The sequence below is a fragment of the Rhopalosiphum padi genome, chromosome 1 (genome assembly GCF_020882245.1).
Source record: "Rhopalosiphum padi isolate XX-2018 chromosome 1, ASM2088224v1, whole genome shotgun sequence".
Taxonomy (NCBI): Eukaryota; Metazoa; Arthropoda; class Insecta; order Hemiptera; family Aphididae; genus Rhopalosiphum; species Rhopalosiphum padi.
In genome coordinates this window covers 56,229,004-56,301,092 of record NC_083597.1, presented here as the reverse complement: position 1 = coordinate 56,301,092, position 72,089 = coordinate 56,229,004, and the positions used below count along the sequence as shown (strand labels likewise).

Below are 72,089 nucleotides of genomic sequence, written 5' to 3'. Positions count from 1 at the left end.
TCAATTAAATAGTTTTCGGAAATAATTAGTTTTCCGTATAGCGATATGTGTTGATTGCCATGTGCACACACACACACCTTTACAATCCCCACTTTCCTATATACGTCTACTGCATAATTATTACTTGGCGTATACATTATGCATTTGTGCACGCACACGTCCTACCTCTACTGCTGCGTTATCGTATCATTACTAGACGTCAATTTCCGATAAAAATAGCTTTTGATATGGCAGTAAACAAAGAACAGGATCACACATTGGATAAAGTATAGGGTAAGGTTTGTATTTACCCAACCTGTATTTAGTCATGGTCAACTTTATGTTGCCATGTCCAGAGTTAGAAAAATATTATGAAAAATTAAAAATATGAATAATTCTAAACAACAAAAAAGATACAATGAGCATCATAGTTCATAAAGAAATTCTATAATAATAATACAGAAATTCATTATAATTTTCATTTGTTTATTTTGGATAAAATATTTGCAATTCTCCCGTATGAAAATTTCTTGCGTATATCTATAAATGTTATTACCTTCCATTTTATGTTTTTCCTAAACATTAATGACACATTATATTATAACGATAAATACATTTTTGATATTTATTTATATTTACTTACCTATATAGTTATTCAACAATCTTATTTTTTACTGTAAACCGGCAGTGACAGGTAATTTAGCTAATTTATTTTAAATCTTGTGTTTAATTATTATAATTATTTATAATCATTTATAATTAAAAATAAATACAACATAGAAAAAATTTAAATTAATCATAATTAGAAAATTTAAACACTGGAAGAGTTAGATTGTCCTTCCTATTACCATAATATCATATGTGTGTGTAAAATTTAATTATATTAACAGATAATTTGATATTATGTATTATTATTATTAATAATTGAGTTATATGCACAAAGCCCTGAGAATGATTTTTTTTTAAATTTGTTGTTATGCTATGTTATAGATAGTTAGGTATAGTAACAATTATACACATACAACACAGTGTATTAAAGTGGCAAACGTTTCAAAGAATAAATGGTGAATTAGGTGCAATATGTTATATTATGTAGATGACTTTTTTTAATTTCGATTAGCATACCTATGCGTGGATAGTGGACCACAGGGTATATTATTGAAAAAATTAAATTAACCTACTCTAATAATAATAGTAAAATAAATTACTTAAAGAACAATATCAATAAACATATCTATAAATCAATAATAGATCGTCGCCACTCAGAATCGTTTTTCTTACATAATGATAAATTATTAAATTCAAATTTGACGAGTGTCGAGTAAAAAATTTAATTTAACTTTTAAATAATGTTATAACTTATAAGTATCTTATATAACCTATGTACCTAAACATCATTACAATGTCCAGTAAACTATAAGACACTTTCATCAAAAAGTAATTTAGTATACGATATATTTAAATACAATGCTGTAAATATTTAATATGTATGGTAATATCTTATGAATAAAATTAAATTATTTTATTTTTAAAATAAAAATATTGATACCCATGCTTTTGATATTAGTACTAGCCCGTCTAACAGCTATCAGAGGTCAAACAGATTTCCGATAATTTTGAATGGAAAATAATTTTAGAAGAATTGTAGTCTATGTTACATAATATGTAAAATCCAAGTGTATACAATCGCATTCAAACATTTTTATTTGAGTATGTTGACACAAATATGTAACCAATGATTCAGTGCTGACTACTGATTTTATTAATGTTTTAATTACTAGTACATACAAATTACAATATTTTTGTCAATATTAAATTGAACCAGCATTAGTTTATGTCTTTTGTAGTAAAATAAGGACTAATTATAAGTCACTAATAAAATAACTACTTGGAGTCTTTTTATAATTAGTTAAAGAATATTTTTTTTTCAAAACTATTGCAGTATTGTATAATACTTTAAAAACATCAATAGTTCTCGTTTTTTTGTATAAATAATTATTTAATTATTGGTATTTAATAAATACTTTGTGTAAGATACTAACTTAATAGTGTTGTGTAATTTTCTTCATCACCTTTATTGTTAAAAGACATACAATAACACCATCCATGTTGTTTATGAGGTATTACACGAGGCGCATTTCTTATTGTGGTGTCCCTGGTAGGCCAGTTAGTAAGCCTAATCCACATCGTAAGTGAGAACGCGCAAACGTCGATCGACTATAATAATAAATAATAATATAAATAGCTAGATTAGTAACTGCACTTTCTCGCGTATAAAATGCATCTTATAAACCAATATAATTAATATATTGATAATACATAATATTATATAGGTAATACAAACAAATAAATATCGAATTAATACATTTAATAAAAAGGTGTTAATTGGTTTAAATTTATAATTTAAGATTTGTCGTAGCACAACATTTACTCATTTCCAGCTTACTAGTGTTGAATTTTGAATTTAAATGCGTGTCTTAGTATGAGATACAAAATATTATTATATACTTATAATATTACTATTATTGTATACTTACCTTTGTAAGTATACAATAATTAATATACAAATCAATAATAACTATAACTGTCTGTGCTATAATAATATTAAATTGTAAATATTTAGATTAGACAGACAGTTATATTAGAGCTGAACTATTAAAATTACCTACAATACTTTAGGGTTTTTAGTCTATAATAATATAACAACTAAAATAAATAAATATAACTCACAAATTGATGTATAAATATTTTACAGATTGCAGACTGGTCAAATGATCCGCCCGATCCTATATATGGCTATAATATATAATATTTAACCTAACCTACGCTACTAAAATGGGACATACTTAAAGTATTCTAGCAATTTTTTTTCTCATAATAATCGAATAACTAAAATTACATTTATATAGTTTTAATTTTTAATATTTTACTTTGGTTGCTGGTATTTTTTCAAATGTTTAATTAGGTACCTAAAACTAGGTTGTCAATTTTCATGTTTAATAAAATAAATATTGCGTAGTATTATACTCCTATTATATTTTGTTAAGAGGACGCTATACCCGCATGTGTTGTCTCTGTCTTATAAACGCGTAACATAGGTAGTTAAAAACTGTTTTGCGTGAGACTATTTTACTCCCTCGATATTTGTAACAAAATTACCAACATTTTAAATCGCATTGAGAAGAACTTTACCTGTGTCGTAGCGTTTTAATTTTTTTGATAACATGAATGCAATTAAAGTTATCGGTTTGAGAACTTTAGGTTTTTTTAATTTAATTATTTTAAATTATTGGTTACCACTATCAAAAAAACTAAAACGCTACAACACAGGTACAGTTCTTCTCAATGCGCTTTAAAATTTTGGTAATTTTGATATAAATATCAAGGGAGTAAAATTGTCCCGCGCAAAACAGTTTTTAACTATGTTACGCGTGTGTAAGACAGAGACAACACATGCGAGTATTGCGTCCTCTTAAGGTTATAACACCATTAATGTGAGATATATAATTGAGTTTTTTGAAAAAATTGATACGTTCTCTTTATTTGTTCAAAAAAATAAAAAAAAACATTATATATTAATTAAATCAATATGGATCGCATGTTTTATTCAATATCTAAAAGGCAAATATGAAATAAAACAAGTTAAAAAAAAATTACCTAATTCAGTTGAGACTTGTAAAATTTAATCTAATCTATGTACGATTTGAACGTGGTACATTATATATTTATGTATAATATTGTACAAAAATCTATACATAGATATGAGTATATACATGATTTATATTGAATTAGTTATAAGCCTATTTAAGGGCCAGTTGTACCGTCGAAAAAACACACACTCGTATCATTATTATATTTTAAAGTACATATTTACGTTGAGTATTTTATCTAATTATTGTAATTAGTGATACCGATACACTAAAAATACTGTTTCATATTCAGGTCCAAGCTGTAATGCTTAATTATTGCTTTTGATTATAATAATATATTTATTACTAATCATTTTAAAATAATGTATGAAGTTTGATAATAATGTTGATTATAATATCAGTTGCATGTATCAGTATGGTAGTATTCTAAAGCGAGATAAGTTGATTAAGTCCTAATTGGAGTTAGACATTTATATTAAGTCAAATTAGATTTTAGTAAAAATACATTTGCATTTAATATTTTTTGAAAAATACTCGACTTGGTCTGCTAGTCCAGATACAGTTGGAAGGAATGGAATTGATTGTGATCAGTTGTACCCTGTGCCTATCGACATTATAAATATTTATAATACCTATAATAGTAATAATATTTGTTTAATTCCATCTAACAATATTAGATACTATGTATGTGTGATTTTTTTTTGGCATCACCTTTTCGAACTACAAAAAATGGTTTGTTTTTATCTTCGATATATTTTCTAGTATGAAAATTTATTTAGTTAATACCCCAAAGGGTCAAAAATAAAAAATGTTCACTTTATATCTTAAAAATTAAGAACAAAAAAAAAAAATAATTAAGGATAAACTGGAATTTTAAACCGGTTTTTGATAAAATTAATTTTTTTATTCTGCTGTAATCCGAAAACAAATTTATATACAAGGTTGTTCATAATTTCTTACTAAAGCTATTTATAAGTATTTAATATACATATGCACAATTTTAAAACATTTTAAGTTCAAAATTGAATCTAAAAAAATAAAAATATTCAATTTTTATACTTAAGATTTGAAAATATAATACAAGGTTACTCATAAGTTGTTTATTCTGAATCCCGAAAATAAAAAAATAAAAAAAATATATGAGTACCTACTATTATTTTTATAGTTATTAAATGTTCAAATTTCGATAAATTTAGATATTTAAAAGAAGAATATAGTTACTATAATAAAGTTTAGGTAATATTGATAGCTCTATCTGAAAAACTAAGTAAGGGTATTATGGGCAAAATGGATTATTGGCAATTGGCAAGGTTAGAAAGTTTTTACGCGTGTTTAAAATATTTTACACAATTTACGTTGTACGAGTAGTTAGATTATGAATAATTGAATAATAGTCATAAAATAATAGTCAAAAGCTAATAATAAAGTTAAGTCAAAAACAAAAAACATATCATGTTTTATCAGTTAACATTTATAATTTTATCAACTATATGCATCAACATCAGTATTATTTATTAGAATTTTAGTTAAAATTAGTTCTATTAATGCAAAATAAATAAATTGTCTTTTTATTTTCAAAAAACAGATTTTTTTTCTATTTATAACGCTTAAGACAAAGGTTTGTTAATAATTAAATATACCAATTATTTGAAAAAGTTTACGAAACAATTAAAACAAAATAAAACATCTTTTTTACAGTCCTAATTGGTATGTCAATGACATATGGAAATTATACTAGATAAAAGTCATTGATGACTGATGGGCGATGGCTAATAAGAAAAATCTAAAAAGTACATAATTTAATTTTGTATTATTGATGTTAATGACTACAATTAAGGCTCATCTATAAATTATACAATATAATATGTATATGTATAAATAACAGTATTATAATGTATAATATTATGTTTAAATGTCACATATTATATTTGTATTTTGTTATAGGTAATATTATTGATTTATAATCAATGGTAATATATAGTATAGAACCAGGTCTATTACTATTTTTTTTATGTATTTTCACAAAGAACAATGCTTTAGCTTCATCTATTAAAAGACTGATGTCATTAGCAAAGGACACATAAATTGAACTTTACTTCCTTGAAATATTTTAATAATTATGTGAAGAGAATTTTTTATATTAAATGTATGTATATTATTGTATAATTTGTATTATTAATATCATTTACATTACTGTCAATATTATGCTATTGTATATATTGTACTTAGATCTTATGATCCATTAAAATTTTAAATAAATATTTTATTTGACTAAAATCATTTAATTTTTCAAGTAACGGTTATCTATTTTAATTTTGGAAATGTATTTTGTGTTGATAAGTCACTAAATTATTACAGTTCTAAGACAAATTATAGGGGAATGCTTGTTCACTGGATATGGAGCACCATATCCTTTCGAATGAGTGATCTCTGTATAAATACTTATCCATCATAATATGTCTCCTCGAGCCAATTAATTCTAAATACGTCACACATCAGCCAGACCAACTAGAAACAGAAAACAATATAGATTACAAATACTATTTTTATATTAGAAGTGTTTGGCATATATGGACATATGGTGTTAACGTTTAGGTAATATGATAAAAATTAATTTAATCGAAATTATTATTTAAATTGTTTACATAAATAAATTACATGACGAGTACGATGTCAATTGGTTATTAAATCAATAATTATTCAGATTACAATACAGATTTAAATTATCATTTTAATAGCTTAATTATTTAATAATTGTCTTCGTGAATTAAAAAATACATAAATAATCTGTAAACAAAATAATAGTAATGTACCTAGAGAAATAACGTTTAGTATGTTGGCGGTTATCTGTTGAACAATATAATGATGATCTCGTATAAAATGTCAGTATTCAATATCAATGAACAACTTTTTATAGCGAAATTACTTACAGTTTGCTGTTATCATTGCTGGTAGGTATTTCAACATATCAATATGCTGTGGTATTAATAATATAGGTAGAAACAAGTGTTACTGACGATTATACAACTTTATATATTGTTCACGATTTAAATTTATATGCACGTAGTTTTTGTTCATCAATAAAATTGTATTCGTTGTGTTACATATATTTTTTATTTTATTATCGATGTCTGACGTAAAAGCAATCCAAACGCGAAAATCTGCACAAAAATATGGCCCAAAGGCGACGTTAGCACAAGTAAGTGTTTTATTTATAATAAAAACATTTTTAATCAAAATGTTTAACCAATGTAATTAAAATTGTGATAGTGTTTGGCGACAATAGCACAAAGTTTTCTATTTATCGGATTTGGCATGAATTTATCAATATCTGCAATAGTCATTCGCGACTTGTATCGAAACCCAAACAGTGAATTCTCAATAACGATCACCGAGGCCTCATGGTACGGTAAGCAAATTGAAATTAATTTTTATTATATTTTTCGATAAGTTGATCTCATTGAACTTTTTGAATTTTCATTTTTTGACATACGTTTTAAAATATTGATTACAATGTTGAAGAAGATTTAAAGAACATAAGTTCAGGGTAGAAAGTAGAAACTAGAAAAAGTTGACCATTTTCTAACACAATTATGTTTTATTTAATATTTCTCACTTTTTCAACGATTATTTATCTGATACTACATGCATAACGTCGTACCATCGAACGTCCTAACAATATTATATTTACATATGCCTAATAATATTGTTTTAAATTTAATCTGTGTGATAATATTATAATCTATTATTATAACATCTAAAGTTTAAACCTTGCAAAATAGATAAGAAGAATTTACTTAGATCGGTGCATAATGGGCTGTTATTTTAAACGTTGAAATGTAATATGGTGTACAATGTACATATTGCACAGTTGATAACAATTTATTGTGATGAAATTTTTAATTTTTATTACATACATGAAAAACACAGCTGTACGAGTATCAGCGTATTAATATTTTATGTTTAAGTTTAAAAAAACAATAAGTAACTCGTAAATACTTTGAGACACACTACGAAATAAAAAATATGACCAAAAACTGCTGTATTGTGTTTTATTATTATTTAATAGTTAGTGTACTTATATGATCATAAATCATAATATTATGTACTCAATAGAACTAAGACAACGGTTTATCATAATTTTGAAAAATACAATATAATAGCGATCACCTGCACATCTATATTAGGTATACCTACTATGATATACAATATTATTTTTTTTCATATTCGCAACTTTACAGGGAGCTTGTTGTTTATAATCTACCCGGTCGGATGTTTATTATCTGGAATCCTGCAAGATAAATTTGGAAAGAAACGCTGTATGATACTTGCAAACGTTCCCAGTATTATCGGATGGGTCTTTCTGTACTTCGCACAATCGTCGATGTTACTGTGCGCATCGACACTTCTGATGGGATTGAGCACGGGATTCGGGGCCGGATCTACCTCATCGTACGTCGGTGAGATATCGGAACCTAGGCTCAGAGGATCTCTGGGTTCGCTGGGAAGCATGGCGACGAGAATAGGCACGTTACTTATGTACATTCTGGGATTGTTTTTTGACTGGAAGACCACGGCGCTGATCAGTATGTTTTGCCCCATTATATGCATTTGCTTTGTCATTTTCGTACGTATTAATATTTGGCTTTCTATATTATTGTTTATAATATTTTTCGTAAATATTTTCATCAATTTATATTGTAAAAGTATCCTATGTATGTGTCGTGTTATTGATATATGATGTTTATCTTATTTCCGAGTCTAGATCCCGGAGTCTCCCATTTGGTTGATCGCTAAAGGGCGAAACGAAAAAGCTGAAGAAGCCATGTGTTGGTTAAGAGGGTGGGTAGAACCTGAAAAAATTAAACCAGAATTTCTCGAACTGGTTCATTACAATGAAGTATCTGGAACACAGGGTGGTTGTAAAATTAATACAGACGATAAGAAGTTATTTTCAAATTTAGCCCAGTTCAAAAATCCAGCGGTTTATAGACCACTTAGATTGATATTGATTTTTTTCTTTGTATCTTTCGCAGTCAGCATTTTCCCTACCAGACCATTTATCACCAAAATAATGAAAGAAATCGGTTTATACGATAACCAAAACGAATCGTTGGTATGGTTATAAACCATAATTATTTTAGTAATGCTGATTTTTATTAAAATAATCGATAACATTTTATTATAATTTTAGGTTCTACTGTCAGGCTTGACGAGCATCGGGTCCATTATAGCAACTGCGACTGTTCATAGGGCTGGAAAAAGATTGTTGACCCTATTGACATTAACGATAAACACTGTTTTATTATTTTCGCTTGGTGTATATATTATTGCAGTCAAAGCCGAATATCTAATGTCGTCTCCTTTGATTTCATTAACATTTCTGTGCAGCATTTATTTTTTCGGCTCATGCGGTGTTTCATGCATGCCTTGGATGATACTTATTGAAGTGTTTCCGAACAAGTAAAATATTTATATTTTTATATAATATATATATTTTTATTGAGTATTTTTTTTCCAAACTTTTAATCAAAATATTGTTTATTTTAAATTATATTTTCTTACTAATTTCTTTATATTTTTTGATAGACAAAAATTACTTTCGAGTAGGTGGCTTCTACTTTAATTTATATTATTAAAACTATTATTATAATTCTAATGTTTTATAAAAACGCCATTGCTAGTAGATATTTAGTAACTTTATTAAAATTCGTAAGTTGAATAATAAAAATAATTTTACTTTAATAACTAATTTAAAAAAAAAATGTTATTATATATTCTCGGAGATTTACTTAAAAATTACTATAAATAATAATATTCTATTAAAAATTAAGTATAAGTAATACAGCGTCCGATATAATTCAGTGTTATAGTGGAACTGTAAAGGATATTATTCCATGCGAAACCATTAAAAATAATTATTAAATTGTAACTCTACAATATGATTATTTTTATAAAAATAAAAGTATATTTTGCTGCTATAACAGTAATGATATGTATAATACATTTTTTAAATTACAACTATAGCTTATAATAATACCTACCTGTATCTCGTTTAAAAATATGTTTACTTAAAAATTGTACTTGCTTATTATATCATACTTTTAAATACTTTAACTTGATATATGAATTTTTTTTTGATTGAATTGTTTTCCCTGTAGAAGCCGAGGAGTTGCTACATCTGTTTCCTCAGGATTGGCCTATATAATATTATTCACATTAACAAAGTCATACTTAATAATTGAAATGTATTTAAGTCTGGAGTACACTATGATTCTCTTTGGTTGTGTTGGCGTTTTTGGGTTAATCTATTTCTATTTTTATTTGCCGGAAACTGAAAATAAAACATTATTAGAAATTGAAGAATTTTTTGTATCGAATAAAAATGGCTAAATTAAATTAATTACTTTTATTGTAATTTCGAAGTATGTGACAACATTATTATTATTCAAGAGGACGCCACACCCACATGTATGATTTTCTTCTTACCAAACGTTATAAAATATAACAAATTTGCGTTTAGTATAACCAATTTTTTGCTGTAAGCTTTAATGAGTGAATAGAGCTCTTGTTAAATAGTAAATACAAAGATAAGAAAATAGTTTTTTCGATATTTAAATTTTTATGTAAGTCGTGAGTATGTAAAATATTACAATATAAATATCCTTACAACATATTTAAAAATTAAAATATTGTAAACAAACTAATGTATAAACACAGATAATGTCCATACTCTATAATTTAAAAATAGGTTGATTATTAACTCAAATATAATATTAAAGCTAACAACACCAAATTAGTTCATATAATATATAATTATTATACGTTTAAAATAAGTTGATAATTTTCGCAGCCATGTGGGTATGGTATCCTATTCACTTATATGTGCTGATAAGTGATAATATAAAACTCTAGTCTCTAATAATTATTAAGTTAAATTATCAATGCTGTTAAAAGATATTTTTAGTTATGATATTATACATAAATATATTAAATTTAAATTAATTAAGTGCTTTAATAATATTTTATTGTAAAAAACTAAATATTAATTATTGTATTTTGGTCAAATGTAGAATTGTTAATTTTTTTTTTATTGTTTTACAATTTATTTGTTTATAAAAATTAACTAAAATTTAATTTCGTCATTGAGAACATTCAAATAAAATAAATAAATTTTAGAATGTATTTTTAAAAATAATTCTAAGCGTGGTGAATATTTATTTATTTTACAATGTGTTAATTTTTTTTTTTTTAATTAAAATGTTTAGGCTCGATTAAAATGCTTGAAAATTTAACACAAAATTCCTTATTTTCTTTTTCTTTCAGTAATCTTAAAATATGTAAAATTTATATGTATACAATTTTTATAAAAGCGTTTGAAGTTTAAAATTTAACAAAATCATGAAAATGTGCACGTTGTTTTATAGTTAAAAATGTAGGAGAGAGTTGCCTAGGTTAGACCACTTTAGACATTTAGAAGAATAACAGCTAATTATTTAAAATTATAAAATATATTGAACTGCACTTAAATGGTAAACAATAATATTGCACGTGGACAACAATTTGGCAGTTTTTTTTTTTTTTTGTTAATTTTATGGTAATATTTTTTGTTTTTAAAAAATGTACATAGTGTTCCAACTTAGCCACTTAGACCACTGCAGGTTGCTTAACTTGGACCACCTATTCCCTTTATTGAACCATCTATATTACCTATGTTTTGTCGCACCACATTTATATAGTTAAATTCCTTAGTATTTAATAATATATTTTACTCAAAATCAAATTATATTACTTTCAATTAAATTAATAATGATTAATGATTAAACCAAATTACCACTTTGAAATATGTACAAAATAATATTACATTACAAAAATAAAAAAATAATTTTATTGAAACTTAACAACTGTTAACATACATTTTTGACTAGTTTTTAACATTATGTAAATTATTTAAAATAATAAGTTTCTACGCAAGATTGCCTATAAAACCGTATACAAATGTATATATATATATATCATGGTATACTTACTTATTAAGCAATAACATTTTACGAAAACTTTGAAAAAAAATAACTTAAATTTAAAAAATGTTTGATCTAAGTAAGTGATATAATGCTGATAATGATAATTGATAATAATATGTGATAAGTACAAATCCGGTATTAAATACATTTATAAATATTTTGATCAATATCTATATATGTTTAAGAGGTTGGTAATTTGAGGTGGCCTAATTTAAGCGACGGTCTAATATTGGTTACTCTCTCCTATAAAATGTTTAATCTTTATAATAACTAAGACTTGAAAATTAAATAAAATGTTTATAAAGTTTAGAACAAAAACAAAAATATTAAGTTGTTATTCAATAACATTATTCGTATGAACTTGAAACTTTTACGTATATTATTATTATGTTTTATAAGCACAACAAAAATTATATTTTAAAAACATTTAAATCAACTATAATACATTATTTCCTATTTATACCACGATTCTATTCACACTATTATACAATAAGTTAGCATTGACTCAGAAGTAACAATTAACCATATAAATATATAATATTATAAGAATTAAAAAAATAAAAATATGTATGAAAAAATAAAAATTAATATGCGGATAAATTATTCAAATTTTAAAATAAATTACTTAGGTTGACTATATTATGTTGTCAATAGCATGCACACAAACAAATATAAAATATGGAAAAATATATGTATTATAATACTTAAAATATGATGAAAATGGCTAATATTTTAATGTAACATTACTTAAAGTAAAATAAATTATTACACTCGTAATAGCAATATAAAATATATATCATGAAATATACTTTGTTAGATAAGCTTCGTCAACCGTCTTCACCCAAAATTGTTTTTCGCATGCAATAATATTATTTAATAAATTTAAATTTAACACATACCTTACATGATACAGCGACTTACTCAATGTCAAGGTAAAATTGACACCTACTGCACAGCAGAGTGTACCTATACCTAATTCTATTAATTTTTTTTATTGATTTATTTTAATAGTTTTTTTTTAAATTTATAACAATTTTTTATATATAAATTGTATGCGCAGGTTAGGTTATCAAATTGATTTAACATTCATTATATTTTTAATAACTACGTAGTTCATTTATACACCAGTTATCTACTATACTTTTAGTACTACTAATATTAGTGGTAAATAGTGACCCTCTATTTTTGATTATTAGTTATAAAATACCGCGCCTTATGTATTAATAATCCTTGTATAAAAATTTAAGTACATAAATATACGTAAAATATACGTAATATTCATAATGGTGAAAATGGTCAAAACACTCAAAACTAAATAATTAATATTATTTTTTCGTTACAGTAAAAAAAATTAAAATATCATTGTTTAACTTGTTAAATTGTTATTAAATTATGCAAATGTATTTTCTATATTTTTAAATTTATTTTAAAAACTATCTTTTGAGGAATGAGAAACTAATAACTTTTTCAACCTGTATGAGTAGGAAAAATATTGTTATCGACATAACAATATTTATATGAAAAAAAAACTATAATAATTCAAAAATTTCTCATAAGCCTTTAAATAGCTTAAAATTAGTTCTAAACATTATATTATTATACTCATTGTACATGGAAAATGATAATTTTAGAATGTTTTATGTTTCAATAATAATTATTTTTTGAATTACAATAACAAAATAACAAAAATCATTTGAGGATAAATGGTTATCTTATGTTTGAATTTACAATTTAGAAATAATTTTAACTTTAAGCTGTTATAAAGAAAAACCTATATATTTTTAGATTTTTAATATCTGTAAGAAAAACTTTTAAAGAACGTTGTATTACATTTTCAAACATTTTTAATCGCAAACAAAAATATTATAAGTTTATCACCCATAATAATATTAATAATCAATAAAACTAAAAAAAATAAGTCAAACATTTCAAACAACTTATAACTTGCTTAAAAAAAGCTAAAATATTTTGAAAATTATTTTATGTTTTTAAAAAATGCTAATATTGGCATACATCTCGAGTATCTATTATCTATTCATTTTTTAATTACAATATCAATTTTTTTAAATTTTTATTTTATTACAATTTTATAACATTTCTGCCTCCACATTGACAAACATTAATTGCTTATGGAATTTTTAGTAATATAAAATATATATTATTAATAGTTACTAAGACAAAAACATTTTACAACGATAACTTCTGAAATTTCTCAATTTTTTTAAATGTTAAAAAAACAAAATAATATAAGTTCAATTATATTATCTTATTAAAATAAACATAGAATTAAATGCGTTACAGTTAAAACCCGAATTCCGTCAAAACTAGTTTTAACTAAAAAATACTAGTTTCCACAATCTCTTTAGTCAATACTGATTTTGACTATTTAAAACTAGAATTATAACCACAGGTTTAAATAAGTCAGTCAAATCTAATTTTAATTAAAATGCATATATTCGAACTCAATGTACTACCTAATAAAAATAATAATTCGTCCGCCACAGCCTTTTTTGGTAATCACGCCATCGTTGACGTCATCTTGTTTGGCATGCGATTGCCTTCATTGTATTCATTGATGACGTTCGCCAGTTGAATACTATTACTGGTCATCAATTATTACTTTGTCGTTGTAAATTTTGATTTCATATCGGACACTGAGAGACAAATAAATAACGAAGAATGTTTTTTTAAGAAGCTTATAGAATCGGCGGAAAGAAAAAAAGACAATCATTATAATATCATACTAAATCCTGTGGGAAAAAAAACGCTTCTTATGTAGGAAAAATAGAATTCAATTGAATTATAAATTCTACGACAGTTTATCCTTTCAAAATAAATAATATAATAAATGCCTATAACAATTTTATCTCAACATATACTTTTTATATTTTCCCTAGTCAAAACTATCAATATAAAAATTAAGAATTTTCACTTAATAATTCTAGTTTCCACCAATATATTTTAGAGACAACTAGTTCTAACTAAACAAAATTTAGTTAAAACTAGTTTTAACGGTTAGGATCTTAGTTATTTTTGGTTTAACTAGTCAAAACCAGAGTTGACAAAAGGGATTTGTAGAAACTAGTTTTTACGGATTTTGGGTTTTAACTGTAACACATATAACGAACCAGTCGTTAAAAAAAGTTGTAAAGGAACCTATAGTTTTTTAGTTTAATATATAATCTATATTAAGTACAAAGTTAATTTTTGCTGTTTTATGAAGGCGATTGATACGTTTCCTTTAAAAAAAATCTCATCTTTAATGATTTAAAAATGTCTTACTAAAAATTAGTATTAGATTTAAAAAAACACCGACTCCTAATTCTTAAAATTATATTTGGCTTAAACGATAGAGAACACTTAAAATTCACAAAGAATGAAAGAACTCATCACTTTTCCAAAAAACAAATACCATTGAGAACGAATTTACATCGCAACATTGCTATAATAATATAATTTAATAGGATATCGAACGATTTTCACGTTGATTTTTTTTTAAACTGTAAACTTAAATATAATGAATTTTAACTGTTAAGCTACAATAGTTTATGCTTAGAGCAGTTAGAGCTAATAAATAAATTTTAAAAAAAAATGTAATGAAAAATAATAATAATTTATGCTTTTTAATGAATAATATTATACCTAAGACATAAATAAAATGTGTGATAAAAATACTCTAGTTTTAATCCTATATTATAAAATTATTATCTTATGAAAAATATAACTATGTAACTATAATTAATAGGTTAATAGATAATAAATATTGTAATAGATTCCCTATATATTATGTAAATTTCTGGATAACATTATCAAAATAAATATACTTATATTAATTAAGTATTTTTAATAAATTAGCTGAATTTCGCATTACATATTATATTTATTTTAATGTTTACTATTTTGTATCTTTATTTTTCGGTAATTATTTTTTATTTGCTTTGTTAATAAGTAACGGTAGAGCTTATTCATTAAAAATGAGTCTTCTACTTCTTCGTGACTTAAAAATTGTAGACGAAAAAATGATTTCATAAAACTGTAGATCATCAATATTTATATTTACATTAAGAAGTTGATTTTAACTATTTATCTAGACCAGTACAAAGTATTGTGCATAGTCGTTTAAAAAATATCATTAACTATGGAAACATTGGAGAGAAATTGAGTTTTCTTAATTATATTTTACCGAATTTAATGATTACTGCAATTAACAAACAGACACAGACGCAGATATACACACACATATATATATATATATTATGAATTATAATGATAATTAATACTCAACATTTTATTAGATTAAAATTTGAAAGCTGGTTTTAGATTAGAATAAAATCTATTTTTTTCTTTTTTGTAATATACTAAGAAGGTAAAATTTAATAATGCTGATTTTAATTATATCTTACCGGCTAGTTTTGAAGTATACATTGAAATCTTCTCTTAAATTTTTACCTATTATTAATCTAATTAAATGTCAGTATTCACAAAAATAAAGTTCAAAAGATGAAATATTATATTTTTTATCTATATTTCGGAAACATTTATTGACAATGTTATAAATTCATGATTTTTCTCTCAATTATAGTGAAAATAAGAAAATAATTAAAATGATGAAAATGCTATAATAAAAAAAAAGTGGTGTATTAAAATTAATCATTTAGATTAACATGTTATTGAAACACATCTTGACTCTTGAGCTAAGAAAATACAGTCAAATGTCATTAAAATCCGGATATCTGCGGTTCTGTCCCCTATAGTTATTAAATATATTATAATGACCTTTTTAGGCCGTTCATTTCTTATAAAGCAATATTGCAGAGCGTTTATATATTATATGTTATAGTTACATTTTTTTGGTTATTCAATTAATATAACATACAGTCAAATCAAAGATTTAATAAATTAGTGTTACGAACAAGTAATATAATTGTACTAATATGATTACGAATCATAATGATAATGATCATTACTTATGGACCTTCATCTCGAATATTTAAAATGTTATCTGAATGAAATGGAGTAGGTAATTTCGTAGAAACTATAATTTTATCGACAAGCTTTCTGACTTACTATAATATAATTTTTGTGTGTTGAATCAATTAGTTTATATTAACATTTTGTTGTGTTACTGTGTTTCATAATATTATTTATGTAGTTGGTTTTACTTAAATATATTATTTAGTGTTCACAATATACAAATTCAATTCGAATAATTCAGTCATATTTGTGATACATTTTTAATTCATATAAATACATTTGAATACATTATTATATTATTATCTACTACCATCAATGTCCAGTAAAATTGACATCGGCGGGGACAATCCTGTCAAAAGCTATGGCCCGATGGCGACATTTGCACAAGTTAGTACAAATCATATTTACCTACAACAACAAGCCTATAATATATTATTATAATATAATAAAATATTTTATCTAAATTCAAAATACGTTATAGTTGTGCGCTACCATAGCACAGAGTTTTTTATTAGTGGGACTAGGCATGGAATTAACGATGTCAACGATCGTAATTCAAGATCTGTATAACAATCCAAAAAGTGAATTTTCGTTGACAACGTCTCAAGTATCGTGGTATGGTAAGAATGTACACACTTATTGCTTTAATTTTCATTTTAATATTTTAATTTCGGTAGTTATTGCTCAAAGACTTGATTTATTATGAATTACAAAATAAGACAGCATTTTTTGTTTCGGTGGTTAACATATCGGAAAACATACAATCGGAAGAATAAACCTATTAATGTAGTCAAATATAATAAAATGTAATCAACATTTGATAGCATTCATAATTTATTTTGTAATCAACTTAATTAGTAAATGTACTTGCTTTTAATCTAGCCGGCCAGTTATCCTTTATTAAATACAATTACACAACTGAATCGTAAAATCAACCATGTGCTTTAATTGTTGATAAAAATGTTTACATAATTTATCACTGATAAATAAACTATATATTATATATTTTATATAATATTTATAATGTATCTATTAGTTAGATCATGTTTGTTATCTGCATTTGTGACAAACAATAAACTTTACTAAGATAGCCATATATTACCTATGTAAGGTATATTATATGATATACAATATTTTTAAAATATTTTTTTATATTTTTAAACTATAAAAGCCAAACGCGTGGTTATACAATAAAACGGTTTTTACTACTATCGTATATAATTTTCCTCACGTAGACACCAGTTTTTAAAATATTCTAAAAATTTAAATTACTATTTTTAACTGAAATATCAATACAGTTTATAATATATTAGCAAATATAATAAAAAAATGTATAATCCATTTGAATAAAATAATGAATTTGACTCCTTCATTAGAAAGCTTGATTTGTCTTTATTTTTTTAATTATACCAATATTTTAACTTATTAATGAATAAAAATAAAATAAAAAATAACACAAACTGCAGTAGGTACACTACACACAGCTATTAAATACGCGCGTAAACGTGTTTACTAATATGATATTATTTTATTTAACTATGCAAAGGAAGTATATTGTTTGTATTTCATCCAACCGGGAGTTTTCTATCGGGATTCCTGCAGGAAAGGTATGGAAGGAAACGATGTATGGTTTTAGCCAACATCCCCAGTATTTTAGGATGGATAATGTTATACTACACACACTCCGTGGCTTCACTTTACGCTTCGACCGTGCTGATGGGCTTGAGCATAGGATTTAGCGAAGCCCCAATATTGTCGTACGTTGGAGAAATAACCGAACCTAGAATCAGGGGAATGATGGCTTCACTGGCGTCTACAGCCGGCATGCTAGGAATGTTTTTAATTTACCTTTTGGGATATTTTTTTGAATGGAGAATCGTCGCCTTGCTGAGTACACTTTGTCCGATCACGTGCATATGCCTCGTCATGTTGGTATGTTAATTAAATAATATTAAATAAATTACTAAATAGGTATATATTTTTCCAAATAAATTGTTTGGTTTTTTTTTATATTTTTTTTTTTGTTGTTTAGATTCCAGAATCTCCTATATGGTTAATCACCAAAGGAAAAAACGAAAAGGCTAAAAATTCTCTGTGTTGGTTAAGAGGATGGGTGAATCCCGAAATAGTCAAAACCGAATACCTCGAACTAATTCGGTATAACGAATTGTCTGGAACTCGAAATGGCAAGGTCAACATCGAATACGATAGTCTATCTTCAAAATTATCCCAACTTAAAGATCCATCCGTATACAGACCGTTAGGATTAGTGATGATTGTTTTTTTTATTTCCTACATAGTCTGCCTTTTACCTTGCAAACCGTATTTTAGTCAAATAATGAATCAAGTTGATTTATCAAATGATCAAAGTTTATTGTTGGTATGAAAAAATTTTACGCTACACAAATAATTATTGTGATGCCCATTTCAATAATTGGATTAATATTATACATTTTTGTTTTAAGGTTTTTTTCGCCATTCTACAACTGGTCGGATGCATAATACTATTTTTTACTATCAATTACCTGGGAAAAAGATTCTTAACTGTTATGTCGGTTTCGATAAATACTATTTTGCTAATTGCATTTGGTCTATACATCATAGCAATTAATCACAATTACATTCAATCAACTCCTTGGTTTCCCACAATGGTGTTAAGCGGCATTTCTTTGTTCGGAACTTCTATCAGTACTTTACCTTGGATGTTAATTAGTGAAATTTTTCCTAACAAGTAAATCTCATTAATATATTCCAATATTGTGTGTGTAAAATAAAAATAAAATAATACCTTAATTTGTTTTAGTATTGATAAACATATACCTACTTGAACTAATTATTTTATTAAAATTATATACTAAATTATTATTTTGAGTTTATCAACTTTAAAACGATTGATAGTAATATTATTACAGACAATAGTTATTAAATGTATTTAAAACGACTTTTTTTTTACAGAAGCCGAGGAGTTGCTGCTGGATCATGTGCAGCTTTATCGTATTTACTTATGTTCATACTAACAAAATCATACTTAACAATTGAAATTTTTCTAACCTTGGAGTATACTATGCTTTTATTTGGTGGTATTGGGATTTTTGGATTAGTCTACTTATACTTATACTTACCCGAGACTGAAAATAAAACGCTATTAGAAATTGAAGAATATTTTAAATAAAATTTATATTATCCTTTATAATTAATTTGTTGTATGTGTTATAATATATTATGTACTATTGTGATTAAAAAAAAAATACATATACGTATGTATAAATGTGTAAAATAAAATTTTCTATTTATAAATTGTTGAATTTAGAGGTTTTTATGAAATTGTAATTACATTAATGTAAATAATTTGTAAAAGTAACATTAAGAGTTTTATCATTTTATCAACAATAAATATTATTCTAATAAATATTCTGCAGTGATTAATTTACGTAATAATAATTTTAAATTATCATAATTAAGGTTGATTAACTTTGTTTTTTATTTTAATGTGCCTATAATATACGAGTAGGTATTATACTTGTATTTAAATCTAACATATAATATTTACTATTCTACAAAATAACTAATAGGCACTATAATAAATTACTAATTATAGTTATCACAGTCTACAGACCATTCTGCTACTTTAATTAGTTATATAATAATAATTTGTTATAAATCGACTATTGCGTTTTGCGTGTTTCTGGCTTGTGGAGAAAATAATAAGCGTCATAGATAATAATCTATATATACTATTATACAATAAAAAGTGTTAATTGATATAATACCCTCTAGGAAAAAATCTTGAAATATTTTGCCCCCACAGCAAAAAAATCGTTCCGGCGCCCCTGCGGCAGACTTACACGCATTACAGTGCCTATTAGGTACTTACTACCTACTTACATGGACGAATAGATACGTAATAGATTGCCGGTGGGTAGTGAATGGGATTGTGGGAATGGTAAAATGTTATCAGCTTACATAACAGTTTTAAAAATGTTATTCGTTACGACCGTTACGTTATTGTTTTTGTACATTAAAATAAATATAGATATTGTTTAATAATATGATATACTTATCTATGGTAAGGTATCAAATATAAATAATATAATTTAATTAAATGATTAAAAATTCAATATTTATAAAATAGAACTACATAAGTACATACACAGATAAAATTGTTTGTATTAGTATTAGTATCGCTATTACAGTTATAATAACTTATAAAGTTATAACATAATATCAAACATAAATAATTTAGAGACAGTGATTCCTAAACCGCTGAACAAGAAACCGTACTCGAAAAGGATGCAATTATTACTATAGACGAAAAGAAAAAACAACTTTATCTATCATATTTTAGGTGAAAGAAATATCTTTGATTTTTAAAGTTAAATCGATTATACTTTTTGGATGTACTTGAATTGTCTCCAATACCATGTGTTATATACTGATATTGATAATTAGATTTATTTGTGTAGTATGATAAAAAAATATTAATTTTTTTTCAATTACGTCATGTTAACATTTTATTAAAAGTTTTGTACTGATTTTTATATTTTAGGTTATTAATTATTATCTATGTGTTTATTATATTAGAAATTATTTACATATTTAACTTTTTAATATGCATATCAAATAAGAATATCAAATGTCATAAAAATTTGAATTTCGAACTCTCATTAGGGAATTTTTAAATTTAACATCATAAAAGAATATAATGACTATATTTTTGGTATTTTTTAATAAATTGATAAAATTGTTAAAAATGTTTAGTCATATAACCTAATAAACAGATTTATTGATAATTGTATCTAAATCCATCATAAAATTTAAATCGGGACACTTCAAGTCACGTTAAATGAAGTTGACGCGTATTACAGTTTTTATAATATACAGAATGATTCAACAATAAAGATCACTCTCATTTTTAAATTAATAATGATTTCATAAAATTCTAATTTTTTAAACACTACTTGCATTTTTTACGTAATTTAAATACATACTTTTGTTTACCAGAAACGAAAAATAAAATAGCATTAGAAATCGAAGAATTTTTCACAGAAATAATAATAATTTAAATTTACGATTATTATAATATTGACTCAGTGGCAGCTTTACAAAATAATGGTGTGTCAATTTTGAATTCATTCATAAACCACCAACTTGCCACATCATACAATTTAAATCACTTTAAATACTATTTATTTATTTTATTATTTTACTACCATGTAATTAACAAATATATAATTTATTTTATTAAAAGCTCTAAAAATTAAGAAGATCCTCCTATAGGTAGATATATGTTTTTATTTTATTGTACGATCGTCGATCATATAGGTATATAACACGGTAAATGAACCAACTGCATATAATATGAATATGTTTGAATGTTAGAGTGAGTGAAATATAGCATTTAAAAAATTCACAATAATTTCAAAATTAATACTTCTTGAAATTTTTCTTTAAACTTACTAATTAACTAGTGAAAATACAGAAAATTGCTGAAAATGAAAGAAAAATTTTATTTTGGATTTCATTTTTGTTGAAATACTTGCATTTATTAACCTTTTACTAGGCTGTGTAGGAAATATATTAAACGTTTTACAACTTAATATGTAGCATATAATAAAATTGAAAACAATATTAATAAGATAATTTTTATTTTAACTTTTTGATTGTTAAATTTAAAAAAAGATGTCTTTTATAAGTATATAACCTAGAAAAGAGAATAACAAATTAAAACATAAACCTATTCAAAATAGTATTCTAACATCGGGAAGTACATATAAACGTAATAAATTAATCCCTCACTTATTGATCTAAATTACTCTAAAACTGCAAAAAAATACAGTGACTCCTCAACTACTTTTATACAATCAATAAATTTACAATTTTCATAATACGTATTGTATTTTATATATTTATGGATTATAATGAAGTTTATTATAATTTATACCAGTTGTGAGGCGAGTTATAATAAATTGTATCTCATTCAAGAAATTCGTAAGAAGCAACGGATCGCTTGTCAATGACTAGTCTGTCAACAACATTACAAAACAACCAATGACCACAACGAATCTATAAAAGTCATTAGACAATAGTAATAGTAATTAGTAATAGGTAATAGGTATCTATTATCTATGTATATTTAATTATATCCTGAAGTCCTGAAATATAAATACCTATATGCTATACCTAATATCTATCATGTATTACATATTTACATTTAGGCGTGCTGCGATTTGCAAACCTAAGTATAATTTATATGTATAATTATATAATTACAGCCTATATGACTATGACTGTGCCCCTCGGGACGGCCCTGATAATAATAAGAAAAATATCCTAAAGAGGACGCGTCGCACCCGCATGTGTTGTCTTTATCTTACACACGTACGACTTAGTAAATTTTTGTTCACCAATTTCAATAGTGTGCTTTTAGTTTTGATATTAGAGTGAATTGACTAATTATCAAACTGTTTGGTAAAAACATTCAACATCTGTGTTCTATCGTTGGTTTTTTACAATATTTTAATTTTTAAGCGAGTTATGAGTATGAAAAATATAAATATTTAAAAATGCTCACAATTCACTTAAAAATTAAAATATTTTAAAAACCCAACGAGAGAACACAGATAATGTTCTTATCTAAAAGTTTAATAATAGGTCAATCTCTTTTCTATGAGGTCTGTTCGAGCGCGGGCCGGTTTTGCGGCAGTGTGGTGGTGTAAGTGCACACCGGACACCACGGTGTGATGGCGGAGATAAGTGTCCGGCGGGGGTTTAGTAAGTTCCCATACGAAACATAGCAGGTAAGCGGGTACATATGTAAGTTCCCTCACGAAAAAAAATACACCCGTACGTAAGTTCCCACGCGGAAAAAATTACACCTGTACGTAAGTTCCCACACGAAAAAACTTTATTGAGACTTAGGAATGACAACTTAAACGAAATTGGTGTGGTTAAAATTTATTTTGTTTTTGTATTGCATAAAAAAAATTCAATTCAATTTTTTTAGGTATAAAATAATAATAATAATAGAAAAAATCAAATTTTATTTGGTTTATTGTGAAAGTTCAAACACTTCACATAGTCATAGTGTCATACTGTGTATAATTATTTTTAAGTTATAATCTGATATTTTATTATTGATAGAGTTTTGTTTTTCTTCTTCCACACATTATTTGTATAGGTATAAAATAAATAATAATAATAGAAAAAATCACATTTTGTTTGATCTAATAACACTTTACAATATAGTCATACTGTGTTAACAAAAATATACCAATATGTATTTTCCCAAGTGGCGATAAAATTTAATGCACTACATTCTATCTTTAATTATCTTTATTATCTGTTGGCTAAGATAATATGAAACAGTATGGACAGTCCATTTTATTGATTTCAGTACTCGTTCATTAAGAGTTAACATTTAAACAGTTGTTTTGAATTCAATTCAAATTGTTATCATCATAATCCTAATATATTCAAAATAATAGAAGTTTTAAAAATATTTCATATTTCAAAAAAATACATATATAAAGATAAGAACATCAGATTTAAATAGACCTCAAAAAATAAGTAAAAAAACAGAAGAAAAACAAAACTATATAAATAATAAAATATCAGATTATAACTTAAAAGAAATTACACAGTATGACTATATGTGAAGTGTTTGAGCTTTCGCAATAAACCAAATAAAATTTGATTTTTTCTATTATTATTTTTATTTTATACAAATACAAATATTATACACATTATATTATTAATTTTTATTATATTATATTATACGGACTAGATTCAATTAAAAATTGATTTGGACTTTTTTTTATGCAATACAAAAACAAAACAAATTTTAACCACACCAACTACGTTTAAGTTGTCAGTCCTATAGGAATTATAAGTCTGAATAAAGTGGGAAGGAAGTTTGTGTTTGGCAAGGCTGAGCATTAACGAATTAAAAGTTAAAATTATAAACAATTTATATAAACATTATTATGTGTCTGAAATTTTTTATATTGAAAATTAGAAAATTTTAACTTTAAATTAAGTTAAGTTACTTTTCTTTGCCCAGCCTTGGTGTTTGTTATAATTTTTTTTCGTGTGGGAACTTACGTACAAGTGTAATTTTTTTCGTGTGGGAACTTAAGTATGCATATCCAGGGGTAATTTTCACCTGTTATATCTCGTGTGGGAACTTACATTCGCCCGTCCGGCGAGCTCCCCCTCCATTGTCCGGCGACCATACCGTCGGCCAGCCCGGCGGTGTATAGCTTTTTGGGCTTTTGTCTTTTTCTAACGTCTTTTTCTAAGGCCCAAGGCCTGACGCATGTATCTGTCCGCCCACTGTTATTGCGCAACGTTTTTGTGCCGTCGTCTAAAATCTTGTGGTCAATTTATTGATGTTACCCAACGGTTTTCACTGATATACGTTACCACCGTATATTATATTACCGCAAGCGGACTACAATAGTCGTTGTCCATTAAAACATTATTTGTGCTGCGCCTCGTGTGCGATCCCCAACTGCGGAGGACCTATCATCTACGTGTCGCCGTCTATCAGGAAGCTGCCGCAAACCAAGTCGTCATTTTTGTTATTTTTTGTTAATTATTGTTATATCAAAGGTTGTAACCGGACACCTATGTGAAGGTGTTAGGATTATTATTATAAGTATTATTATATATTATTAATTATTCCCGGGGCGCCCTATACTAGGTATATTTGAATTACCTATTTATATTTTTTGTCTGTTGTTTAATATACCTGTTTGTGGTGTTATATGCACCAGTATTGCAATTAGACGTGCTATTATAATATTATATATATATTTGGGTAACCCATCCACTCCTGTCGTAACACATACGCAAGTCGTTGCCGATAACCGCCAACAATTGTAAGATCGGTGTCGGCGTCAACAAGGTCAATTCACTCTAATATAAAAACTAAAAGCACACTATTGAAACTGGTGAACGAAAATGTACTATGCCATACGTGTGTAAGACGGAGACAACACATAAATACATAATGTAAAAACGTGAAAAACATACACGCCCACATAATACTTTTTTAATTTAATCTACCCCCTACTTTGGAAATGTCTGTAGATGACACTGTCATAAATAATAAAGACTAGGTATCTACCTATAGGTTACTAATGGTACTATGGAATATGAAAATTTCAAACGGCAATAACCTGCGAAAAGTACAAAACCTCGTTGTCAAACTAGATCCTTGTTAAGTCTCAACAGACAAAAGTTAAAAAGTTAATTTTTTACCACGGTGTGAGAAGATTCTAAGACCGTGTTTTTTACTATTACTTATCAGTTGATTCTAACGGTTAAATGGTTATTATAATATGTATATAAACATTTATCATCACACGTGTTATCAGTAGAAACGTTATCAATCTTTAACCTTTTGTAGTTTTGTTTTTGACTTTCTATTTAGAATAGATATTAAGTGCTTACTTACTGCTTACTAGTTTTCATATTTCATAAATCATGTTAAAACTTTTGAAATATTAAGTATTAAGTTATAATATTTAATATTATTTTCAAAATGTAAACTCATTTCAAGGACCTACAGAAAAGTTTGAAAACTATTTTTATAACGGGCTAGTCTTCTCCACAACAAATTGTGTGCGATTGGAATATAATAAGTATCTATGTATTCTTCATCGTGAACTTGTTTGAGCGAACATTTTTTGCGATGGTTAAAATGAAGTTGTCTTGTCTGTTTCTGTGCGTTATCGGGTTTTCAATCATTACACTGCTGTGTTTGTATCTCCCCGACAAACCAATCGCGTATAACATTGGTAGGTTATCAGCACTCAATGCCAGTATTTTACTTGGCAGCCATTCAGTTCAACTGTTTCAGACTAAGTAAGAAAATTACACAATATTGCAATGTATTTTATTTTAATAAACAACATAATCATTAATCATTATAAATATCATTATATTTTTTATGTGATATGTATTGTAAACATATTTTATAATAAAATAATTGTATTATGTATAGGAAAAATGAAGAAGTGGTCATAGCTGTTGTGATTTGTGGAAATCGTACGTCTGAAGCACTAGTTATGATTAAATCTGCAATTGTCTTTCGAGGTAATTCAGATCTGAGAATTGTCGTGATTGCAGAAAAAAACATTCAACAAGAATTTGATGAAACGGTGAGTATTGTTTAACACAATTAGTACTACTGTTGTCATATAAAATGTAAAATATAATATGTATTGTTTATGGGCTATGGCTTGTGTTTTAGCTACGAGATTGGAGACTATTAACTAATGATTCATTTTCATACGAGATACATAGTATTATTTTTCCTAAAGAACACTCTGATGAATGGAGAAAACTATTTCAGCCATGTGCATCTGAACGTCTATTTTTACCAGTAAATATAGTTCAAATTGATATATTTGTGTATTATAACATTTTTAATTTTTTTTAATTTAAAATTTCAGTCAGTTTTAAATCATTTAGACTCAATTCTCTATGTTGACACTGATACCTTATTCTTAAGCAACGTGGAAGATGTATGGAAACATTTTTCTCTAATGAATTCTTCCCAGTTGGCTGCAATGGTACCTGAACACGAGGACTTGAATGTTGGGTGGTACAATAGATTTGCCAATCATCCATACTATGGAAAATTAGGTTAGTGATTTTGTACAAAATGTGTTACCAAAAAATATACAATATATACATTTTAGGATTGAATTCGGGTGTAATGTTAATGAACCTAACCCGTATGAGAGAATTTGATTGGATAAGTAGACTAGCGCCTGTTTTAGAAAAATATAGACTATATCTTACATGGGGAGATCAAGATATTATAAATGTTATTTTTCACGATCATCCAGGTAAATCTATCATATTATTTTTTAGTATACTTATAAAATTATTGCTATGATTTATTTTAGATAAGGTTTATGTATATCCATGTCGATATAATTATCGTTCTGATCATTGTATGTATATGAGTAACTGCAAGTCGGCTGAAGAGGATGGAGTGGCAGTACTTCACGGATCTCGTTCTACATTTCAGACAAACAAACAGCCTGCATTTCGAGCATTATTTAATGCCATGTCACAAGTATGAGCTGTTTCAAAATCATTACAAAATAATTTGGTTTGTTAAAATACATTTTTTCTTTTACAGTATCAACTTGGTAGTGATCCAGTTAAATATCTCTTGGAGGCATCTGCCAGTCTACTGAATGAGACTACGTCAACAAATTGTGGACATCTTGCTCCCATATTTACACATAATATGAGACTTATGTTTCAAACAGTATGACAAAATCAATATACAAACATTATTTATGATATCAACAAAAAAATGGCAAATCGCATATTAAGCTGATACCAATTTTGTATCATGAAGTATTAAAAATGTATTTATATTTATTTGAATAATTTAGTTAATATGTGAAACACAAAACAAAATAAGATCTCAAATAATTTAAATATTTTTCTATTGATATAACTTGATATTTTATTTTTAGTTGAAACATGATTTAAAAATATTTTTATCATATTTTCTACTAGTAGATACTAAATTATCTACTAAACACCACTTTACGACGTTAATACCAAATTCAAAAATATTTTAGTCTTTTAAAATTTTTATTTATTTTTGTTAAAACTATATACATTTCTTTATTATACATGTTATAGGTACTTATGTATTTAAACACATATTTATTTTTATTAAATGGAAATGTACAAGTATTTCCATATTTATTATTTATATTGTATTCATAATTTGTTTTTTAGATACCAATTATTACTTTTTTGATTTGTAAAATCAAATAAGTATTATTATTATTTTTATAAAAATCTCTTTAATGATTCTCGAATTTTGTATTGTATTAATATTCTACTTATCTTAATCTGTGATAAATAATTTTATTTGTACATATTTAGTAAAAAAAAGTCTATTAGGTATAATTTTGTATTTTTACTTAACACATCTTTATTAGTTAATTATTTATTTTAATTAATCTTTATATTTTTTAACAAAATGTACCAAAATACTTTTTAGTTATTAAATAATAAATGTAATTATTGAATTATAATTAATTTTATTCAGGCTCATCTACCGTTATTCTACTTAAAATTGCTTAAATTTGTTTATTATACTTGATGGTTTTTAGTTTAAATAAAAAAAAAAATCATACACATAATATAAGTATAATAAAACATTGATCCTCCCTATATTAAACAAAATAAAGCTTATATATAATTTATTACGTCTTGCTTGTATAGGCGTAAACTACATGGGTGCTCAGATGTTTTAGACCCCCTTAAATTATTATTTACGTCCATTATCATAATATAAAAAATTAGAAATGTTTACTAATTGATTATACCATTTAAAAGTATTACAAGTTAGTATTCGATAAAATGTTCACATTGGAATGGAATAATAAATTTTGATACAATGATATAAATAATCAGGTTTTTAAGTCTGTATTATTTAATTATTTACAAAATAAATATCAAATATACCAGATGTTATAAATTTCATAAAATCTTAAAATTAAAGAGATGTTTTATCAGAATTGTCTAAATTCGTTCATATTATATTTACTATAAAATTTTTATCGTGCACTACAGAAAAGGCTTTCTTAACATTAAAGAGATTAAATACTTTTAAAAATAAAACCAGAGTTTGTCCAAATATATTTTCATTATAACATAAACTATTTTTAATGCTCACAAATTTATAATATATTTTGCTAAAACAATTATCAATTTTAGATTCTCAGCTGGGTGATGAATGTATTAATTTTTATGAATTTTTTCTTTTAGAGCAGTAATAATGCTTAAATTTTTAACATTGAGGATGGTTTTTGGTAGTAAATTGTATTTAATTGGTACTTAGGAGAATAAAATCAAAAGTAAAAATTTCAAATAAGCACTTTAAATTAACTGGAAAAAATTAATTAAATTTTTACGCAAAACCCATTTTTGAAAAATAAATTCTTATTTAGTTTTTTTTTTTGTTTCTACTGAAAAAAGAACAATATTCATATGAGTATTTACTAAACATGAATTAATTTTCTAAATATTAAAAAAATAACCTTTTTCTACTAATTCGTTCAAATTTGGACGAAATTAAATATTTAAACAAAAAATAATGATTTTAGTTATATTTTTGTAACTTCAAAATATTATTCGCATAAAATTGAAACTTATACGTATATTATTATATTTTATAAAAGTACAGTGACATTTTTAAAACAGAATAATTTTATGCTTATTCTCATTTATTTTATAATTTTTATATAACAAATCTATTTATATGGTTCTACAGTAGGTTAGGCAATTAAGTAGTTTAACAGTCCATAAGTAATAACAATATATAAATACACCTTAACTATTAAAACAATAATTAAATTCCGGCAAAAAAACAATTTTCGACATTATTAAATAATATATTAATTGATTATGAAAATTAAAAAATAACCACATATTGATACTATACGCACACATTTATATGACCCGCATTACACACATAGAATTTGTCTACATTTAACTCCTTAAAAACGGTCGGTATCTAATTTTCTCTCTTAAGCCGGGATCCAACGGCGCGTGGCGCGGTGCTAGGCGCGAAGTGTGGTATAGCGCGGTATTATACACGCGCCGTGGGATCGGTGTGGTTCTAATCTAAAATGTATATTTAATATCATTTTTAAAAATATTGAAATATAAAAAATATATTTCTTTTGAAAAATGTTGTTTTTTTATTGCATAAAATTATGTGAAAAAAAAATAAAAAATATATCTTTCATTCTTCATATTTAAGTATATAAGTACCCAGTATATACTTTATTTAATATAATATAACTTAGTACAATATAGACAATAGACTCTATGTCCAGGGACGTCTTAGGCTTTGCAGGTGCGCATGGGCACCCGGAGCTTAAGGGGCTCTTTTAGTAAGCCTACACAAGTTGAATAAAAACATCAAAAGTTTATTTAATATGACAACTTTATTAATTAAAAATTATGCACGTTTTACATAATTATAAATGGTATTTTACTGTTATAACTTTTAACAATGAAACTTATAGTTTATGTGTGACATAGACTATGTCTCTATATTATAGAGTAAAATGTTTAATATTTTATGACCAATTTAACAAATGTTACCAGCAACATACTAAATGTTTTTGACGTTTTTGTATTATATATTTATTACGCTTGTAAAATTATAGTATGAAATTATCATTAATAATAATAATTTTATATCAACAATTTTTTTTAAGGGGAGATAGTTATTTTTATTCAATTTGTATGTGTGTACAATGTACATATTGTGGGTCATATAAACTGTAAATGTGTTTATGTGTGTAACACGTAAGTAATCATTTTTTAATTTTCACAATCAATTAATACATTTGAAATTTTTAAAAACTGTTCTTTTTTCTTTGGTCTTCTTTACCGATTACCAAAATGACCAAATCTAAATAATAAAATGAATGCAATGTTTTCGATAAATTAATTCTACCAAGTAACTTACATTACTAATAGTAAAATAAGTTACTATAATAGCATTTAGCAATATAATAACTAATAAGTAGGTATATAATTAAATTTTAAATACTTAGTAATATTATATTAAATTGATTACCATTATCATTCAAAATCGTTTTTTATGTAAAAATTGTTCAATGAGTCGTTGAATTAAAATTTAAAATATTGGTACATAACATAACAAAGACCAATGAAATCGAAGAGGTACACTCGACACCTATATATATATACTCTTATACAGTAGAACGGTTACCTAGTTTGGCTAGCTTTCTCCTTTTTTTTTTTAATATGAAAAATAAACATTTAATAAAATATTTTATTTATTATAATTTAAAAATATTGTAAATCATATTAAATTGTTATATACAACATACAAATTATAATAAAATATAATAATCATAATTTATAAAAAATATACCAATCAATTTGTTCCATATTTTAATTATTTTATACACTGCCACATATAATAATATTATGTTATTGTACTTATAAAAAAACACATTCGTTTTGTACTTATCATTCCTACAACCAAAATATTACACGAACAAAAATATTTACTAGGTAGATACTTTTTTTGATAGCTGACCGATGTTTAGTCTACATTTATGTATGTACTTAAATTTAATTCCTAGTCATGTGATTAATATATATTAATATGGTTGAATATAAACTAAAATTTGATGTTTATAAACATCTAATGAGAGTAATGGTTGTATTGTATTTGTATTTAATATTATTGAAAAACTAGGGATAATTAAAGTAACATATTTTTATTAAAATAAAATCAGACACCATAATTTGAGCACTGATGACTGATTATATTGTAATATTGTAATACCTACCTATAATAAAATTATTTATAGGTTTACTTGGGGGCCCAAATAATGTTTTTTTTATGGATAATATTGTAAATACATCTACCTAAGTTATTTTCTTTAGTTTATAATAATCATCAATAACTGTAAATATGATTGAGATAACTAAATACCATGGCTATATAATATGTACCTATAAATAATAATATATTAAAATGTAGAAATTATGAATATCTATAATTGTCCTAACTCCTAAGTACCTACTAATAATGCACAAAAACCTGCAATATTGTTTTTGTACTATACATCTATTTATTCTGTATCTATAGTTATGTATATTCAACCCGATTTCTGCAAATCTATAATAATATTTATCATTCTTTACGAATTCTGATTTTTTAGGTGTTACATAATATAAGTAATAATATTGTAAAAAAAAAATACAAAATTGGTCATTCGATTAATTGTTAATCGCATAGATACCTATTACCCACACGTAAAAATAATCATTTTTTGTCAGTAGTGTTCCGGTTGATGGACGCCGATTCTGGATCGGCCGCTGGAATAGGACTATTCCACGACTGAAGTTCGCTAGAGCCGATGAAATTGTACAGGAGTCCCGGGATGGCTATTAGCACGCCGCTCAAGGCAAAAAAGTGTTGCCATGCTTCGAGGGTATTCTGAAACGATGACAATCGATCAGTTTACGTGTAAGTGTGTAGTCTATATTTTTTGGTAGAATGATAAGATTAAAATATAAGTTGATAGGTACTCACGTTGTCGTTCGTGAAATAGGACAGCACAAACGGCGATATCATTCCCGGGATGACTCCAGTAATGCCGCTGAAACCTTGGAGCACGCCTAAAACAGGATTAGATTTTTTTAGACATTTTTTGATTTTTACAGAAAGTTTAAAACATTTTTATACAGTTCGTTTATTTAGGTTTATTATTCCGAACTGTATAGAACAAATTGTAATAGTGTGTTATTTGGATGATGATCACTTACTGGCGAAATTCGGCGACAGATCGACCATTATGGACAGCGGTCCGGACGTGGAAGCACCGCTGGCTGTCATGGCCAGCAGCAGGAATCCGTTGACTAAAACCGGATCACAACCCGAATACACAATCGCCACAATGAGAAGGGCTTGTACCACCGTACAAATAGTGGTCGATATTTTACGCACGCAAGTGCGGCTGTACTGGCCGGTAGCCATGAGCGAGTCTATGGCGAACGACAGGCACAGCGAGAACACAAAACGGGTGAAATGAGGTATGCCGGACCAAAGGCCGATCTACAGAGAAACAGAGAAAAACAATAATAGGTATACGATTTATCAAATATTTATAAGGGTACTAATATGGCTACATATATTATAGTGTTTGGTCTTTGAAAAATAAAAACGATTTCTCGTCAAATTGACTATAGAGACTCATTTTTGTTAAACGAGTAAGTTTATAATGAAATATAATAAATAGATCAGCATGGTTTTCAAGCGTTGTATATTATATACTACTTACTCTATGCGCAAAATCTTATTTAGCATTTTCAAATACTTTAAGTTTTGAAAATGAATTTCCCAATAATGCTAAAAATTAATATCCATCGCTGTACAGAAAATACATTTTTGAATACAAGTTTCGCTAAATCCTGGTGAAACTGGATTTTCTGCTAGGTATTGAACATATAATAATAATAATAAAAAATACATTTTGAAATAAACTAAGTAATATTGACTCAAATTTGTCATCAAAATGCTACAAACAGCACTATTCTCGTAAAAATTGTTATACTTATGAAGAATATTTTAACTAAATAGAAAGGTATATATATATATAATATCAGAATCGTAATAGGTAGGTAGTATAATAGTTTATGCAATGGAATAGGGATATTTTTTTTGTAAATAAATACAGAAATTCCTTCAAAAATATTAGTTATTACTTTACTATTATAATGTAAGAATTGTAAGATGTAGGTAATTATTGTTTTATATTGTATCTATCCTAATAATATCATTGGCATTTTTAATAATTCCGCACAACGTGGTACCCTACGCGACTAACTTGTATCTAATTTCAGAGGAATATGTACAAAAACCCGCCGATAAAGAAATCATTATATGATTTATTGATTTATATGAATAATAACGTTGGAAGATTATATTTAATAATATTTACCTTTTCTGGATTCCACCCGAACATTAGTACTAGGTAAGTAGGAGTCTGCGTCATGAGCGTGTGCAAAGCCCACCCGGTACTCCATTGGATAGAGAGTGCGATCCAAAACGGTACGCACGTTAATACGGCCTTCCATGGTATCGGCAACTGTAAAACGAAAAACAGAATGAAAACGTCAGACTAAACATCAAACCGCGGTATAAGACTCATTATTTTAACTGGTTATTTTTGCACCCGGTCGCGATTATATTTATGTATAATTTGAATACATTTAACTTGTTATTATATTATAGCGTTGTAATTGAGATGATTTAAAGTTGTAAAAAAAAAAATAAGTAGTGATCGATACATTATTTTCTATTGAGTAACCATTTATTTTTTTTGGACTTGGTAATAAAAATAAATAAACAATTTAATATTTACCTACCAATATAAGTAGGTCAACAATTTGAAAAAATTATTATGTTATTTCTTCGCAATATGAAATTTAAAAAATATATTATATGTGTTATACCTATATATACATAGAAGGTTATAATCGAAATTGTTTTTAAAAATCTAGGAATTCACCATGATAATATATTATGGTGAAAAATGCCGATCCAAACGGTTCGTATTTTATATTGTTAAAATAATAATACCTTTTTAGTGGACACCACGTCGGTAAGGCTACTAGTAATGTGCACAAGTTCGACTTCGGATATGTAAGGATGTTGCGCAGGCGTATCATACACAAACAGCCACCATGCCAAAAACCACACCATACCGATCAACCCCGTGGTATAGAACACATACGACCAGCCCCATCTCTCCAGTATGAATCCACAGAACGGGAACGTAAGAGCCACGCCGATCGAACTGCCTTTGAAATTAAAAAAAAATAGTATACATTATTGTAGGATACGATATTCTAGGAAATGATAGTAACATCATAATATTATTAAATAGTCTTATTATTATTATAGCACTAAGATAGCAGAATTACAATAATTAGTTGTCACTTTTGAATTTTCAGTAGGTACATGTACACATATGGCTATAGGACATATATACTAAAGTAATTTAATTCGTGTTTTTATAATATACATAATTTAAAAGACAAATCTTTAACTATATTAAAACATAATGTGTGTTAAACAACTATTAAGTAATAATGCATAAATGATTTATTTAAAATAAACCACAATGTTTGTTCAGAAATACGCACTATAATCTTTGGAAAAACACATTATGAATATTTTATGTTTAATATTTTCGTTTTTGTTTTTTTACCCATAAATAATTCAAAATAAAAATCAGGTAAGGTACCTTTAAATTGCAAAAATCTAGGTCGTAAATAATACCTAGTTGAATATTGTGCTAAAAATAATATTCTAATACATTTTAATTTGATGAGTGATGACTATGTATAGCCGCATAGGCTATAACTAATACTTTTGAAACAATTTAAAATATTAAATGTTAATAACCGTAAGAACATTATTGTAATGCAACAACTCCCTTAGCCACAAACCAAAACCATATAATAATAATGTATTAATATTGCAGTCACTTTAAGTTTTAATTTAAAAAAATATTAATAGCAGGTGTAAAGGTATTAAGTGATAGAAAAATTAAATATTAATTTAAATAATGACCAAAATAGGCAGTAATGAATTTGCTTCTCTTGTTCGGCGGTACCCAATGCGCGGTCAAATGATGTACTGACGGCCATGCCATACCCTATAAACAATAAACACACAACTATTATTATTATAAACAATATAAAATATAAAATATAATAATAAAACTATAAACAATAATTATTAAATGTATCTATTTATCATGATTAAAATCATTACAGAATATAATAGTATATAATATTATGTTTAAATCCATATGAACTCAATACAATCAAATATGAGCACAATAATACTTGGAAAATTCTCGATATTATACAAAATTGTTTATTAAACAAATACAATTTTAGCAGAAAAAAATAACAAATATATATTTACCACCGTTGACTAAATGCTTACAAAATTTAATTTATTTACGCCAATACTTAGTAATACTTATGAATATTGTTTTTTCAAGATAGCAGTGTCGTAGCCAGGGGGCTTCCGGGCTTCAGCCCCCCCCGAAATGTCAGACGACAATAATTTTATTAATTTAATTACCGTTTGTGGTGATAAAGCAACGCCGCTCTTGACGTTAATCTTTCATTAATATTATACGCGTATTCAAAATAAATCATGCAAGGTAATAATGATATTACAATCGATTGCAAAATCACACAACGCGCGGCCTCGATGGAAACCATTGTGAAAAAATCACAAAACGCTCAGACCACGAAGATTTTGGAAAGCTCGGAATTCTCGTGTTTAATCGGTAAACTATACTTTAGATCGATGCCGAACATACAAATAATAACGTCTGGCGGCGATGGCGATTCCGATAAACCGCGACAGAATCCTGACGCGCCACTCGAATATCGTTCATCGCCAATCCTGCTGGCCAATTACGCAGGACCACAGATACGGCAAATGATCGCGATCGTAAACGCTGCTGTGATGGCGCCTGCAGCCGTAGAAGCTAAATCGCCGGATCCCTCGTCGTCGTTATGCCATCATTCCGATGATGATACGCATAACGAACGCCCGTCGGATGTGGTGAGCCCTGTTGAAGTTACTGGTCCGCCAGCGAGACGATCTGTTTCATTGCCGAATATTTCGATAAGCGTGACGCCTATCGAAATAGAAATGCTAATTTCGGCCGACGATTCGTATAACGCAGTATCAATAATCGTTAAAAATAAACGCATATCTTTTTTGAAACGGACAAAAAGGTTTTACCGACGTTTGATTTGCTGCTGCGCTTAATAAATATATACAGCGTAGCATAGGATGTTATATTTGTACCTATTTTAATAAATATCTTATACTAATAGCTATATTCAGTGTATTAAAAATTATGTTTGAAGTGAATAAAGTTTTTGGTTAATTTATTTAATTGTAATTAATTAAATAATAATTATTTTATAATTTTAGATTCTGAACGGATGAGTGATGAATGTATTGATTTTACAATGATGTGTGTGTTTTCTTTTGTGTCTGTCATCACGTTTTGGAGTAGTAATAGCTCTTTGATTTTTAACTTAGCCTCTCTTTGAAAAGGAAAATGAATCTAGTTGGTACTTTGGGAGGGTCAAAACTAAAAAATGTACTGTAGTTTTCAAATGCATCAGGAAAAACCCTAAAAAGGTAACGGAAAAACGGGAATTTTTACGCACAACCAGTTTTTGACAAAATCGATTTTTTTTATTTTGCAGCTGTAACTCAAAAACGAATTATTGTAAATACTTTAAATTTTCACAAAATGTTTATATTAGCGTTATATATTTATAAATACATTTTCAAAATATATTGACTTTTTTAAAGCTATTTATAGACAATTGAAAATTTTGACTTTTCTAAATTTTTTTTTTGAAATACCGATAAAAAAAATTGACATTCCAAACAATCTTTAAAATTTAATAGAAGGCTTTAATTTTAAAATTAATAAATTATGATCAATACTATCGAACGCCTATTCAAAGTTAGTAAAAATAGAATCAAGATAATAAGTAATATGAACATAGTTAAATTGTAATATATTAATATTTTACATGGTCGATATCTAGATATAATATTTATAAACCGCACAAAGATTTAAATCTTACTAAAGACACAGACGACATTCTTAACTTTAACTTAGATATTATATTATTATGTCAATAAATTCACTGTATAATTTGATACGATATTGATTCTACAGATCACAAATTCATTATATTACAGAGGGAGAAAAATAATAGAACGCTAACCTAAATTCGCTGCCCCAAATACACAGAATAGCTTAAAAAAAAATCATTAACCGTTTGTGATGATAAAGCAACATCACTCTTAACACACTTACTTGATCTTGATTTGATAATTTGAATAATTATATGTATTTTATTGTCAGAAATACAGTGAAAACTTAATTTGTTGTCATAATTGGCTATCAAAAATTATGCCGCCCCCCCCCTTTGGCTATGGCACTGCAAGATAGTATATAAGCTATAAAATATATACGTCATGTAATACCTAATACGCCCCTAGACTTAATTATACTTAATGAGTTATTTTTGTTACCCTCAAACTGTTATATTATCAAATAGATATAATTTAATAAATAAATTTGATATACATTGTAAAATTAACAGAAAAACAAATCTAAATAATTTAAATTTAAAAATGATCTTCCAAGTATCCAATCGGTAGAATGGACATACATAGTGCATCGGGTTATATATATATAAATTATACCGGATTTCATTATCACTGTAGTCAGACAGAATAAAACAAATAATATTGGTACGTTTTTTTCGTTTTTATAAAATATTGTTATATTATGGTAGGTATATCTATATATTTCAATATTATCATTAGCAGTACGCCAACAGGAAGCATGAAACATGGAGTCTTTCAGAACAAAGTCCCAATGTCAGGTATCGCTATGCGCTCCGATGCTGTAGCCAGGGGTGTAACACGTTTCCACCAAGAGTGGACCTTTCCCTTTTCCATCAATATCCGTTTCCACCAAATGAGATCCATCTAACTTAACAACGTTTTTACCACTTTTGGTGGAAACGTGTTATGCCTTACACAAGGCGTTAAACGTAATTTAGGAAAGTGTAGCACTTACCCCGACGAACCCTTGTAACACTCGGGCCACGATGAGTCCTTTTATGTCCCACCGGGCGAGGACCGGCATTAAAAGTGACATGACGAACATGAACAAATTGCTCAAACCAAAAACGCGCTTAGCGCCAAATTGTCGCGCGAGCAACCCGCCTGGTAACTGTAACGCCCAATGCAACCAATAAAACGATCCGAGTACGCTGGCCCGTTCACTGTCATTCCATTCGAAATCTGTCTGAAATAATAATAAAATCAGTAATTGCATTACTCACTTGCATTTCACTGCACGTGCTGTGATAAACTGCAACGGCGTCATTAAATTACTTTTTTGACGACGAAATCTTTTCCAACGGTTAAATTCGAACTGACCGTTGAATTGCCACACATCAGTATATTCCGACCTCGGCTCTTTGCCGTGGTCATATCCACTATGGCAATGTTCAGATTGATACGTATCATGTAGTTGCACGCGAACCCGGCGAACACCAGGAACCATAGTGAAACGGTAGCTACAATGATATAGGTACAACATAATAAATAATAATCATTGAAAATTATTGATATTTAAATCGTAATTACTACGAATGTATTTTTATACGTGATTCATTTTGTTTATTATTAAATTTATAATCATTTAATTTAGTAAACTTGGTGATTTGGATAGTATAATAATACGCATGGTCGTGCTACCGTATTTAATAGTATTATATTATGTAATCCAACCTATGTGTATATAACTAACAAACTGAACTTTTAGCAGAATTATAGCCTATTATACGTATACAAAACGATATTCAAAGTAAATTTTTTTATTAAATTTGGTGTAGTTTTACACAAGTTGTCAATAAATTATTGTGTACCCAGTAAATTTATATAATAATATCAATATAGGTACATGTATATATACGTATCACCCAAATACATGGGTATGGCGACACACTTAATCAACCAATTACAAATGCAAACATGCCAAGGCCTGTGTAAAGAACGTAGAGTTTAATATAGTTATTGTATTATTTTAATAAGACAATTTAACTTAAATCACACGTTTAAGACGTGACGTAGTCTCAACAGGGAAAAAGTTAAAATCGTTAATCACCGCATAAGGAAACAGGTCGCCTAGCATACCAAATATTGTTGCTTAGTCTAGTACATTCATTATAAACAACATTTCTCGATAATATCATACATCACAATTTACAGGTCCGTCACAGAAGCTCGTCAGACGGTTTGTAATATGGTGAGATTGCAAATGAATAGGCTGTCAGGGATATTAAAAGCATTTAGAGGTGGGCCGTAACACTACTCACAATCTTAAATATTTTATTCAGAATTGGGTTGTACACCGCTATCATAATCACTTAAAATGTTAACTTATAATTTTGTTTAAAAGTGTTAAATTAAATGAATACGATATATCTCGGTATAATAATTATAACTGGACAAACAAGATGTGTTCATATTCATAGACTCGTATAGAAACAATATAGGTATTTAAAATGTTGAATCGTTACTACGAGTATATCATAGTAATTTTTCGTTATTATTATTTTGCATTAAGCAAATAACATTTCAAGTTGTAAAATATTTAATCCTGAAACTTTGTAACAACTACAATAATAGATATTTAAACAGCATATTTTTATAATTAGGGGCTAGAGCTAAGGTCAAAATATACAATTAAAAAAACTAATAAAAATGACCTTTAAAATGCATATTGACCTATTAATTACAGTCAGAAAAAATATCAAACCGGAAATGTATTGCTACAATTAACACGTTTTCCCAGATCAATACATATAGATATAATATTTGGCATATGTTCTAAGTTTGAGTGAATTAATAATAATGTGGTACTCTACTCGATAAAATCATAAATATTCATATTGTCGGAACAATAATAACATTCCAAACTAAATTATTACTGTATATTCTAATTCAAAACCGAAATGAGTATTTAAACACAAGACAAAACATATTACTTTCAGGTATATCATTGGTACTATTTGTAACGATATATCTATAATTAATAATTATTATAAATACAGAATTTCTATTTTTTAAATAATAATACCTATTTAAAAAGTTAAATTTTTTCGATAATTTTTTTTAATAGATATAATTCTAAACAACTCTATAATTTCTATCATATCGAAAAACCATTATTTAGGTTTATTTTTTTAGATAAACGACTTGATGAACCCACCTTGTAAAAGTAAAGCAATTACTGCTCAAACAAGGACGCAGTAACTTATACTTACTATTCAAATTAAATAAAAAATTTAAAAATCAACTATGAACCTTAAAAACAAATTAATTATTTACAAAATATTGATAATGCTGATCAAATCTTACGTCATTGAATTATGAGGAACAGTCGACCCATCTAACTTATAAAAAAGTCCAGTTATTTTAATCAATTAAACGGATCCAAACGATTATTCAAACAGATAGCCCTTTTTACGTTTCCAATCATACTTTACACATCGACCTATACACAGACACAATATCTGAAACTGAATTCATTTTTTATAAACGATTCCAGGTCGCTTAAACAAATATTAAAGCCCCCTCATTAGAAATTTCAAATCTAAGTATCCCAGAAACCTCAGCTAGTTAGTTCGCAAATGCTGCAGAGACTAATAAATAAAATTAATATATATAATTAATATTAGGTAAAAAAAAATTGTCACCACTGGGTAATTGTATTTTTTCAGCTAAATATAATATGTAATCTACACCATATAGCACTTATAGCTTATTGTAAAAAATAATAATAATAATTTATAGATTGCGTATTTCTTAATAAAAATAAGAATAATAAAAAAATTTACTATGCATACACACACATGAATTACTTTTCAAGATTTTATTAAGCAATCAATGTAAAAAGTACTTACTTATAATAATTGAAAGTACACGCTAAAAAAATATGTTTATGTCGTTAATATAGATAATGTATATAATCATTACCTAATCAGTGTTTTATTATATAATATCTGTGTAACAGTAAAGAATGATGTATGTTTTATTATTAATTTATCAAATAAATTTACTTACGTATTGATGACGTGTAATTTTTAATTTTTCGTACTCAATTGTAGCATTTTAATATTTTAAATCCTTTTTGTGTTACTGAGTATCTACCGATATTATTACAGTATTAACTATAGTAAGTATTAAGTATTAACTATAAACTAGCGATCCCTTTAACAAGTTGTGTGTGGCTCTGGGCTCATCCATCAACATCAAAACAATAATATTAAATTAAATAATCAATATAAATTTAATATTTAAATAAATATAATATGCTAATATTATTTGTATTTATATGGATCGCTTGTTAAAATTTAAATTATAATAAATATTTTTTAATTTGTATATTTTTCAATTATCATCATTAAAAATGTAACTAACAATTTTTACACCCAGGAAAAAAATACGCTAAACTAAGTCCCTTTTTTAGGTCAATTTTGCACCGTTTCAAATGGATTTTCTGCATGCGTCTCGCAATTGATTTTCAAAATTAATATTTGCCTTTTCCAAAATCCTTATGAGAAACACTGCTATAAACTAATAAAAATGATCGAAACACAGGGACATACGATATATTATACCACGGTGTATAGATCAAATTACTTAACCCACACTGACAATAAAATAGAGATTTAAAATGACAATAATTATAAAGATATAATATAAACGCATCATGTTTTTTACAAGTAAAAAATCACCCTCAAATAATATTTTTGTTGAAATTTGAACAAACCAATAACTGCACACATTATTTTTTTACAAAAATATTAACATTTTAGTCACTCCTGAAAATTGTATTTTTGTGGGTTATATTACTTGGCCTATTCACCGTCAAATTATCATCCCACCAACAAAGAGAATAGGAATTACTACCTATCACCTTCTGGTGTCTATATGATCTCATTTGTAATTAAGTTCTGGGATTCAATTTTCATTTTACCGTTCGAAAAGTTGAAACTTTGCTGTAATAATTTTTCGGGATCTAAATTTATTATTCAGTTAATCAAAAAAAAAAATATATAAATAAATATATAGACACACATGGTTAAACGCAATTAAAACGTAGTTGTATTACACTTGTTGAGATTTTATATAAAATAATCAAATTAATATAAAGAATATATTATACATATTAATGATAGGTATATAATAATAATATAATGTTTAATAATTTTTATCAAATGTTTTAATGATGTTAACGTAACAGTTTAATTAAAAATAATAAGTGGGTAATATTGGGTAATATTGGGTATCTTGTATACTTACATAGAAATATTCTTCTAATAATAAATTTAATTAAGAATCATAACTATTTTCAACAATAAAAATTAAATGATTTGCGATATTCACATTTTAAAAGTAATTTATTTCAATCACTAAATACATCTTAATAATTAGTGAAATATTCCAAAGACATACATCAGTACTACGTATTAGTGTATTACTAAAATAATAATAAATAATACATAAATATATATATATTTATATATACTTGAATAGAAGTCGTATAAGTTTATTGAAGCTTTAGAAACATTTAAAAAAAATTGTAAATCGTTTCATGTACAAATAATTTCAAACCAACTATTATTAAACTTCCAAATACTGCGGTAGTAAGAACTGTAGAAATCATAGTACGAATATATTATAAATGGCTATAAATTGAAATTAATAAATTGGCAATACAATAATTTATTAAAAAGATTATTTTTTTTTTATGCAGTAATGGCATAAAAATATGATTAGTGTAATATTGTTTTTCTATGAACAAATGTTTACCTACATTAAAACATACTAAAATTCTTATTATATTTATGTTTGTTTTTTTATTGAATCAAAAACATTAAATAAATGTAGAATGTATTTTATTTCAAGACTTTTGTTTTAATTCTTATAGAAAACATAATTAATACAAACTATATTGTGTTATGGTGAAAATATCTAGTAAAAATCAATAATTATAATATTATAATATAATATTATATAATAGAATATTTATAATATTTAATAAATATAATACATAAAAAATAATTTTAAATCGAAAACATTTTTTTTATATAATATATATTTATTACGAATTCGTAGTATTGACAATATTGACGTTTTTGTGGACGTAGTGAAATAACAATTTTAATCTTATTATACGCCCAGTTTATCAAATAGAAATATTTCATAATAATTTAAAAAATATTCTGGTTAGTTATTAGTAACCATTAATCAGTTATCACTAAATTAATTAATTGTCATAAACATTGTACAAAAATAGTTACTTCAGTTTTTAATAAAATAAAAATATTAAATTACGATCTATTTTTTAAGAAATCGAGTGCTCAACACACTCAAATATTAATATATAAGCCAAGGGTCATAAATCACATTTTGTTTTTCTTGCGCCATATGTAGCAAGAAAAGGATTTAATAACTATATCTTAACCTAACTAAATGTTAGTCCAATAAAAAATATAGATAGATACTGATTTAATAAATTCATATGTTTATGAAATTATTAGATATTTTTTTAAGGATTTACAGACTTAATTATTTTATTATTATAGTCATATAGGAATTATTAAAATAAATATAATTAAACGACATAAAATGCATTATACATATTTGTTTGTTTTACTATTTATGTCACTGTATATGGCATATACAGTTTATACAAATGCCTATAATACATATACAATACTATTTAGTAGATTAATATTCATAGTTGTTAGTTCGATACTATTTCATTATAAAATAGTTCAGTATAACCAAATATACGATTTTGATTTTTATAATGAATTCAAAATTATTCAAAATTATTTATTATTTTTATGTCTATTGTTTTATTGTTTTATCTTCTTATAACTAGGTAGACGGTAACTAACTATATTCGTATTATCATAGCTGCTTTCATTATTTACATAAAATTAACTTAAATAATAATTACCATTAACTCAAGGTTTAGCGTGTTAAACGATATTTTTTGTATCATCAAATTCGTTTTTCTTTATTATGTTCAATAATATTGAATATAAAAGACAATTTATATTATCAATAATGCGTATATTTTAATAATGATGATAATGATGTGTGTGATTTTTCCTGTTTGTTGACACATAATATTGGGGCATTTAAAATATTTCGATTTCCCATTTTGGTGGTAGTTGGTATATAATTTCGGCGGTCGTCATACCCACACACTTACCGTTCATAACCACACATTTTACACCGTTCAATACCGCACACATTTATTCTATTGTTAAAAAAGGGAATTTGAAAGGTCGATAGTTCAAAACCACACACATTTGATTCACAGTTAAAAATTAAACAGCGAAATCATAAAATTGTTTTTCATCTGGACAAGTAGCCTTAATCTCAACAAACGCCTTAGGAATCAAATTTGGCAACCTAAAAAAAGTTTTAACCATAATCCAGATTGTGAATTTTTATTATTGTAATTTTTTTGATATTGGAATAGAACTGATTTTTCTGTATAATTTCTAGTTTTATTTTTATGATTTCGTGATCTTGATTAAATATGGTTAACTGGTGTGTGGTACTTAACGATATAATGTTATTTTATACGTTATTAATATATATCAATGTGTGCGGTATTGAACGGTTTGATTTGGGGAAAATATGCGTGATTAAGGAATATAAATGTGCGGTTATTAACGACTTCTTAAAATGTGATCTAGTTGGTACTTTTAAAGGGTTAAAAGATCAAGAATTCTGTGTATTTTTCAAAATAACTGGGAAAAAAAACAAAAAAATAAAATCAAGGAAAACCTGTAGATAATTTTTACTCAAAACAAGTATTCGACAAAATCGATTTTGTTTTTTGGTGTAACTCGAAGACAAATAACCGTAGATACTTTAAATTCTAAAAATGTTTATACTAACTTTTTATATATCTAGATGATACAATTTTCAAAATATTTTATCTTTTTTTGAGATATTGGTAATATTTGACATTTTAAAATATTTTACCTATTATTGTCAATAAAAAAATGTTTATCTCGATTAGAACTTGACAATTTAATATAAAATTACTCATAAGTAGGTAAATACATAATATAAATTCCAATCATTGCATTTTTGTCATGTAATTTAGTTATTGCGGTGGAGCGTGGTTTTAGTAAAAAGTAACACTACTGACAACTACTGTTAGCCTACGTGATTAATTCCTCATATGCAGAATAATAGATAAGGGATCTTTATAGCTGTTATTATAATTAATGACTAAAAACAATTGTTTGTGATGAAAAAATGTGATACATACAAAATCATAAAACATGAATACACCCTGTCATAGATAAGTTTTAGTTTCATTACTTTTATTTTAAAAACAATTATTATAAGATTAGATGTAGTATGAAAATGATTAAGGAAATTTGAAATATATAGTAATACTTTATTATAATTAAAATCCAATTCATGTAAAAGTTCTATAGGTAAACAATTTACACGGTTTATAATAATCAATCATACAATTATTTAAATAATATAAAACCCAAAATGTACTTAAAATATTTAAGTACGTGCATTTCACATACAATCTTATATTTATAATTTTTGCCCTAATCAGTACCAGATTTATGAAGGACAAGTGTATACATAAGTTTATAAATTCAGAAGTATTCTAGTAGCTGTACTATAAATAACTATGTTCATTAACAAATACAAATATCAAAATTCTATATAATATGTTTCATCCCTAACTTAAATATACTATAGTAAGTCACTCCTTGCCTAATAGTTCTAAATTAATGTACATGTATTTTGTTTAATAGACAACACATAGCTACAATTGTGTTTCACCGATGTCGATCATATAGGCAATAGTTGGTGCTTAGGAGGATGATGGACGATAGTAGTTCGTGAGATGTAAGTATACAAGTTATAGATACTTGGATATAAGTAGGTACATGCAATTTATATCGTATTTTAGTATCACAAATTTATTGTTACTGGTACCTTCTATCTCAGAATTTTATTTGTATGCATTGAAACTGTCAAACTGACTTCGGCGCTATTACTAACAAAAAAAGTTAAGATAATTGAAGGTATCTATTATGCAATAATGCATTTTTTTATGTAAGGAATATTTTCAATAAAAACCAACATACTTTCAAACCAATAGTCTTATATTTTATCTAAAGCTTGCATAATTATAGTTACCTTTTAAATACGTTAAAATTTAGTTATATTTACTAAAAATATGGATTATCTATTTGATAACTAATTAATAGCTGTTGAGATATAATGTCACGTGTTGGAGTTATGTCTTAACAATGTGAATCATAATGTAATTATAAATCAATTTCAAAAATATCATATGGTAACATACAATTTTTAAAGAAATAAATAGTTTAATTTTTCAATTTTGAATTACTCGTAAGACTTTCGGCAAATGCCTAATATGACAATCATTAATACTATTTAATTTATCGGAAATCATTTAAATTTCATATGACATACAATCGAAATCAGAGTATAAAACCGATGTACCTATAAAGTGAATATGCAAATGTTACAAAACTCATATACATATAAAAGAAGATTAACAATTAAACTAGGTATATTCAATTGCACTCCAAAATACCTTTACTCAAAATATTCTTTCCAAATTTCCAATGCACTATAGTAACAGTCAATCACAATAATTTCTTCTGCAATTGACTTTATTGTATATTATATGCTATTATGTATATATTTAAATATTTAACGGGCACTAATAGTACCTCTCTGTGTAATATAAGGTAAGTAAAAATAAATTTTACATATTATATAAACACTAAATTAATATCAGCATCAGATTAAGCATTTTTATTTGCTATATAAATATATAATATGAGCATATTATGAGGAATCTTATTTACATTTTAAAGCTTCTGTATTTTGTACCAAAAACAACCATCAATTTGAAATATAATTTTCCAAATTTATTTTTCAAGCTAAAACTTTAGCTATAAATAAATATATAGCAATACGCGAATGAATAAAACATTTTACCCTCAATTATGTATCACACTAATTTTTCACTAAGTTGATAGCCGCGAGCATTATGGTATCATAGTTGGTAGAAATTATGTGTCTTATGATTTTACATACTTGTATATTGTTTGGTATGATAAATTAGTCTTCCATTGACTATTAAAAACATTATGATGATTTAAAAAAATTAAAATAAATAAACATCGTTATTTTCAAAAATTAAAAACGAAACTTTGTTTTCTAATCTTTAATGATACCCTTACCTATAGATCAGTATTTCCCAACCTATGGGTCGCGACTCATGGTGTTTGTTAACTAATTAGGCAACTATCTTGATAACAACACATAAGAAAACCTAGGTTTTAGATTCTAGGTTATATTTTTTTTTGTTTATTGGGGGATCGCTTACCCAACAAACAGTAAATTTTTTTAATCGCCATTACAAAAAGGTTGGGAAACACTAGCATAGACCATAGTACATTTTTTTGTAATATTTAATATCATATGATACCTACTAGTGCTATAATAGTATTATATAAGTAATCATTATTTCGGCCAGCCTTCCACCTCATCATCTACATAATAAAACTCTGGATACAGTTCTGATATATACAGAGTGTAACTCGTCCATTTGACAAATGCAATAATAGTGTAAATGCAATAATATCAAATAAACGAGTTACACTCTGTACATAATATATTAAATTGAAAAAATTATCACCTTGATTTTAATTAGATTATTTTTAATTATTTTATAATTTTTGAATCATTGAATCTAGTAGTACCTACTTAATTAATGATTAGTAATACCTATACAATATTGGTTATATTCATTAAAGCGATATAATTTACTATGATTTATAGTATACCTATAGGTATACTGAAGTGGAATATCTTAAGCAATTAATTAAACATTTGATATACCAAATACCTAAATTGAAAATTCTTTAATCAATAAATAATAAATAAAGTAAACTTTTATTTTTACTTTGAGATAAATAAAATAAAATTTAAAATAAAAAAGTATGAAGTAATAATACAATATTTTAAAAACTTATTATATATAACAATATCTACCTAACAAAAAAGAAAATACAATTATATATAATAAAACAGATAACGATGTTGTCACTTTTCGAGATAAAAATATAAAATAAATTGCTTTAAACTATTATGATTATTAATTATGCTGTGGTTATTCGTAAACACAATAGAAAAATATTATGTAGAGTCAACACGGCTAATAAAGCTATCATTATATAAATATAAATACAATTTAGTGATGTATAAATGTATAATTAATATAGTATAGTCTTTGAACAAAATATGAAAAAGTTGTTTAAATTTTAAAATATAAAGATTTAAAGTTATAGTTCATTCAAAACATATATTTTATTAAGATTTTATAAAAATAAAGTTGGTAGTATACCTATATTTTTTTTAATATTATCATAATTTTTATTCCTTTTAAAAGAAAATATTAATTTCTAATAAGCTTTAAGTATTTTTCAGTTATTATAATTATTATTAAAAATGCAAAGGTATACTTAGTCACGCGCGTATAATTAATCAGTTATATTTAAGTTAAATTATTTAGTTAATTACAAATATTTCATTTTTTTTATCTATATAAACATTATAAATCAAATCAAAAAATCGATTAACCTTTATTTAGAATATTTTATTTTTTCCTATTTAAATCAACATTGTATTTTAGTGATTAGTCATTATTAATCATTAAAATTAAAAGAAAATAATACAATATTTTAAGTAATATTTATTTCAGTGGTAGGTTTATATAATATTTGTGCTATGTCAGACTTTATGAGTATTGGCAGTTCTAAAGAATAGCGTTAAAAAATTATGGTAAAATACACTGTCACATTAAAAAAAAAAAAAAAAAAAAATAGAAAAACAATAAAAAGAAATTTTTTAAATGTTATCATCATAATAAGTAAGCTAACGTCGTATGAGTAACACAAAAAAATAAAGAAAAACTATGAATAAAAAAAGTGGAGATTATAGCGGACAATATGTTTATTTATTAATATATTATCACGTTAAATTGTCATTTGAATTACGTTTTCGGGGCACATGCTTTTGGCGCGACAGATGTGATTTTATGGCGACTGGCCAAGTTTTGGTCACTATATACCTACGTATTGTAGATAGTAGATATGTACATTTATCGTCATGCTAAGCACATTGCTGCAACTTAAGCATACATTTATTTATAATAATGTGGTAATACGACTATATATTTAATATATTATATTTAAGACGTTAACTTTTATAAAATATAAAACTTAATTAAAGGTCACAAGTAAAGGCCGTATGCTTGTCGGACTCGACGAGGGAGGGGAGAATTATGAGTATGACAGAGACTATGAAAACAATGCGATATAAATCATCGAGTAAGCTTTTTTCGTGATGATTACCTATAGATTAGAATTGTATAAATTTAAGTTTTTTATTGGAATTTAACCATATTATTCTATTTATATGATATTTATTATACCATATTTATATCATTATTGATAATGTAAAAGTTTATTAATTTGAATGTGAAAAATTTAAACATAACTAACATTGTATTACTTATCTATATTAGCTATATTATTGATATATTTTAGTTTTGAATAATATCTATAAGTTTTTAAATAAAATTTTAAAAAAACCTGTACAATTAAGAATGTATAATAGGTATATAAAATACCATTATTCATTAGTGAGAAAATGTAATAAAAACATCATTCACATTAAAATACTCAATATTAATTTGTTTAATCGATAAATTATTGCCGAATAATTTATTAAATATAACTTTAATAGTATATTAAAATTAATTATAGATTATTATTTATTAATACAAATTAATAATAAACATACAGTTTCAATGTTCTACGTGATTAAATGAATTTTAACAGTTTTCTTATATGTTTTTAAATGGTTAATATAGTTAAGTCATGAATGCATAAAATATAATATGTATTATTGTATTGAAAAACTCAAGATAAATACTATTTACTTTTCATCGGTGCATCTAAGAAACAAAAAAATTGAAATCTCAATCACCGTGATACATTTCATAAGCAGACAACGTGAGGGGCATAGTCGCTTAAAAATTGCAGTAGCCTCTTAAAATTGAAACTTTATTACTTATTAGAAACATTATCCCGCGGGTCGCTCTATTTAAGATTATTTAAGCTCCTAAAAAATGTACCATTGATTAACAACTTCGCGAAACGCTTGTGTTCCATACTAATAATATTATTTATACACCAGAGTACAAAAATCAGATTGTATGCACAAACACTACAAACTCTAAACTGGTACGGCTACTAGTTTTATTATTTATGGAAAAGTAGACAAAAAATCGCTCCAGTGTATAAGTCAAGCCTATGATGACAATATGGCGAGGTGGCGGCGAGGCGCCAAGTTATTTTTTTTTTTTTAATCGGGCCAACACGCATTGTACTAAATCAGAGACACGGTTATTCGGATATATACTATTTAATAAAATTATCTAATATCAGTAATATCTCTAAAAATGTACCTCCTACTCTCTTTGTTATTAATAATATTATAAACGTTAAATTATATAGGCCATCGCGCGTATAACATAATATTAGCGACTATACAATTTTAGGTATAACACATTACAAACTTTGTTTAAAAAATATCAAAAACTGTTTAGATTGAATTTTAATTTCACAATTTTCTGTTCGTGACGTTCAGCTAGGTATTCTAACCACCACGGGGAATAAAAAAATAATAATAGATAATATTTTAGGCTTGGGACCGAAGTCTCGTATAGTTATAGGTACTTAAGTCGTAAGGCGCGTAGGCTCGCTTACAAGACACCACCCGTAAAACCGTCAGTTATAATAGTATAATAGGGTCACGCGTCATAATAATAGTACGCGTGCAGTATTAAACTGCAGTATATAATAATATTATATACCGTACGTACCTCTCATCGTGACGACGACGGTCGTCCGTTATAACGTGCGTATAATATTATACACTATTATTATATTATACAATAATACGATAATAATATTATAATATTAGACGGAGACGACGGATGACGAGCGGCGAGCAGCAGCACTGCGCGACGGCTCTGCAACAGCTGCACACACACCGAATCCGCAGATGAGCTGGACCTGAACGAGACCTGGAGAAGATCATGCGCGCGCCACAGGTGGTCGACAGCGGTGGCGGCGTCAGCGGCGGCGTCGTAGTCGTCGATCAGCGGATCCGCTGGTCGTCCATGCGGGACACTGGAATACTAACAGTGTGCAATATCAATAAAACGCGATGATGGTAATGTTATTGTTAATAATTTGACTCAATTTTGAAACCAATCGTTTTTATAATTATGACGTTTGACGAACACGACGAGCACAATAATTGCAACCGTATATTAACACCGTATAGTAAAATGTGTGATAATGTTTACGCCACAAGCGAGCGCAAACACCGATCGCGTTTAGTTCCGAGACCGAAGAGACCGGACGACGCGCATCGTACTCGGACGTGCTGGGCGGGCATACGACGAAGAGATAAATAAAAAAACGCGCGCGCACACGCCACTCGGCGGCGTACTGGCGATTATACCAATACCACCACCGCAACGCGTACGGACGACGGCGACGACGGCAATAATATTAATAATAATAACAATAATAAAATTATTTTTGTTTAAAATTTGCAGTGCTGTTCATCGTTACGCACGTCGACGACGATGACCGCGTGTGACTATTGTAGGATATTAAAATCATTAGAATTTAGAAAAAAAAAAAAAAAACTAAAAAATTTTACCGCGCGGCGAGTGTACGTTTGCAGTAACAGTTTTTATACTATTTTAATATTATAATATGCCGATTGAGTTTGCATTAAATGTCGACGACTACTGCAGTGTCTAGACTAGTGACGACGAGCTTCAGTCGCGGTACGATGAATACAGAGTGACCATCGCATTGCGTATATACTACTCTGGACGTATTACATACACCGAAGTTTAAAATTTGTATTGGTCAAGATCTAAACCAGATCTGTTTGCTATTATAGTTATCGAGAAACCCGAAAACAAACATTTTTAATTACTTTTTGTTTTAAGTAAGCGAATAAAAATATATTATGAATTGTTAATATCCATCACATGTCTCATGAACATGCATGTCTCTCTACAGTAATAGATACCTAAAAATTTTTCCAAAATCATTTGTGAACAAATATTATTAGCACGTGCGTGGGGACGAACATGCGGTTAAACAAACCATGTACGGCTAGATATCTCATCATTCTCACCACGTGTTCGTCCCCGTAAATATGCACTCACTAGCTATATTATTTTACGCATATATAATACACAATCAACAGTTCCTCTGGACACATCCTGCCAAATCTTTAAATTATATTGTTTGAACACGTTCTATTGGTATAATGGTAATTGGTGAATCTACTTTTTCAATAATTGCATAAATTAGACATATAACTACGTTGCAGTAGTCAGCTTATTAATTTGAATAAAAAAATTATCGACGAAGTCAAACGCGGTGATATACTCTGTACATAAATATGTCTATAAAAGGCAATAATAAAATGTATTTCACCAATATACGATTAATACGAGCTTATATGAAATATAATATTTTATTATATATGCAAATGATATAGTTGTTATACTGTATACTGGACACTCTGGTACTCGATAGTCGATATATGCTGTATATAATAACTAATAATACATAATATAGGGACTACATATTATATATGTATATAATTTATATATAGCAGCTACATTAAGCGAGCGGCCCGTGTGTGATGTCAGCTATTAGCTGGTATGTATATCAGCGGATGGTGTGCAACTGGTGTTTTTCAGATTAAAAAAATAACTCAGATAACGTGCATAAAATATATGATAATATGATAGTATGTGATAAATCATATTAGCCACACGGAGGAGAACGATTTACTGACTAATAAACTATGTTTAATAAATATTTTAGTAACTTTATATTATTATTCTAATTAAATCAATAATATAACATAATTCATTAATGATGTTTTAATGCTGTATGAATAATAGATAGACTTCGTTTGCGATAGAAGCTGAATTTAAAAGAAATTTATACATACGAATAAATTAGTACTTAGTATACCAAATGATATTATGTAACTTGGTCCATTGGGCTTAATTAACGACGGTTACAATATTTTCCTAATTTATTTATAAGCAGACAGACAAGCGCGCTCGACGACAGTCAAACGCCATTGCACGTGCGTTTTGTTATTATTGAAGTAAAACTAAACTGCGCATGTGGACAAACTTTGAGCTCAGTGATTTATCTACGGAAGTCCCCTCCCTATCCTCTGTACAATGAATTACATTTTTAAACAACCTAATATGATACAATATATTATTATAATAACGTAAAATTAGAAATAAAAGAAATATAACAATAAAATAAGATTAAATTAAATAAAATAAAAGTAAAATAGTAAAAGGTCACAAGTTTTATGGGGTGATGCTACTTAGAAGTGCTGGAGAACAAAACTATCTACCAGATATTAATTTTACGTAATTACCTTCCTCCTGATCGTTGGAGGGCTCTCGAGGTCGTGTACTAGAGAGTCTAATCAAGTACACAGTATTCAGAATATATACGTATAAATTATTATAGTAATATAATATAGTATATAACATACCGTATGTTATAATAATGCACCTTACCTGATTCGCCGGAATATATATATAATATAGCGACGTGATGAGGTGACACAAATCGGCACGTAAATCCAAATAAAAAACAACACACTGACTTATTTGGTTCAAAAAACAGGCCTAGTTGTCGCTCGTTGGATTCTGTGTCGAGAGATGTTATTAAAAAGACTGGTGCACATGCACTAGCTAATGGGAGAAACGATCTGGTCATGCCAACCAGAGTCGCTGGCGGTCCCATCAAAGGCCTCTGCGTTTCCAAGAACCTGGCTTTATCCTTGGTGGCAGAAACACAGAATGGGCCCATCCCTTGTCTCTCGCGGCACGAGAGAAATGCACACGTCTTATTGCGCCCCATTGTCACAAACACGTGTGAGTTTCTACATGACCTTACAATGTAAATCGTCCCTTTCATCAGTGGCGAAAAATGTTTATTGAAATAAACCGTTATCCGCGCGCCAAATAGGTACTTACCGTTATTAATTTATTGTATTTAAACTGCTATGCAATTACTACACAGTTATGATATGTGACTATGTGAGCATATATCATTACATTATATTCATATACACAAATAGGCAATAGCTAAGGAGGAAAAAAATCGTGGACTGAACACTGAGATCCTTCCAAAATCATATAATATTAAGAAAAACTTAGCTGTATAACTATATACTTTGTATGTATTCGTATACTCTAGATTATATCACGAAGAGGTTTGTCTGTAAATAATAATTATTCGATTTATTTTCCAAATAATTGCAGTAGAAAATTATATACATATGTACAGTACCTACTATCTTTAAGTTCTATATAGGGATTAGAGGGGAGATGGAATGTGTCCCAGATTACGGATAGGTACAAATAGACAAAATTATCTAAGATGTTCGCATAATATAAACAAAATATAGAACGAAAAAATAGTGTTAAATTTAGTAAATTCCTATTATATATTATATACCTATAGATATTTTAAAGTATGATTTTACTATGATAGCCTGTTATATGTATTCAAGATGAATTATCTATACAGATGAAATGCTGTTTGTAAATATGGTAGTGCTCACTGCTCAAGACCCTCAAATCAAATCTACATACAGAAAAAAATTTTGAACGATGCGTCGGTATGCTGATATTTAGGTAAGGGAGAGGACTAATTCAACTGACATTATATTACAGTGGCGGATTTAAGGGGGGCCGAAGGGCCTTGCCCCCCTCCCTCATTGGCATAAGTTAAATACACATATTTGTATGTATTTGTTATTTACTGAAAAATTTAAGATTTGCGTTTTAGACAATGCCCCCCCCCAAATTAAATCCTGGATCCGCCACTCTTATATTATATTTATTATTGACATTTAACATATTTCTAACCTTTAATAAAATAAATACAAATTTAAAATGAACAGTTTAACAAGTGCCCAAAATTTTAATGTGTATACAACTGCTGTTGCAACCTGCAATGTACCTTACTCGAGAATCATCTGCAGTAGTTCAGGGGACCTGCTGTCTAAACACTAAACCCATCTGTACATTTCCTGTGAACAGATTGTACAGTATAATATGTAAATATTCTTCTAAGTCACATTACTGTTGCCTCTTTACAGCTGTGACTCCACGTAAACACAAAGGAGAGTTGGATTTATTATCATTTATTTATAATACGTAACACAATTATTTATCAAAACAATGAACTGCAGTAGTCGTGTGACATCATGATTATTATTGTAATGGACCATGCGATGACGGATTTCCGACGTAAATGATAACATTCTTGTGAACTGCGACGTTTCGAGGAAAATACTTTCCGCGTACTGTATTATATATTTATACCATTGATATAGATGAGGTATCGGTGGTAGTAAGTGTTGAATGTTCACAACATTACACACTACAAATTAAAGGTGCCTGGGATTTTGGCCATGGACCGTAGTGACGTGGTGTATAATATAATAATTAATGGTATATATTATTATAATCACTTTAGGCTATTATAATAGAATTAACTTTAAATTTTAAGATTTATTTAAACTATAATTATTATTGAAAATTAAATTTTTCTATATAAATTATGAATAAACAGAAAACAAAAATTAAATCAATAAAATATAAATAAATAAAATTAAAGTGACAGTATTTATCCAGGATAATTTTCGATGTGATTTTCACTGACAGACAATTTATAAAAATCATAAACAACATTTTTAAGTCAATTATCAACATTTTATATGAAAAATCAATCGTTTGATCCATGACGATTGTTATCATAATTATGCAATAATCCTGAATTCCTGACATAGTTTACTGTTATTAATAATAAAACCTTAAAATTAAAATTGAAATTAATGCTGAAATTAATTAAATAGTTGTCCTTATAATGTACCTTTAAAATTATAATTTTGTCATTTTTTTTATTTACCTGACTTTTTATCGTGTCATTTTTTTATCGATTACCATTATAGATCTAGGCATCTAGTCTTATAGACTCAACTCCTGCACACCAAAAAACGAGGAAATAAGAATACCTGTGGCGTAATCTGTCCGATTTTTACAGTAATTTATTAAAAAAACTTTCAAAATCACGTAAAGATAAACTAGTAAGTATAACTTTTACAAAACTATAGAAATAAACGATACTTATTGGATCGTTCTTTATATTATACAAAACCGGGTCAAAATCGTATCCGATAAGCATAGCTGACTCGTGATCAGTGAGTTCTATTCAATAGCCGCTTTATATAAAAATAACTTTTAATTTTTATACGTAAAATATTAAATATTAGCCCACACATATTATACGAATTACTCAAATACCCTGTATTAATTAGTGTAATAGTGATAAATGATGATGATAATAATAACTAAATATAATAATAAGTAATAACCAACAACTATTGATTATGATTAATGTGTATTTGTGTATCTATATAGATACTAAATAAAAATTAATCGAAACTTCATTTCTCCAGGTTTTTCTAGAGTTAAATTGTTATGAATGCTGAAAAGTTATGTTAGAATCTATAAGTACATAATACATCAAAAGTGATACCAACAAAAATAACTTCAAAAAATATATTTCTCTACTTATAAAATATAATGTAATATAATAGGGTTCTAAATTTCACTCTTTTTGAAATATTTCAATGAAATATTAAAAAATATTTTTTCTTTTTTTAAATGTATTCGGTTATAGTTGATTAGAAATAATATATTGATTATATACAGAAAATATTGATAGTGAATATGCAAAAATATGCACTATAAATTTTTAATATTTACCACTTGTATTATTAATTGGGTCCTTATTGGTTATTATTATTATTATTTATTATACATATTTTCTTTATTTCACACAATAAACCAACTTTTGAAAATTTTCGCTTTCAAGTTGACGTGATTATAAACTTTAAGATAAAATAATTTATATTTTTTATTTTTCATTACAATGAAATATTTCATGAAATTTTAAAACCCTAAATATAATATAGTTCATGAACTCATAACTGATAAATCATAATATTATTATAATAATATATTATCTTCTACACGAAATGACAAAACTCTACAAAAGATCTTATTTAATTTCGAAGTTTTTTTTAATAAATAAAATCGTATAATGTATATGTCGCATCCACTTAATGTAATCGTATTTTTCATGAAATGGATATCCATTTCATGAACAACGATCATATCGTGTAAGTCAAATTTTAGTTCATGAAATGGACATATATTTTATCCATTTCATGAAATGGAAACTCTTATTTTACACTTTGTGTAATATTTTTAATTAATTACATCAATGGGTAACATTTTGTGAAATCGAAATAATAATATTGATACGAGTACACGAATCTAGTATCTTTAAACTGTAAGTATTAAGATACTAAATAGGTACCTATTGTAGAACTTACTGTACTATACTAATAAGTAATATGTTATCGACACCTGTTATCGATAAATAATCGCATCAATTGTATGAGTGTAATAGCACTCTGGAAAGTTTTTATTTTTATTTTTATATGATGCCAGTACGTTTTCTCGAGCCGTATATTAACGTTCATTACAAGGAATACAATTTATAAAATGGAATTTGATTCATTTGCTGAATATTATGAAAAATTAAATGCCTACTATGTAGGCAAACCCGGGAAAAAACCACCCACCAAAAATGAGGTTCAATTAATAATTGAAGAAATATTAGCGGCCAAAATAAAAATGTAAGTAATTGTTAAAATATACAAAATATTTACACTTCAAATAAAATTATAACAATCAGCCATCAGGGCTTGTATTTCAAAAAACTATTTTGTTTTATGTTATTTGGAATTAAGAGGACGCTATACCCGCAGTGTTGTCTCTGTCTTACTAACGTACATTATAACAAATTTTCATTCAGTAGAATACATTTTGTGATGTTAGCTTTAATATTAGAGTAAATTTACCTATTATCAAATTTAAAGGTAAGAATATTATCTAGACAATGACATATGCTTTTAATGATATTATTATTTTAGAGTTATGAACATTTTAAAGTTGTAATATTTCACATAGCTGTAACTCACTTTAAAATAATAATATCATTAAAAGCATATGTCATTGTCTAGATATTATTCTTACCTTTAAATTTGATAATAGGTAAATTCACTCTAATATTAAAGCTAACATCACAAAATGTATTCTTCTGAACGAAAATTTGTTATGATGTACGTTAGTAAGACAGAGACAACAAATGCGGGTATGTCCTCTTATGCTTTTATTAGGAGTGCGATGAAAAAAATAAAGAACCATAATACATCATACAAAAAATTAAAATGATGAAATAATATTACAAAACTAAACACACCATTACCGTCCGATTTGAACGACAAAGTTCAGCGCAAATCATAAGCTTCTATATCTATAGCCGCTGCGCTGTCGTGATGTTATTATTACGCGTATATAAAAAACCCGCGACATCTAATTTTTTAAAAATTACCGAAGTTAATAATGATAAAGAGCTTACATAACGTGAAACAGTTTCTCATATTTCTGGGGGACAAGGTTTTTTAAGTTGCATTTGTAAACGCCAATGTGAATCAAAACGTTGTGCTTGTTTTAAAGCTTCGGTAAAATGCAACATTCGTTGCCATAGCTCTAATATTTGTAAAAATAAGTAATAATTTATTATTTATATAAATAATAAATTATTAATTATTATTATAATGATTATTATAACTATTTATATTTATATAATTTATTATTATTATAAAATATAATTATAATACAATATTACATAATTATAATAATCATGAATAAATGTAATAAAATGTACTCGTATCAATGTTATTATTTCGATTTCACAAAAAGTTACCTATTGATGTAATTAATTAAAAATATTACACAAAGTGTAAAATAAGAGTTTCCATTTCATGAAATGGATAAAATATATGTCCATTTCATGAACTAAAATTTGACTTACACGATATGATCGTTGTTCATGAAATGGATATCCATTTCATGAAAAATACGATTACACTAAGTGGATGCGACATATATATATGGGCTAGAGACACAAATATAAATGATATTTTATTAACTAAAACAACTCATCTATTTATCGAAGTTTATATTAGGTACTCGTAACGTCCTACGTGAAGTTGGCACCCCGACTTTGTCTGTTTGTTTCCAAATAGGTCTCATTTTTTTTTTTTTGCAACAAATTTGCAACAATTTTTAACGTTGATAAAAAAAATTTGCAACACATTTTTTACGGCGGTACAAACAAACATAGCTTTGGGGTGCCAACTTCACGTACCACCCTGACTTTGTCAGATCGGTTCCAAATCGGTCTCATTTTTTGAAACTAATTTGAAACAATTTACAACGTTGATAAACAATTTTGCAACCCATTTTATATGGCGGTAGTGCTTAATTCAGTCCTTGGTGCCAACTACCCCTCCTTTGTTTGCTAGGTTAAAAGTTAAAAAAACTATATAAAAAAAAGTTCTACATTAATTGCTCTTACACTAATTTTAAAATATAAAAACTATATAGTCACATTTTTTTATACATACAATTGAGTTTAAATTTTTATAAAATATATAAATAAATAGATTAGTTAGGTATATTGTTATAATTTAAAACTTACAACTTTTCAACTTAAGGGTAATCTTCAATGTTCCAACTAACTGTCGTTTAAAATTTAACTTTAGATATCAACGTGACAACAAATTATATGTGATTCTGTAACAGGTGATTTGATTTTCACCTCTCCTCCCTTCCCGCCGGTAAAAATAACCCAAGGTACATATACCGGTAGTAGATATACCCTTTGATAATAAAATGAGGGGGTAAAATTATCCTAGGATATTTATTTCCTGATAAAATTTTAAGAGGGGAGGGGGTTAACTAAGCATAGGTAAATTGTATGGATAGAGTTTTCGTTTTTATTTACTAACAAATATAAGTCCAATTTTTACAATTTATGTGTTATTGGAAAAAATTATAAAATTATTGTGTTGAATAAGTTGATAGATACCTATAATAGTTACTCGTATTGATTCTACATTATAAACATCAAAACTTACATTTACATAAATAATTTAATTCTATATTAATTATTAGTGCTGATTTGAACTTGAATATTCTGATATACACCCTGTCTCAAAAATGAATAATCAGTCAGACGTCAGTCGACCAATTGTTGTTCAATTCCGTGCATCTCCCACCAATGACCCGTGCTATTGGACGGTCCCCAAATTAAATATAATATTACTAATTAGTAATTAGGTAATTAATATTTTCCTTCAACAATTTTTGATATTTTCTTTTATTTCTTTTCTTTTTGTTTTAAAATTCTTTATAAGTAGTTTATACTAGAACCATACAATCTAAAAAAAAGTATAAAGACAATTATTTTTTATAGATATTTTCAGTTCAAATTTGAATAAAATTACAATAAATAACGATGTTGATTATTTTTCTTAAATGTAATTTAAAAACATTATTCATTTACATTTACACGATAATTTTTCGTATTTCGTATAGTGTATACAATAATATAATATTGAATTCAAAATTAGCAAGGTACCCTTAATAATGATTCACTCGATACCCATGTACAGTAAACAATAATTTACGCTTGAAAAGATTATTTTGAAATAATAAGCTCTTTAAAATAAATCTCATATTACTTATTATTTTTTAGCATTAAAAATAAATTTTATTCGTGGAATAATAGTGAAGGTCATTGTTTTTGAAAGATCAATTCAGCATAACAAGTTTTGTACTGTTGTTTACATTTATGTTTGTCATGTTGACAATTATTCTTTTTCATATAATAGCTATAGTACTGTAAAAAAGCTATGAAAACGAAATCCTTATATACCTACTATTTACTAATGAGCTCATTGCGTTTTTTTAAATTTTATTTTTATTAGCTTCTCTCTATTAAACTACTACGGCTCAACAACTAAGATAATTTCATTAAAATATTAAATTATAAATTTGTCAATTGCATAATATAACCATTAGGCTGTATAGTGTAAATATCATACATAAGTATACATTACCGGGAGAATAAAAAATAATAATACAGATAATGTTATCTAAATTATAACGTGGAACATAAGAAGCTTAGATAATAATATTGATGGTATATATGTTCATGGCTTAGATATTGGTAATTGGATTTAAATAATGATTATGGGGAATTCATTATGAGTTAATTTATAAGGACGGTGAGAATGGAAAGTAGAGAGTTAAATAAAGTTCTTGTTTTGATCTGGAAACTGAAAATTATATCGGAAATACTGTTTGTAGATTGAGCAGCAATTGTGTTAATATAAGATGGGCCTAAATTGGACTTGGTGAAGTGACGACTAGTGAAAGACTTGTGTTTGAGGTTTGCCTTCTTTAGTTTTTTTTATCCTATCAATTTTTTGCAACATTACAGATTATTAGCCGAGAGTATCTAAAACATAAATAAGTAAATAAAAATACATACAGTATAAATTTATGATGGTTCTTGTGAAAGAAAGATTTGGATTATTGGAAAGCCCTGCCCTTTGCGTGGATTTCGATACATCAGTGTAAATTTTGTCGAAGTATGAACATTTATCTAGAATAAGTTCATACAATTTTAAGGAGATAATATTTGAGTTTGTGTCGTTTTATTTATGACAAATACTGAAATATATTATTATTAAAATTAAAATATTATTCCCTAAAAAGCGTTCAAGAATATTTTAGCCTCTCGGCGATTCGAGAGTATTATTAAATTGAATGATATTTAATAATTTTAAATTTGAATACTTATATTGTGAGTACCTATCAATTTGTTGTATATACTCGTATATCCTAAACAATAAGGTAAATATTTAAAATCGTATTGCTTTCAAAAAGTATACTCTTTACAATATACCAAATTCCAAAATGAATTTTATATAATGTTATTGTAGTTATTTACTTTGTAAGAATTTTTTCTTTTGTTAAATTAAATTTTAGACTAAATTTTTAAAAACCTTTCTTAGAAAATATAAATTTAAGTCTGTGTACTTATAAACAAGCTAATAAATATTTTGAAAAACGTTCATAATCACCTATAATAAAATTATAAATTATAATATAACTAGCTGCCCCCGTGCACTTCGTCGCTCGTACAAAATGCACCCGCGTTAAGTTTGGTTGCCTATAACTGTCCCGCCTATATAGAGTTGCATTTTTTCAATCGATTAACCGATTATGTATCATTTGTTAAAAATAATAAATTATTCGAATAATCCATCAATTATCCATTAACCGGGATAAAAACTATCCTATCTAATATCTTATTATGACGAAGATAAAATTACACACATTGATCATAATTTCATCAAAACCGGTTGAGTAGTTTCGGAATGCATCGATTAACACATACAATTAACACGTTAATTTTAGTAGATAACTCAGAGGTTTTTTAATTTTGACAAATGCTATTGCGATAAAAACCTCCTCCGTGATAGACTCTTTCATTAAAAAAAAAAATCAGGAAAATTCGTAATATAATTAATATATTATTAGTTGGATTGAGTAATTTTAGTTTATAATTATTTATAGTTTCGGAGTTCATCCCGAGTAAACATTGTGACACATGATTTCTATATATAAGAATATATTATGGAGATAGAAGATAGTATATAGATAGATTGTCGAGTCTTACTTCTCGGAACAATATTCATAACTACACACTGCTGACAACAAAACACACACAAAAGAAAAAAGGTCAGGTTACAGGTAGCTAGAAACCTACTATCACGGTCAGTCACGGGAATATCCGAAATACACCATGCAAATAAGCATGTAAATTTTAATTTAATATTAAAAAATTAATTCCGAACATTTTCATATTATCTCACCTTTTAAACTTTCTCTGGACTTCCACAAATAATTTAAGACCAAAATTAGCTAAATCGTTCCAGCCGTTCTCGAATTTTAGCGAGACTAACAAACAGCATTACATTTTTATATATATCGATAAAAATTCATATAATGTAATATTAACAGACATAATTATTACGATAATTATTGCTTTAAATTGTACAAGCGTGATAAGTATATTTTTTTACTTTCATATCAAGGTGGAACAATAAATGTATTCATTTTAAAATTATGTATGTTTTTTATTTATTTTTATGACTGATCTTATTTAAAAAAATGCTTTGATTCTCTACTTAATCATTATATACTCATTATGTGTAAATACATTATATTATTATGATTATATTATAAAAAATTGTATATAATTTCAATTTTTCAAATTACAGGTTTTCAATAATTGATCCACCTATTTCGTCTAAAAGACAATTTTTGATAATTTTCCTATCAGAGATGATTGCGACAAAATTAACGATCATGTATACTACAATTTTTTCAAATACACCAAAATCAATTAACTTGTTAATTAATTTTAACTATAAACTTCTTGTTCGAATTGCTTAAAATCAAATAAATTTAGATGTTTACACTTTACATTCTGCCATCTTAAAATCTCATGTACTAGATAGTATTCCGATACATACTATTTGTATCGTAAAATATAAAATAAGTAAACAATAATATTGGATACAGATTAACATACAATTATAAGATTTCTTTTCTTTTAGAGACAGAATTAAGAACATACATCTTGGGTAAGTTTTTGGGTTAAACAAAATATTTTATAACACATATTATAATAGACCAGACGAGTGTTATAAAAGATAAAACAAATTCAATAAAATTCAAAAATGTTGTTTATCATATATTATTTAACACTTTTAAAATACTACAGCTGGTAGATTTGTATTATTCTTTTTTCTCCAAATTGATATATGATTATATGAATTTGTATAAAATTATAAAAAATTTAAATTAAAAATCTAAGAATAATCATATTATTATTATCTTATTTTTTTTTTAAAGATTGTAAATAAAGTCCAATACTTTTTTGAACCATAGAAGTTTGCATGTATTTATAAACAAAATCAAAATCTTTTTGTTTATTATCTATCAACAATTGAATAGTTGGTTGACGGCTGATATTTTTAGTCATCTTAAAAGCCCAAGCTGTAAAAAATTAATTATTAGTGTATATTTAAACAATACAATTTTCTTTAATGTAATTACTAAATAGAAGATACTCACGAGATATATTTTCAAAATTATTCAAAAATTGAGTTCCTTTCTTAAGAGCACTATCTATATCTGTCGAACTTTCATCGACTAAACCAATTTTTAATGCTTCGTCAGTAGTATATATTTTTCCTGTTGTCATTGACACTTCAGCTTTTCTTTGACCAATAACTGCAACCATGGTATCTTGAAACCTAGAAGATAATAATTAATACAAAATGTATTTATATAAATAATATAAATTTTAGTTATTGTTAAAATTATTTTGTAAATCCAAATTTACCATTTTGGAGGAACAACTCCTAATTTAGTCTCATTAAGTCCTATAGTATAATGTGGTCCAATCATAACTCTATAATCACAACCCATGGCAATTAAGCAACCTCCTCCTAGACTGTGGCCCTTATTGTACAATTTTAACAAAATGTAATCAATGAGTTCATTTTTGTAACAATAAATAATATATTAATAGGTCTTAGATGGTATTGCATTTATATAGTTTTTTTTTCAACACTAATTTATTACTTAAACACCTCAATTTTTTAAAAGAAAAAATGAGTGTAAATGTAAAAACAAGGAAATAAAAACCATTTTCTGTAATTATTTAATTAGTATTTAATTTAATTAAATGAAATTGAATTATTTTGATTACAATGCCTTCCAAATAAAAATAAATATTATATACAATTATTGTATATAATTTTAATAATCCTTGCAATAACACCCAAGCCTTATAATAAGAATGTATCCGAATTGCATGCCATCTCTTAAAGGGGTCTGTTTGAATTGCATACCATGTACCCAGTTTAGTTTATTTATCAAGCATTAGTAATACATAAGCTTATGTAATTATGTGCACAACTTCAACTTTTTTTTGAACTTTTCTATTTTTTTTTTTAAACGCATATATAGAAAAGTTCTATAATAATATGGTTGTTGCAACTGGTTAGCAAGTACAATGTGATATATAATATTATGTAAAATGCGTAGCTAAAATTTAAACAATAAACGTTGGGAAATATTCAAAAAAGAAAAACTTATAAGTTCAATGATGACGCGATTTGAAAATAATGAAATTGATAGAATTATAATTGTAGGAAAGTTGGTATATATGGCGTTGCCAACATCAAAATAAATAAAACGATACTTTTTCAAATTTCAAATATATGACGTATAATATAACAATATTATTATTATTAAGTATTTATTATTTATTATTATTATTGTATTTATTGAAATTGTAATATTTTATGCCCGAAATGTTGAAAACTCCACCAAATATATTCACTTTATTACCCTAAACTAGAAAACTACAATCGTTTTATTTAATATTTAATATTCACGGTGTCACCGTCTCCAATATTTATGTATTTTATTGTAATGTACACAAGATCGTTCTTTCAGTAGAAAAGTAAGGTAAATTATTGTATTAAGTAACATTTTATATGGGGCATACAATAGGACAGATCCCTTTAAGAGATAGCATGAAATTTGGATATTCCAATTTATGTTTATTTTTTTAAAACGCAATTCGGATGCACCGCCCTAATAATACTACGCTTTGACCTATTTGATATTTACTATTTAACTTAAAATAATGTTACACTCACATGCCGCATAGGCGCAATTTGAGGGGGGCTTGTGTGTGCGTAGCACCACCTATTTTGAAATAAGCACTGGCAAATTGTTTCATGTTAATTTAGATCTTAATAGTAACAGGTATCCACAACCTCAAGTGACTCAAGATAACATTATCAAAAAAGATAGATTAGTTTCAGCACCCTCAGTTTTTTCATTGAAATTGCGTCCCTGCACATGCGTAGTCTCTGCCTTACAAACATACAATAAAGCACATTTTTGTTCAGTAGAATCGATTTAATATCAGAGTGAATTGACCTTTTATCAAACTTAAAGGTAAAAACATTATCTGTTATCTCTTGTCGGTTTTTTGCGAAATTTTAATTTTTAAGAAAGTTATAAGCAATTTTATATTTTAGTATTTTACATAAGTACTCAAAACAGTTACAATTTGTTTAAAAATAAAAATATTGTAAAAAACTGATAATTTTCTTTCTTTTAAGTTAAATCATAACTCATAAACCAATTGATTCTGATATAATAAAGCTAACAACACAAAATTAGTTTTACTGAACACAGATTTGTTATTCTTTTCATATTTTGTAAGACAGAGAAAGCATATAGTATGAGGGTGTGCGTCTTCTTAACTTACTAAAATAAAATAACTATTTTTATGAAAATTTTAAAAGTACTATTTGTTAATAATATGTTTTCAAGCGTATTAACTTAAATTTTGTTTGTAAATATAAATTAAAAAATATATATTTGCTTTACATTAATAACAGATACAGTAGGAAACGAAGTCATATATAACGAAATCCATGTATCATGTAGGGTGGCCAAATATTCAGCTAATCTATCAGGATTTGGTTTATAAAATTCTGCTATGTCTAATCCTCCACAAAACACTTTCTTCAATCCCTAAAATAAAATATAAATACAAATATTTTTTTTTATGTTTACTTAAAAACATATACGTACTGATGTTAATATCATTCCTCGGATATTATCTTTCCGTAATGTATTGATTTGAGTATTTATTTCATTTAATAACTCGAGGCTTATACAATTAACAGGTGGGTTATTCATTGTCATAGTAACTATGCCTGTAAAAGATAATTTAAATAATTTAGCGCAGATATCTGGCTTAACAAGAATTAATAAAACAAAAGTGGGTATCGCTCTGCTGTATAGTAGAGATGGAGAGTAGGTCACTGGTCACTATATTTGTTAAATTTGAATGCAATGACGGGTATCATTGTGTACGAAAAACGATTCTGAACGGAGATGATTTGTCAGTCAATGATAATAAGTTGGATATATTATATTATTACCTATATTTAAATTGTAATATATCGTTATTTTACGCAATTTCGTAAAAAATTAAATTTCATACGCTCATAAAATGTTTTCTATATTGACGCTGAAATTTTTTTTTACAGTTACTTGAGTTACTTGAAGGAAAACTTATGGATAACTTTGTATTGGATTTTTGAACCTTAAGTATAAACACAAAAATTTTATGAATTTTCAACTTCAAAATTCCTTGCAAATTTTTGTGATTTTGATATATTTCGTAAACATTTGAACTTTAAATGCTTATAAACAAAATTTGTGACTAAAGATTTTTGATTTTTTTTTTATTACAATAAATAAAACTTATAATAAACCTTTATAATAAAAATTTTAAAGATTTTTTGGATAGCCAAATTTTTTTATCGGCATTTTAAGAAAAAAAACTTAGAAAAGTCAAAAATTTCAATTGTCTATAAGTTGCTTAAAAAAAGTTCAAAATATTTTGAAAATTTAATCGTATATAGATAACCATAATATAAACATTTGGTGAAAATTTCAAGTATTTAAAATGATTCGTTTTTGAGTTACAGCAAAATCAAAAAATCGATTTGTCGAAAAGTGGTTATGCGTAAAAATTCCAGTTTTTCCATTATTTTTTCAGGGTTTTTCACGACGCTTTTGAAAACTACTGGAAATTTTTTACTTTTGACACCCCCAAAGTACTAACTAGCTGAATGTTCCTATTCAAAGAGGGGCTGAAGTCAAAAATCGAAGAATTATTACTACTCCAAAACGTGATGACAGACACAAAAATAAAAAAAAAAAATTTAAAAAAAACACATATCATTGTAAAATCAATACATTCATCACTCCGTTCAGAATCTAAAATGTAGCTAGATTAATGAAATATAACACTAGAACCAAATTAAAATATAAAGTTAAGTAGGTACCTGTTTTTTCGTCAACCGTTGATTGTAGCATTGATTGGGAAACATGCCGACAAGAATTCACGAGTTTATTAGTTCTGTACAAAATAATATACCTTTTCAACATGTTAAATGTTTTTCAAGCAAACCTTTAAACTTAAATTGTATTAATTGGATTTAGGTCAATTAAAATGACTGTATCAAATTTAAATGTTGACTAAGTCTTTTGACTCGTGGTCTTAAAACCAACAAGAAGTGGATTGCTCAAAAACTGAGACAAAAATAAGAGATGCGTATTGAGTATTCGCGAGTCAACAAGTAGCTCGTGCTACTTCACTTTTGAAATACCTTAGTAATTTATGATCTAGATGGGAAGATTACGTAACAGTACCAAAGTACATAGTACTACGTATGCAACGCTCTTAGAGATAGCGTTAACTATGTATGTATTGTAGTAACCCCAACAACGCGCGATGTGTAACTATTCGAATTACGCCACGCGTACCTAGTAAGATCGTAATATAAGATATAGATGACCGCGCGTAGTTTTATAACGTCTAAAGTGGAAACTATTCCCATGCATAAACCATATTACAAGGGTTAGGATGTTTATGCACTAGAAAATGTATGAATATGTATGCACTGGTGCACTAAAAACAGTTAAATATGCGTGAACAAATTGAAAAATACACATTAAAAAATAAAGAAATGTGGACAAAAAAATGCAATAAATATATAGAAACAAATTTAATTATTAATAGAATATAAACGAATTGGTATTATGTATTTTTATGTGCTTGTTACATTGAATTTTCTTATTTATTATGTACAATTATGAAATTAATTATGAAAAAATAAATTTTAAAAAGAGTTGGGTTAAATAATTATTATTTGTTTTAAATGTTTAGCAGTAAATCTTCGTCTATTTGGTTCTAATACGTTTTTGAATTTATTAGAAGAAAAATGTCTAACACGAAACTCGCAGTATAGGTATTCTACATCGGTCGTGGCGGCAACTAACTATAAATTATTAAATATTCTATTAAAACATTTGATAAAATTGTAATGGCTCGCAGTTTTAAAATAAGTTTTGATTGTGACAATTGACGAGGGCTATCGACAATTATATATTATAGGAACCTATACTGCGTATAACCATATTTAATTCTCAGCAATAAATAAGTGATAATTTGTACAATACTTTGTTAAAAACAGATAATCAAACTTATATCAGATTCAGTTAATAAAATATAAAATTACGGTATTTTTCAGCATTTTACATCAAAAACCGTTAAATATATTAGCAAAAAAAAAAGCACAAATTAAGCATTTATAAATAAAAAAGGGTAAATTATAAAATTAAATGCAAAATAAAATTTTGATATTTTGAATAAAGATATCATGAAACACATTTCTATATATAAGAATGGAAGCTAGGTTCATGCTTTTGGACTATTCCAAGCTATTGGACAGCCTAAAAAAAATAGGTCACGATATGCACGTAGCGGTAATTCAGTTGAACGTGGTACTATTATTTGTAATCGACAGAATTGGCAAAGTAATTATATTAATAACAGCTACCGACTACATACGTATATTCGCCTATGTATAAATTACAATGGCGGTGCCAAGGACGGGCAAGGTAGTTCCATGGACCTACTTGAAAATGTCTGGCCCTACCACTGGCCTAACCTTAGAAATAATATTATATTCATTTTTTTTTTGTGGCCATATCTAGAAAAAAATTCTGGCGCCGTCTCTGATAGATTAGAAAATTCATTTTCCAGTTTAATTAGAACAGTTATTACATTTTACATGAAATAGTCATTACGAATTTAAATAATATGTTGTATTGATGTACGAGCGTAAAAATTTAATTGAAGATTGGAAAAATTGTATAAATTAATTATTATATATAATTTATTCGTAAAACTATAACATACAATTTACAATATATTTAATACTTAACAAGTATTATTTTATATTAATACAAGTATGATTATAGTTCAAAAAATAATGAAAATAGTTTTCATATTAGGTACGTACAGTTTTTTAATTTTTTCAATACCTATTTATGATTTTAGAACTTCCACTTAATTTCATTCCCTAATATCTGAAAACATTAGCCCATTAGCGATATTTATAAGCTGGATCCACAATTTTTGAAAGAAACAGTCTAAATTAAATCTAAATAATACGATGCAAACTTTTGTAATATATAATTCAAAAATAAATTAGTTAGCATAAACATATTAAATGAATTTACGCGTATTCTAACTTTTTAATTTATCAATCATTTTGGTAGTCCAGAAACCATTTCCGTAATACATTTTAAATTTTTTCAATAAAAATTTATTGAGAGGTCAGAGGGTTATATAATAAAATAATATTCTTATTTATTTGGAATATGATGTTGACCTTACAAATTGATAAAAAAATAGCTGTGATTATATTTTAATTTAATTAATCGTTTTGAAATGTATAGAATGATAAATAAATATTATTATTATGACACTTAAAAATATATATATGTGTATTTTTAAATTGTAACTTATATCTAATTGAAATATTGTAAAAAAGACGATAATACTACTTTTGAAACATTTATTTTTAGAATTTTAGGGACAGATATTTTTATTTTTTTTAAGGCCTTAATATTATAATAATATGGGTAGAACACGATTGAGAACGGTCCTTTTTTTTTTTTTTTTTTTTTTTTTTTTTTTTTTTTTCTAATTAGAACTTTCAGCTACAGCTATTATAGTTCGACAATTACAGTATACAATTAAATTAATAATATTAAACATGATAATAATAAATCTGATTAATACAAATAATGATAGACGGTAGAAAATGATTTCGTATCCAATTAAGATTAAGTAACATAATCACAGAATATTTAATAACAACAGTTTAGATATTTATGATTTCGCGAAGTTTGCAATTAAGGAGATAAGGTATTCTTAGAAAGTAATGTGTTTAATAGAGAGGATAAAAGAGAAATCAATGGAGTAAAGAGGGAATTAAGTTGCGTAATAAATTGGGATATAA

At 26.5% G+C, this 72,089-nt stretch overlaps 5 protein-coding genes across 6 annotated transcripts; 3 read left to right on the top strand and 2 right to left on the bottom strand.

Moving 5' to 3' along the window:
- Window positions 1-6,451: 6,451 nt before the first annotated feature.
- On the top strand, window positions 6,452-11,125 carry LOC132917485 (facilitated trehalose transporter Tret1-like). Of its 2 annotated transcripts, XM_060978244.1 has the most exons (7): window positions 6,454-6,580; window positions 6,773-6,828; window positions 6,900-7,038; window positions 7,871-8,256; window positions 8,395-8,745; window positions 8,824-9,092; window positions 9,791-11,125. In XM_060978244.1, the coding sequence occupies exons 3-7, from the start codon at window positions 6,945-6,947 to the stop codon at window positions 10,020-10,022; spliced, it is 1,332 nt and encodes a 443-aa protein (XP_060834227.1). In that variant the 5' UTR covers window positions 6,454-6,580; window positions 6,773-6,828; window positions 6,900-6,944; the 3' UTR covers window positions 10,023-11,125. The 2 variants fall into 2 exon arrangements, with proteins under 2 accessions (XP_060834226.1, XP_060834227.1); XM_060978243.1 differs by having other exon boundaries at window positions 6,452-6,828.
- Window positions 11,126-16,728: 5,603 nt separating this feature from the next.
- On the top strand, window positions 16,729-20,038 carry LOC132917277 (facilitated trehalose transporter Tret1-like). The gene is made up of 6 exons (XM_060977945.1): window positions 16,729-17,014; window positions 17,109-17,247; window positions 18,174-18,559; window positions 18,660-19,007; window positions 19,093-19,358; window positions 19,583-20,038. Exons 1-6 carry the CDS (start codon window positions 16,943-16,945, stop codon window positions 19,797-19,799), a joined length of 1,428 nt encoding a protein of 475 aa, XP_060833928.1. The 5' UTR covers window positions 16,729-16,942; the 3' UTR covers window positions 19,800-20,038.
- A 5,994-nt stretch (window positions 20,039-26,032) lies between these two features.
- On the top strand, window positions 26,033-28,252 carry LOC132917909 (glucoside xylosyltransferase 1). Its single transcript, XM_060978901.1, has 7 exons — window positions 26,033-26,494; window positions 26,634-26,790; window positions 26,883-27,014; window positions 27,085-27,277; window positions 27,334-27,483; window positions 27,544-27,716; window positions 27,783-28,252. Exons 1-7 carry the CDS (start codon window positions 26,322-26,324, stop codon window positions 27,918-27,920), a joined length of 1,116 nt encoding a protein of 371 aa, XP_060834884.1. The 5' UTR covers window positions 26,033-26,321; the 3' UTR covers window positions 27,921-28,252.
- A 3,215-nt stretch (window positions 28,253-31,467) lies between these two features.
- LOC132931869 (sialin-like) lies at window positions 31,468-52,502 on the bottom strand. The gene is made up of 9 exons (XM_060997926.1): window positions 51,859-52,502; window positions 39,192-39,376; window positions 38,872-39,102; window positions 35,802-35,886; window positions 34,806-35,026; window positions 34,165-34,311; window positions 32,990-33,278; window positions 32,757-32,842; window positions 31,468-32,660 (listed from the first exon to the last, which is right to left on the bottom strand). The coding sequence occupies exons 1-9, from the start codon at window positions 51,863-51,865 to the stop codon at window positions 32,487-32,489; spliced, it is 1,425 nt and encodes a 474-aa protein (XP_060853909.1). The 5' UTR covers window positions 51,866-52,502; the 3' UTR covers window positions 31,468-32,486.
- Window positions 52,503-64,843: 12,341 nt separating this feature from the next.
- LOC132917373 (enoyl-CoA delta isomerase 1, mitochondrial-like) lies at window positions 64,844-69,683 on the bottom strand. Its single transcript, XM_060978091.1, has 6 exons — window positions 69,063-69,683; window positions 67,798-67,922; window positions 67,591-67,737; window positions 65,522-65,640; window positions 65,251-65,432; window positions 64,844-65,172 (listed from the first exon to the last, which is right to left on the bottom strand). Exons 1-6 carry the CDS (start codon window positions 69,163-69,165, stop codon window positions 65,012-65,014), a joined length of 837 nt encoding a protein of 278 aa, XP_060834074.1. The 5' UTR covers window positions 69,166-69,683; the 3' UTR covers window positions 64,844-65,011.
- Window positions 69,684-72,089: the final 2,406 nt, after the last annotated feature.

Coding starts and splice junctions, on each gene's coding strand:
- LOC132917373 (XM_060978091.1), bottom strand. CDS start 69,165: ATGTTGAAAAGGTATATTATTTTGTACAGAACTAATAAACTCGTGAAT. Junction 67,923..69,062: donor AACGGTTGACGAAAAAACAG/GTACCTACTTAA, acceptor TATCTTTTACAG/GCATAGTTACTATGACAATG. Junction 65,173..65,250: donor TAATTTTGAAAATATATCTC/GTGAGTATCTTC, acceptor AATTTTTTACAG/CTTGGGCTTTTAAGATGACT.
- LOC132917277 (XM_060977945.1), top strand. CDS start 16,943: ATGTCCAGTAAAATTGACATCGGCGGGGACAATCCTGTCAAAAGCTAT. Junction 17,015..17,108: donor CGATGGCGACATTTGCACAA/GTTAGTACAAAT, acceptor AATACGTTATAG/TTGTGCGCTACCATAGCACA. Junction 19,359..19,582: donor AGTGAAATTTTTCCTAACAA/GTAAATCTCATT, acceptor TTTTTTTTACAG/AAGCCGAGGAGTTGCTGCTG.
- LOC132917485 (XM_060978243.1), top strand. CDS start 6,757: ATGTCTGACGTAAAAGCAATCCAAACGCGAAAATCTGCACAAAAATAT. Junction 8,257..8,394: donor GCATTTGCTTTGTCATTTTC/GTACGTATTAAT, acceptor TTCCGAGTCTAG/ATCCCGGAGTCTCCCATTTG. Junction 9,093..9,790: donor ATTGAAGTGTTTCCGAACAA/GTAAAATATTTA, acceptor TTTTCCCTGTAG/AAGCCGAGGAGTTGCTACAT.
- LOC132917909 (XM_060978901.1), top strand. CDS start 26,322: ATGGTTAAAATGAAGTTGTCTTGTCTGTTTCTGTGCGTTATCGGGTTT. Junction 27,015..27,084: donor CTGAACGTCTATTTTTACCA/GTAAATATAGTT, acceptor TTAAAATTTCAG/TCAGTTTTAAATCATTTAGA. Junction 27,717..27,782: donor TATTTAATGCCATGTCACAA/GTATGAGCTGTT, acceptor TTTCTTTTACAG/TATCAACTTGGTAGTGATCC.
- LOC132931869 (XM_060997926.1), bottom strand. Junction 35,027..35,801: donor ATTCATTACTGCCTATTTTG/GTCATTATTTAA, acceptor TTAATTTCAAAG/GCAGTTCGATCGGCGTGGCT. Junction 34,312..34,805: donor ACGTGGTGTCCACTAAAAAG/GTATTATTATTT, acceptor TTCGTTTTACAG/TTGCCGATACCATGGAAGGC.